This window comes from Chenopodium quinoa, unplaced genomic scaffold (genome assembly GCF_001683475.1).
Source record: "Chenopodium quinoa cultivar QQ74 unplaced genomic scaffold, ASM168347v1, whole genome shotgun sequence".
Lineage (NCBI taxonomy): Eukaryota > Viridiplantae > Streptophyta > Magnoliopsida > Caryophyllales > Amaranthaceae > Chenopodium > Chenopodium quinoa.
Genome location: NW_018744068.1, coordinates 525,230 through 597,318, shown reverse-complemented (window position 1 = coordinate 597,318; position 72,089 = coordinate 525,230). Strand labels below are relative to the sequence as shown.

The 72,089-nt window shown below is 41.2% G+C and overlaps 1 protein-coding gene, 2 long non-coding RNA genes and 1 pseudogene across 3 annotated transcripts; 1 reads left to right on the top strand and 3 right to left on the bottom strand.

The window, feature by feature from the left end:
- Positions 1-10,219: 10,219 nt before the first annotated feature.
- On the bottom strand, positions 10,220-10,611 carry LOC110691134. The gene is made up of 2 exons (XM_021868055.1): positions 10,317-10,611; positions 10,220-10,236 (listed from the first exon to the last, which is right to left on the bottom strand). The coding sequence occupies exons 1-2, from the start codon at positions 10,609-10,611 to the stop codon at positions 10,220-10,222; spliced, it is 312 nt and encodes a 103-aa protein (XP_021723747.1).
- A 38,111-nt stretch (positions 10,612-48,722) lies between these two features.
- LOC110691142 lies at positions 48,723-50,051 on the bottom strand. The gene is made up of 3 exons (XR_002505203.1): positions 49,960-50,051; positions 49,565-49,720; positions 48,723-49,452 (listed from the first exon to the last, which is right to left on the bottom strand). It is a non-coding gene; the product is annotated as an uncharacterized LOC110691142 (long non-coding RNA).
- Positions 49,451-55,481, top strand: LOC110691140 (annotated as a pseudogene).
- LOC110691141 lies at positions 50,260-61,443 on the bottom strand. The gene is made up of 3 exons (XR_002505202.1): positions 60,919-61,443; positions 58,312-58,413; positions 50,260-50,343 (listed from the first exon to the last, which is right to left on the bottom strand). It is a non-coding gene; the product is annotated as an uncharacterized LOC110691141 (long non-coding RNA).
- Positions 61,444-72,089: the final 10,646 nt, after the last annotated feature.

Below are 72,089 nucleotides of genomic sequence, written 5' to 3'. Positions count from 1 at the left end.
GGCAATGGTCCCCCCCATGGGTTATGGTCCTAACCTAACCCATTCTCTCCTTTTGCCACTTGTTGGCTTGTGATTGCTTTTGCCTAATTATTTATTTTGGAATTAAATAAATTATTGCAATTGCACATGATCCCACATTGATCATGAAAAGGGGTTTCAAGTCCCCATTCTCTACAAATACCCACTTGGTTGGGATTTTCAAAATATAACCTTGAGTGGAATTAAAAAGGCAACTCTAAGAAAGAGTAAACCTTTGATTCGTAAAACTCATAGTTATTTTGTCCGGGTCTTGACTAACCTTCAAGACTTAGGACGCTCGGGTCGGGTCGAGGGTACGATCCGTCGGAGATCTCGTCTTTTAGGGATTTTGAAGTAAGAGCTCTTTGGGAGCGAAGCACGCGTCAAAGGTATAATTCTTGTTCTTAATCTTTTTTGATTAAGTTTATTATGCTTGTTAATTGCTTTAATTAAGGGGCGAGTCTTGGTGGGTTTCCTTCCGCGTAGTAACGGGTCACTACCAAACCCTACAACGATCACCATATTTCTTGGACAACCGGACACCACATGAACACCACCACCACGAGCACACAACCAGCGCCCAAGGGAAGGAGAGAGCCGTGAAAGAGAGGGAGGTTTGAGAGGCTTGGTTTCATGTTTGCTAATTAGGGTTTCAACTTAACAGTAAAACTATTCTATGTAAAAACCTAGGCACCTAGTCTATTTATAATCCTATTATAATTAGACTAGGTTAGGAAGCCCATAAACCCTCTAAACCATCCTCATGGCCGACCACCTAGAGTGATGAGGCCCATCATGGGCCTCGTCCTCTTATGTTTGATCTAGGCCCTTTGTGTGACCTTATAGGATCCGTCCAATCGGGCTTTGGCCTATTTTATTAGCCCAAAGATCGTTAGTACCTCTAGCTATGATATAACGATGACCGAAATGGACGAGCTTAATTATCTCCATAATTTGATCCATTATATATCTAGTAATTGCACTTGACGAAGACATAAATCCTTGAATCTCCTACTTGTCTGAGACAAGTGTGCAATATTCAACTTCCTTAAGTCAATATGTATCAATTTGATAATATGATTACATTTCATGTCGAGATCATATTAATCTAAAAATCATTTCTTGAAATCTGAGTTAGAATTACAAAACCAAATGATTACTGAGTAATGTTTTTGAACGCGGCCACGTATTTTCTGAGTTCTCCCTCTTCAAGCGGCCATGACACATTTCCTAATTAAATTGGTAGACTCTATCCAATCTTGCGGCAACCAAAGCTCCCACTCAACTTTTGAAGTAACCAGGAAACATGTTTTATAGTCCCCTCTTACGGAATGACGTTTGGATGTACCACAGTTAAATCAATCATTGAATGAAATTAGTGTTACCCTCATGTCAAAGGAATCCACTAATATATCCAAAAGTTCTATTTTGATCTTCAAAGTAGGTCAATAGTTAGATCATGCATCATTCATGCATACCCATGTGATTAAACGAGTATCTTTACGCCCCTATAGCCCATGAAACTGCGCTATCCAATCAATATTACATGCCAGTCCATTTATTGAAATCATTTATGTCCAACTTAATGATTTTGAACTAGGAACTTAAATAATATATGAATTTAGTTCACCTGTGGGGTTTCATTCACCAAATCATCGATTTGATGATCCCATCAATTCATAATTATTTTGGACATTTTATTTAATTTCAAAAACCATAATTAAATAAGAGAAATGAAAATTTCTAATTAAACATAATTCTGCAAGTTAATGTATTACTTATGTAATAAGTTTTCTCAAAACATATACAACTTAAATTACATAACTTGTTTTTATCCAATACTTTAGTATGACTCTCATACCTTGGCCTGTGGAAGGGGTTTAGTAAGTAGGTAAGTGATACTCTCACTCATATGAAACTTTGCAGATCTTGACATCCCGCGCGCTAGCCAATGATCTCTTGAATGAGGTGATATTTCATATCTATTTGTTTAGATTTGTAATGTAACCCTGGCTCCTTTGATTGGAAAAGGCGCCCTCTTTGTCACAAGACAACTTGATCCGAATCAGAGGTTTGACTTTCGTTGACTTTCTCTCTTCTCTCTTCTCTATGGTTCTTCGATTTTGATCGGTTTCTTCATCTATCTTAAGCTCCGATGTCACGAAAGAGGAAGCAGAACACTCCTGCACCTCAACAAGCACAGTAGAAGACTGTTTATGAACCATTTGATATAATTTTGACTAATTTGAGAAACTCAGGTACTTCCTTCAATCCAAGCCCGATTCGAAAGGTTGATGAGCTAGTTACTTCGGCGTCGAGACTTGTTCATCCTTATTGTGGTCACCCCGAAGTGATGCTGAGGCTATTTTATACTATGAAGATACTATTAGACCAGCAACTTCAGATTCCAATAGAACACTACTTAGAGTTTCTAAAAGTACTGTTCCATTGGATCCTGGAGCTGGTAGCAAGCGATCTGCGACCACTGTGCCTGATCCTCAACATGTACCTCCACCTGAGTAGCCTACAACCAAAGATAGTAAGGATCAGACTGTATTCAGAGGCAAATTGAATGTAAAAGGAGCTCCCCTGTCCTATATAGCCCCGAAGGTGCAAGATGGGAAACAAATTGCTAAATTGCAAGATTTTAAACTTCTTGAAGGTAATCAAAAGTGGTCTAATTCCTTAGTATTTTATGTTGTTGGGTTTTATCCTATTGTTGCTATTGTTCATCATTTTATAGCTCAACAATGGAGCAATGTGCAAAAACCAGACATTTTTTTGGCATGATGATGGGTATTTTATCATCAATTTGCACTGGATTGATGATAAGAATGCTATACTTTATTCTGGCCCACATATGTTCTTTGGGAAGCCAGCAATTGTTAAACCACGGAGCTCTAAATTCGATTTTAATGCGAAAATGTTGATAAATGTCCCTCTTTGGGTGAAGTTCCCTAATCTTCCATTGAATTGTTGGGGATCTGACATTCTTTGCCGTATTGGTAGCTTACTAGGGGTGCCAATTTGTGTTGATGAATGCACGACTAGGAAGCTTAGGGTGTCTTTTTCTAGGGTCCTCATTAAAATTGATGTAACTAAATCTCTACCTAAGTCTGTATTTGTTGAAAGTCCTTCAGGTGAACCGCTGGAGCTTAAGGTGATGTATGAATGGACCCCACCCTTTTGCACTAAATGCAATAAGGTTGTCCATGACTACTCTGCCACTAAACCTGTTTTTGCTAGCTCTAAGCAGAACCAGTCTAAGCAGCCAGTTGTTCCTGCAGCACCTACAAAATAGCATCACATTTGGGTTCCTAAAACCAATCAGGCTCCTGCTGCTGCTGCTGCTACTTCTAATACAACTGTTCATGGGCAGGCTGTTATCACACCTAATGCTACCACTACTTAGAATAAATTAGATGAAGGGTTCAGGATAGTAGGTAAGAAGACTAAGAGCCAAAACATAAGAGTTAATCAACCAGCTACCACTTCAAATGCTTATTTTGCTTTATTTACTGATGAGACAAATGGTGCTGGTGGCTTTACTATTAATCCAATCGGGGTTGAGGATAATCCCCCTCTGGTGACATGATTGTCTCTATTTGGAATGTCAGGGGGCTGAATGACCCTGGCAAAGTTGCTTCTGTAAAGAGGTTGCTTAATCCTCATTCAGTCGATATTATTGGAATTCTTGAAACTAAGGTTAAAGTTAAGAATAGTGCTTGTTTTCGGAGGAAATTTGGCCCTGCCTGGTCTTGGATGTGTAACTATGGTTGCTTAGTTAAGGGAAGGATTTGGGTTGGTTGGAATGCTGATAGATTCACGGTAAATACTATGCAGGTTCATGAGCAGTTTATTCACTGTATAGTCTATTACAAGGACTTATCTTATCAGATTCAGCTCACTATCATCTATGGGCTTCACTCTATTCATGATAGGCATCCTTTATGGGAAGGCATAAAAAATCTCTGTATTTAGCAGATCCCTTGGTTGTGTGCTAGAGATTTTAATTCTATTCTTAGTTCTTAGGACAAGATCAATGGTAACACTGTTTCTGTCTATGAGACTAGAGATTTTCAGAATTTTATTGATGATTTGGATTTCACTGAGGTAAAGAGTAAAGGAGCTTTCTACTCTTGGTCTAATAAAGCTCATTCTGGTCCTAGAACCCTCTCTAGGATTGATAGAGTTTTAGGTAACCAGAGTTGGCTAGACACTCATGGTCATGTGGAAACTGTTTACCTGACCCCTTCCCTCTTTGATCATAGCCCTATTCTTCTTGATATTTGTCCTACTCCTGTAGGGAAGGGAAGACCTTTTAGATTTTTTAATTTTATTGTTGATCACCCTAAATTCCTTGATACTGTTTCCCAGGCCTGGAATTATGGTGATATTAGTGTCTAGCAAAAGCTCAAAGCTGTTAAGGCAGGCATCAAAACTTTGAACAACAGACACTTTGGTGATATTGCAGGGAAGATTGATCAAGCTCATAATGATCTTCTTGAAATTCATAATCTGGTTGCTTAGAATGTAGATGATACTGATCTTTACACCAAGGAGGCTGATGCTATCAGAGTTATCAAGCACTAGACTGACATTCAGGAGAGCATTTTCTAGCAGAAATCTAGAATCAACTGGATTAAGCTTGGTGATGGTAATTCTCATTAATTTTTCTCAGTGATGAAGACTAGATAAGCCAAGAATAAGATTGATTTTATTATAGATTCTAATCAGGTCTTGCTTAAGGATCCTAATGCTATTTCAAATGAAATAATTTCTTTTCAGAAGTCTCTATTAGGGACTAAAGCTCCTTATCTCCCTGTTATTGATCTTGTTACTATGAGAAGGGGTAAGCAACTCAGTTTAGCTGCTCAGTATTCTCTTATCCAACCTATTTCTCATGCAGAAATTGATGATGCTCTTAAGGGTATTGATAACACTAAGGCTCCTAGCGTTGATGGCTTTAATTCTTTTTTTTTTAAGAGAGCTTGGCATATTGTAAAAGATGATACATATGCTAGTGTTATTGAGTTCTTTGATATTGGTTATGTTGCAGAAACAATGGAATTGTACTTCTGTAACTCTTGTGCCTAAGGTGCCTAGTGCTTCTTATGTTAAGGATTTTAGGCCCATAGCTTGTTGCAGTGTTGTTTAAACTTATTTCCAAAATCATTACTGCCAGACTTGCTGCTGTCATTATTGAAGTCATTGATGATGCTCAAGCAGGTTTCATTCCTGGAAAACATATTGGTGATAATAATCTTCTTGCAACTGAGCTGATTAAAGGGTATAATCATAAATTTATCACCCCTAGATGTTTGATCAAAGTTGACTTGATGAAAGCTTATGACTAGAGTAGAATGGAGCTTTCTGATATCTGTTTTGAAAGAGTTGGGCTTCCCTCAGACTTTTATTGCTTGGATTTGGAATTTTCTCTCTTCAATTTCATATTGAATTCTTATAAATGGTATTCCAGCCCCTCCCTTTGAAGTTAAGAAGGGTTTCAGGCAAGGTGATTCCATGTCCCCCTTCCTTTTTGTTATAGGCATGGAATACCTGTCCAAATGCCTCTATGAGCTTAGCCTGAACCCTAACTTTAATTTTCACCCTAGATGTGAAAACTATGCCTACCTCATATGATGTTTGCTGATGACTTTCTTATGTTCTCTAGAGCTGATGATATCTCTGTTAAGTTGCTTTTTCAGGCCTTTTCCAAGTTTTCTAATGCTTTTGGACTCTTTGCTAATTTGGATTAAAGTGAAGTCTACTTTAGCGGGGTTCTTGCTGATGTTCAAACTGCTCTTAGGGAGCTGCTTGGGGTTGCTCAAGGGGCCATTCCCTTCAGGTATCTTGGGGTTCCTCTGTCTTCTAAGAAGCTTACTATTGCTCAATATAAGCCCTTAGTTGAGAAGGTTACAGCAAGAATTATTGGATGGATGGAAAAACATCTTTCTTATGCTGGCAAACTCCAATTAGTTAAGAGTGTCTTGTTTGGTATTCAGACCTACTAGGCTCAAATTTTCATCTTACCTAAGAAAATTCTGAGGGAGATTGAAGCCAGGTTCAGATGCTTTCTTTGAACTGGTTCTTCTGCTCTTTCTAGGAAATCTTTGGTTGCTTGGAATAATATCTGTCTTCCTAAGGTTTGTGGTGGCTAGAACATGATGTCTCTTCTAGAATGGAACAAGGCTGTTGTCACAAAACTTCTTTGGGATATTGCTCATAAGGCTGACAATTTGTGGGTCAAGTGAGTGCATATTTATAATGTCAAAAATAAAAATTGTTGGACTGCCCCTATTCCTGGTTTTTGAAGAAAATCTTAAGTTGCAAAGACATTGTGAATGACTTGGGTGGCTAGGATGGCTTTACTTAGGGCAATATAGGATGAAAATCAAGAAGATATATGTTGCCATTAGACCCCAAGCTCCTAAGGTGGCATGGAAGAGAAGTTTTTTTGGTAAATAAAAATAACATTACCATAAGAAAAAAGCCCACAAGGCCACAAGGCGAAAACCGCCCACCAATGACTACAAGCCCAAGGGCAACAAAACACAAGCCAGAGGTCCCGGAACCAAAAGCCACCTTCTAGGAAGGGTTCCTTTGTGACAAGGACCACAAAAAAGGCTCCTTGAACTCAAAGGAAGAGGGCTACCCTCTAGGAGGAGCACCCCCGACCAAAGGAACAGGACAACAACCAGTAATAAAACCAAGAACAGCAAAAAAACAACCTATTCACTTAAACCCAGCAAGCTGAACCAAGGCAACAGCCCCAAGTAGAACCTAGCATGGAAAAGAGTTGCCTGTAATAACTTGGCAACTCCTAAGAGTGTTTTCATCTTATGGTTGGCTCTCTGGAATAGACTAGTCACTAAGGACAGGCTACTGCAATGGCATATTTCATGGTTATCTTAAGTGTTTTTTCTGTTTGAAAGAGAATGAGAGCGTTCAACACTTGTTCTTTGACTGTGATTACTCAAGACAGGTTTGGGGGTAAAATCTTGAATATGTTGCAGATTTCTAAACCTGTACAGAGATTTGATGGTGAAATTGATTGACTAAAGAGGAACTGCAGGAAGTCCAGTATTAAGAGTAAGCTGCAACAAATAGCTTTAACTGAAACTGTTCACATCATTTGGATTTAGAGGAATTCAATTTTGTTCACAGGGAGCTGCAAAGCTGTTGATGGATTAGTTAGAGATATTGTATTTATAACAACTTGTAGGTGCTCTAAGGCAAGCATGAAATATTTGATTGTATAATTTTTGTACTGTTAGCTCTAGTCTGTCTTTTTGTCTGATTCTATTACAGGTTGCTTGTACCTGAAGTCTAATTTTTGTGTATGCTCTTGTTGTTCAGGTTCCTGCTATGGAACCCTTCCTAGAAGGTGGATGCAGTGGTTCCTGGTGTAGTTTGGGTGGGCAGCTTGAAGATTTAGGAACCCTTCCTAGAAGGTGGTCATTTCCTTTTTCTGTCTTTAGGTGTTGGTTGAGTCTTGCGTTGTATGGAGGGTGTTTAGTTGGCCCTAAGGGTCTTGTGGTGTGTGGGTTGGTTTCAACTTAGCTTTTTGTAAGTTGTAACCTTTTGCTTTTGGTAATAAAATTCTCTATTTACCAAAAAAAAAGAAAAAAAAAACAACTTGATCCAAACTTCCTCCTTAACTGCTTCTATTGCAGCTAGATATTCATATTCTGTTATGGAGTCTGCGACAGTGCTCTTCTTTGAACTCTTCAAGCTCATTGTTCTTTCATTCAGACAGAGAATGTATCTAGATCCAAATCTAAAATCATCTTCGTCCGTTTGGAAACTTGCATCCGTATAACCTTTGACAACTAATTCACGTTTACCACCATAAACTAGAGACATTCCTTTAGTCCTTCTCAAGTACTCAAGGATTTGTTCTTAGCAACTTTCAGTGTGCTTATTCTGAATTTAATTGAAACCTGCTACACATGCACAAGGCATATGCAACATCCATCTTTGTACATATCAGGGCATACCTAATGAACCCTATTACAAAAGCATAAGGTACATCATCCATACGACTTAACTCTTTTGGCTTTTGAGGGCACTGAGTTTTACTGAGCGTAATACCATGAAACATGGGAATAAATCCTCTCTTAGAGTCTTGCATCTCGAACCTGTCAAGAACCTTATTAACATAATTCTCTTTATTTAGTCCAATCATCCTTCGAGACCTTTCTCGATGATTCTTTATCTCACAAGTCTTTCATATAGAAACAACTCCTTAACCATTACTTTACTTACTCAAGCATTGGTATGTCATTTCCTATGAGCAGTATGCCATCTACATATAAGACTAAGAAAATCAGATTACTCCCACTAAACTTCTTGTATACACAAGGTTCTTTTTTGCCCTTAAGGAAATTAAATTCTTTGATTGCGTCGTCGAAACGAATGTTCCAACTTCATAATGCTTGCTTCAATCCATAAACGAATTCCTGAAGTTTCTAGGATTTTTTGGATCTTCAAAACCTTTAGGTTGTGTAATATACACATCCTCCGTCAAGAACATTTCAAGAAGACGGTTTTGACATCCAATTGCCAAATTTCGTAATAAAAAAATTACCATTCGCTAGAAGAATCCGAATAGACTTAAGCAACCGATGGGTTTGAACCATGTGCAAGTCTATCAAGTACTAACACATCATATTTAGATATAGATTCCATTCTGGATTTTATGGCCTTAAGTCATTTCCTAAGTTGGTGCTTATCAAAGCTTGCTTGTAGGCTGTGAGTTCCACACATTCCAATGAGAAAATTTTTGAATCCCCATTTTATCAGAATTTCAACAAACTGTTTGTTATTTTGATTCTGAACTGCCTACTATGGGTATGAGCAACAATAGAATTGTTTCCTTCAACTCTTTGAAGTTTTTCACTCTAGTGGGACGATATGAGCTTCACTAGTTGAATTAGCTTGCTCCGACACATGATTTGTCAAATTAGCTGACTCATGTGCCTTCACCTCTGATGTAGTGTTATCCACATCCATTTGTTGCTCGTCTCGAATCTCTTCGAGAGCCACTTTACTCCCACTTGGCTTTGTAGAAAGAGATTTCTTTCTATAAAGACACCATTGCGAGCAACAAACACTTTGTTATCTACGCGATTGTAGAAGTAATACCCTTTTGTTTCTCTGAGATAACCCATGAAGAAACATTTATCTGATTTAGGGTCTATTTTGTCACTTTGTAAACATTTTACATAGATTTCCTAACCCTTATTCTTTTAGAAAAGACAACTTTGGAACGTTTCTAGTCCATAACTCATATGGCATCTTCTCAACTGCTTTGGTTGGGTTTCTGTTTAGTATATTCACAATTTTTGTTCTAATGCATATCCTTAAAACGATATTTGTAAATCATTAAAGCTAATCTTGGATCGAACCATGGCAGGCAAGGTTTGAATCCTGCTTTCTAACACACTTTATGGTGTTCCTTTGATTTGTGAATCAATTCCACAATTTCCAGATGATCATTAATTTTGAGTTAAATATTTATCACAACAATCATATTATAGTGTTTTTATTGTTTATCTCAAACTGATTTTGTATTTCATTCTGGAATTCCTTGAACTTTTCAATGGTTCCAACTTTTACTTCATTAAGTAGATATAGCCATATTTACATAAATCGTCAGTAAAAGTAATGAAATAGTTAAATCTATATCTAGCTTTTGTCCTTAGTTTGTATCCATATGTATGAGTTCCAAAAGGTTATTAGCTCCTTCACCCTTTCAACTAAAAGTCAATTTAGTCATCTTTCCTTACAAGCATGATTCATAATTCTCAAATGATTCATAATCAAACGAGGATTAGAGTCCATCCATTTGTAATTTTGGATGCACAATTGGTTTTATGTGATCTAACCTTACTTTGTTATAAGTAGGTTTGTTTTGAATCATTTGATTTTTGCTTTTGTGATCTACTTATATCAATGTCATAAAACAAAATTAACTCATAGCTAACAAAATGAAAACAATCAAACCTTGTCATAGATCAACACTTGTCCATGCCAAGTAAATTAATCTATATTTCAAACAAAAGCTGAAATATTGTCTTATCAAAACCGAAAATAAGTCTAAAATCATCATAAATTAATCATAAATTATAACTATGAAGCCTTTCCTTGTCACTTGAACACTTCTCATGCACCCTTAAGCTCCATTTCCAAGCCAGCCTCAATTCTTTGCAGCTTCTGCACAACATGAACAATGTTAGCACTACAACTTGGTATCACATACCTAAGTGAAAGGTAAAATGTTCATAACATATTACCTGAGGTTGATGCTCCATTCTTCTTAAGGTAGTCAAGATATTTCTCGAAGTTGCGCTTCCAATGCCCTTTCTTCTTGCAATAAAAGCATTCACTTTCACTTGCAAGCTTGGGCTTTTCAGGAGCCTTGGCAACTTTCTTTCCCTTTCTCTTGGCACTTGACCCTTGCCCCTTCTTCTTGAACCCCTTCCCTTTCCGAACCATAAGAACCACTTTCTTAACGTCCTTAGGGATTTTCTTCTCTACACTAACTAGCATAACATGCAACTCATTCATAGTCTTTTTAGCATCAGACATATTAAATTTTATGATAAACTGATTAAAGGACTCTAAAAGTGAGTGGAAAATGATGTCCGTATCCATCTCATTGTTGTATGGGTGACCCAGTTTCTCCATATATATTTTGAATAAGGCCAATCATTTTGAAAACATGATCATGAAATGTTGCACCCTTATCCATCTAATAATCCAAAATCTCTCGATGGAGCTCGTACCTCTCAACTTGTGCCTATTTCTTAAACAAGATTTTGAGTTCTTGCATATGGTGTATGCATCTTGGTCTTCAAAACGCTTTTGAAGGCCAGGCTCCATAGTATCTATCATCAAACAAGTGGCATAAATATATCAAGAGTCTCCTTATGCCTACGCTTCTGAGCCTCAGTTGCGTTTTATGGAAAAGGTGCAGGCTATGGAGTGTCAATGACATCCTCTCTACCTTCAGATTTTAGAACAAGTCTCAGCATTCTTTACGAGTTGGAAAAGTTGTCTCTTGTCAACTTATCCTTCTCAAAGAATGGTCGTAAGTTATAAATATTGTTGTCATTATTACGGTTACCCATCTATGAAAGAAATAAGGCAAAGTTCAATAATTATGTTTAATTAAAATTAAAGTACCATAAACGAATTAAATAGATTACTTTAAAGCACTTTATTCAATAATTAAATGATCCTAATTGAATTAAGTGATTCCAAGATCCTTTATTTGTGTAATAGTTGACCGGACTGAGGCCCTACCATCAAGCATTACGTTTTCAAGGTAAGTAAACTCTTTACTGATTACAACTCTTGTAACTCTTGGTTGAATAATTAACCATCACATGTTTAATTATTACCCTTTGCTTCAAGGTTCTAAACGCTTTAGGTAACCTAGTTAAGCACAACCAATTAAATGTGTAAAACGTGATCTACCCCAAATTACCTAAGATAACAAGTGACACCCTACGGAGGCAGACCCATCACTCACGATCGAAGGGTTGTTGGGTATCTAATTGGAAAAACAATCTCAATATTACTGGGACCTAGATTTATTATGTTGTGATTATTTAGTGAACTCTAGTGCTTCATCAATCAACATAAATATAATCTAGCATGCATAATCTACAAATGCATAAAATAAGCATGACATAGTATGGCCCCTTAGTCCTAAGAAAACTAGAATTGTAAAGTTCCCACTTGAACCTTCATGGATCTCCATCCACCTTGCTCCTTTGGGCCTTCACTTCAAGGGCTTCTTTGGACTAGACTATTTAAATAACTAATCTATTTACTTAAAATAAAAAAGCTAGGTTCCAAAAAATACTTAACAGTACGGAGACCGTATTTAGATTACAAAAATACATTACGATGTGCAGAGCCAGATAGTATTTAGAATCTATGGGCCATACTAGTCTATATATAGCAACATAATATCATATATTATATAAAAGTGCCATATAATTAATCACTCAACATCGAACGTTCACAATTAAGGAAACACAATTCCTAAAATATCTCATATTTTAATTCATAATTACATAATATCACATATTATTCATAGCCATCCATAAAATATCATATATTTTAAATTTGGCATGAGATAGAATCAAATCTTATTTTAATATGGAAAGATAAATCATGTTTATTTTCCATGATTATCCTAACTAATTTAGGAGATTCTATCCTAATTACTAGCCAATCAAATAATTTTAAAATCAATTATTTCCTAATCTAATTATGGGATAATCACATTATTTAAATCAATTATTATCCTATTAAAATATGCTCAAAATATCTTAACAAATCCTATCCAAAATTAACAACTTTAATTATGGATAATCACCAAATTTAACAATTTTGTAAATTTGATTTTATCTCTAAAATAAAATCTGATTTTATTTTGAAAATATATAAAACAAAATATTTTATTTTTTTTAAAAACCGTGCCACGCCGCTGGCCACCGTGGTTGGGTAGTCGAAGCTAGCCACGGTGACTGGCCGCTTTTCAGCAGCCACTACCACAAGGGCAGTAGTGAGCAGCAGCACCAGCAGCCACGGCAACAGCGTGCAACACTTGCACAACTGCTGCCCAGCCACTCCCGGACCGCCTGCCCTCCCCTCCCCTCCCTCTTGGACTGACACCGGTCGGTACCCACCGTGGATGCGCCACCTAGCCGTGGCTGCTGGCCACTTACAATAATTTTTTTTAAGAAAAGTTTTTAATTAAACTAAAACAACTTTTGTTCAAATAAATTAAATTAGGCCAATAATTTAAATTAAATCCCTATTCAAATTTAAAATTAGGGTTCTTGATAAAATTAATCCCAATTTAATTCTAACTCTTAAAATTAAATTGATGCTCATACACAAAACATTTTTAAGCATAAAATTATGAAACATAAAATAAATCGAATTTAATCAAAAACAAGCACAAAAATCAAAATTTAGGGCTATAATTTTCGAAAAATTCAAAATTAGGGTTAGGGGTGTTCAAAAATTTCGAGCAATCTAAGGCAAATTTTCGGTCCTTTCTAGACTATTTTGAGCAAATTAAATCACATTTAATCAATTTCAAGAGTTATGTCACATTTAATATAATAATTGAACCATAATTAAATTTATTCTCCCTCTTAATTGATTATAAAATTATGAACATGGATTTCAAATAATCGTATTATTATAATCAAGCGTGTTCATGCAAGAGGCTAACTGATACCACTATAGGACTTTAGGTACTATAAGCGGAATTTCACGAATCATACTCATACGCACCTAAATCAGGATCACATGCATAATACACAAGAATCACATAATTATACCTTTAAAGCGTGAATTCCACGTAGCTATTCGATTGGAAAATCAGGGAGAGAATAGAGCCCTAAGTGTGACTTCTCTACTTAGTCCACAAGATTTGATCAAGCGTCTACCAATGCTAGATTGGTCGAGTGAAAGGGAAATCCACGATCACCACCTTCCTTGGACAACCAGACACCACACGAACACCACCACCACGAGCACACAACCGCCGCCTAAGGGGAGGGGAGAACCGTGAGAGAGAGGGAGGTTTAAGAGGCTTGGTTTCATGTTTGCTAATTAGGGTTTCAACTTAACAGTATAACTGTTCTATGTAAAAACCTAGGCACCTAGTCTATTTATAATCCTATTATAATTAGACTAGGTTAAGAAGCCCATAAACCCTCCAAACCATCCTCAAGGCCGACCACCTAGAGTAATGAGGCCCATCATGGGCCTCGTCCTCTTATGCTTGATCTAGGCCCTTTGTGTGACCTTATAGGATCCGTCTAATCAGACTTTGGCCTATTTTACTAGCCCAAAGATAATTAGTACCTCTAGCTATGATATAACGATGACCCAAGTGGACGAATTTAATTATCTCCATAATTTGATCCATTATATGTCTAGTAATTGCACTTAACGAAGACATAAATCTTTCATGGTGTTCATCTTGAAAGTCGCCAATCTGAAGGTTGGACGAGTGCTAATAGACACAGGCAGCTCGTCCAACATAATCAGCATGTTTGAAGAATTTGAATTTCCCAGAAGATGTCCTAAAGGATATCTCCCATCTATTGGTGGGTTTTGGTGGGAGCATTATCCACCCCGTCAGACGGATAGACTTGCTCGTTTGATTTAGGCAGAAGGGTGAAGGAAGGGACATGGTTGTATGCTTCGTAGTTGTTAAAGAACTCACTAGCTACAATGTTATCATCGGCCGCCCAACTTTGACATCAGCAAAGGTAGTTGACAAGCGCACTTTAGGGCATGTTTAGAGCATATATTAGGATGATTTTGGATGTATTTGGGGCCGTTTTGGCCGATTATTACCTTGTTATGCTTATGTCCCCTATATTACGTGCTTCACGGGTTTTCGGTTTGTTTTTGATGTGTTTTTAGGTAATATCAACCGAGTTTAGTCAGATCCCGAGCCCTTGATGCATAACCGAGCTACCTTGACCGAAGTCCGAGGAGTTAAGGAAGTTAAAGTGCCGTGCATTGATTACATAGCACAGGCAGCACAGCCGTGTTACCATAGGCACACCCGTGCTGGCCTATGAGCAAGCAGCCCCAGGCAAGGCAGCACGGCCGTGCAAGCCAATAGCACGACCGTGTCAGTATCCACGCACCAGCACGGCCGTGCAGGCCATTAGCACGGTCGTGCCAGATGTTGCCCGTGCCCGTGTCAGCTTCAGTATGAGCCTCGCGCTAGAGCATATTCAGCACGGCCGTGTCATTTTTAGCACGGCCGTGCCAGGCAGCTGCACGGCCGTGCCAAATATAGAACGGCCGTGCCAAATTGAAGAAGAAATCCGGTTTAGCAACTGACGAGCTAGCACGGCCGTGCTGATCCAAGGTTGACTGCGCGCTTGACTTCTCCGAATTAGAAGACGTATATAAGGCCCGATTTTAAGGGGCATTTTTAGGCAGATTTAGAGATAGTTTTTGAGAGCCTTTGTAGAGAGTTATTGGAGAACGTTCTTGGTTTTAGAGATTCATTAGTTTTCTTAAAGATTATTCTAGCGATTTTAGTTTTCCGGATTGATTCGAAGCAAGATTCGTTGGGATTCTTTTTATTATTCATTGACATCGGATATCAAAGTTCCAAACTTTGTCATTGATTCGCATCAATACAATTGGTATTATTCATTCTTGTTTATTAATTAAGCTTTATTATTCCTTAATCAGAATTCATGTTTAGATCTATTATGCTTTTGGAATTCATTATTGCTTTGATTATGAATATGTGTGAGTAGTCTCCTAGCTAGGGTTTTGGGATGAAACCCGGCCTAGGTAATCTATGTAATTGAGGGTTGATTTTGATAAACGAATTGTGATTAAATTGATTATATGCGATTGCATGTTAATTCATTATAATAGGAGTAGCTAACCTAGAATCTTGAATTCGATTGCATGATATTCTTGATTTGAACAAGAGATTGTGAATGGAGTATTTCATTATTGAATGTGGTTTGATTATGTATCGAGTAATGTTAAGTGCATGAGAAATCCAAGCTTAGTATTGCCCGTTGTATTCCTATCGCACGATATTGATCAGACATATAGTCTTTCCATATCCCGTTTATCTCTGTGATTTCTTGTTGCGTAGTTACCGATGATTTGGTGAATTCCCGTTCTCCCTAGTGTCTTAGTTTATTGATTATTTCATCTTATTAGTAGTATTTTAGAACACCATCTTCCATTGATTTCGAACTAGCTTAGGTTTTAGGATTGATTAGCAGTTACTCCCGTTCTTCGTGGACCGAACCTTTATTTGCCATTATACTGGTTATAGGGTGTTCGTATAAGTATTGTTTGATTAAAAGTTAGATTGTAGCGACCGATTTAACGCTTGTCAGTAGTAATCGTCCCTCATTTAATGCTGATGAAGTTTGAGCAGTCAGATGGGAAGATAGGTTCCATTCAAGGAAACCCGAATATGGCAAAGGAATGTAATCAGCTAGCCGTGAAAAGGTGTCCAAGAAAAACTCCGAAGAAGGGTCACTCTAAGCATACCAGGTCGGCCAAAAGCGCAAGTCGATCAAGAAAGAGAAAGCACAGCAACTAATGACCGTCGGTCAGCTAGAGGAGTTGAAGCCACAGCCGGCCAGCGATCATACGTATATAGTGCTTGACCCAGACCAGACTGATCGGATGGTTAAAGTGCGCACTATGGCCATATGCTTGATTGGGGACGACCTGGTGAATCTGTTAAGAGAATTTAGAGATGTTTTTACTTTTGAAGATCATGAGATGCTGGGTGATTAGGGGATTTTTATCCACCAATCACCGTCTGACAAGTGGACCAACCAGGTTCCGCCACGTGTCCTTCACGTAGGCCAATAGGAGCCTGCCACGTGTCAATCACAGATACGTCCTCTACGGACCAATCGAGGCACGCCACGTGTCCACCCATGCCAAAAGGGAAAACCGGCCAACAAGGCCCAATCCTGTCTAGAGGCCCGGTCAGCCCTAGGTTTACCCTAAACCTAGAGAGTGGCATGCTTCTCAAGACTATAAATACTTAATTAATCCTCATTAAAGGGGAGCAAGCAATTAAGAGGCAATTGATCAAGCAATTAATCTCACCTGAAGAACAGAGAAGAACAGAAACATTACGAAACACTAATAACCGGCTAATCTCGCTAACAAAGCAGATTACCAACATTAAACACTCTCACCTAGAGAGGTCTTGTTACTTTAATTTCCGTATTAATTACTCCTTAATCAGGTACTAACTTGACCGTTGGAGGCGGAGCTCTCAGGAGTCTCCGTTATTTTGCAGGTACAGGCGTCCGGTTCCAGTCTCGGAATTGTAACTCTCCCGCAGGACATCAGAAAACCCCGAAACATTTGGCGCCGTCTGTGGGGAGAGTACTTCAGAGATGGCATCCAAGTCTGTACCGACTCCTGAAGAGAGGCGTCCCCTAAACGACCCTCAAGTTCAGTCGGACCATGATACCGAAAGTGAATTTTAAGTGGAAACTCATACAGCTCCAGACGGGACCCTAAGGGCCCGACGTACCCGTCATACCGAAAGGAGGGAACGGGAGCATCTTCAAAAAGGAAGCGAGCCAGCAGGCGCACCGCCTGCTCGGCAACAGCCGACTGATGGGTCTGCTCCCATCACAAGGAACGAACTCATGACCTTCATGAGGGACTTCAAGGGAGAGATTCAAGAGTTGATCAACAAAAAGCCGCCTGCTTCAGTCAAAGAGCAGTCGGCCAAAAAACCTTCCACTTCACTGAAGAGGAAGCCAGTTCAAGGGCGAGAGGCGACTCCTCATCCTAAATCCAAGAAGCGGGAGCCACCTGCTCTTGATTTCACAAAATTCCGTTATCCTACGGGAAATAGGAAACCGGTTCGTCATATTCAGGCGGACGGGTCAAAGCAAACGTTCACAGATGCTCGGCTACTGCTAGAGCAGAAGAAGAGTGACCGATTGTCAGAGTCGGCTTCTACTTCAAATTTTCAAGACAGTTTGCGAAATGCCTCGATGAGGCATACTCAGTCGTACCATGAGAGTCAGTCAGGCGGCACCTCCCGTCAGTCCGGCTTTCATAGTGCCCAGGCGGTACCAAACTTACCATTTGTGCCGCAACAATAGTATTTTATGCAGCCACCTCCATTTGGTGGACCTGCAGCAAAAAACGTCCAACCTATGGACTGGCAGCTACGGTTGCTTAGACTTGGTGAACAGCCGTCGGCCTTCTCCAAGGAAATTACTGAAGCCGCTCAGCCGGCCAAAGTAAAAAATGTACTAGTAGGCGCCTATGACGGCACTACTAACCCAGAAGACCATCTGATGGCATTCACCAACCTGATGTACCTTCAAGGGTTGGATGATCCCACTTGGTGCAAGTGTTTCCCAGCGACTCTCAAGGGAATCGCACAGCAATGGTTCGGCAACCTGCCGACTGGTTGTGTAAACAGCTTCAGGACGCTTGCTTACTTATTTGCCTCCAACTTCACCATGAACATCCCTGCGAAGAAAACGACCCTTGATTTGGGAACAATTCAGCAGGGCGAGAAGGAGGGGCTTCGTTCTTACATCAGGCGGTTCAACCTGATGAGAATACAGATTCAAGGGTTACCGGATGAGGTAGCTTATACTGACTTTTTTAGAGGTCTCAAAGACGGGTCTACCTTCAAATTTGATTTAGTTCGAAAAAGGGTGGCGACTCTTCAAGAGGCCTTGATTGAAGCAGAAGCCTATATACAGGCGACTGATCTATGTACGATAAAACAGTCGGACGGGAAAAGGTTCGACAAAAGAGAAGGACGACAGAAACAGTCGTCTAACAAAGATGAGAAAAGAAAAGAGGTCTGGGCGGTTGATTCCTCTAAACAGCCGGCCCAGAAAAAGAAAAAAGAATTCAAACCATACTCCCCAAAGTATGTGTTTAACAAGGATAACCAGTTTATCCTAAAAGAAATAAAGGGACGGTTCTCAATTGAGAAGCCGGTCCCCATGAAGGGTTCTGCAAACAACCGGAACCAAGACAAAATCTGTGCTTATCATGATGACGTTGGTCATCACACCAATGACTGCATCAGTCTCATGCGGTACCTAGACCGCTTGGCTGAGCAAGGTGATCTTGACACTTATGTCAAGAAATCTACGGGGAACACTTCCTCAAAAAAGCAGTCGGCCAAAAAGAATCAACAGGCCGACAGTTCCGATACAGATGATGCAGTCGTCTACACCATTGCAGGCGGCTTCTCAGGAGGCGGCCCCACTATTAGGGGCAACAAAGATAATATAAGGCGGTTAGATGTAAATTCCGTTCACCAAGAACGGCCGTCCAAATATACATTTCCTGAGATTGTCATCACTAAAGAGGATCTAGGAGGGGTAAGGGGGCCGCATGACGACCCTCTCGTTATTGAATGTAAAGTGGCCAACCATAGAGTTGGCCGAATCCTCATAGATACCGGGAGCTCCTCAGATCTCATCAGTAGCAAATGTCTGTCAAAACTGAAATATCAGACGGACTGCATACATCCGGCCTCCCACCCTTTAATAGGGTTTGGAGGAGGAGTCGTCCACCCACTGGGACGAGTAGATTTACCCATTCGCCTGGGCGAAAAAGGGGAAGGACGACACATGGTAGTCCGGTTCCTAGTAGTAGAGGAACTCTCGGCCTACAACATGATTCTGGGTCGACCAACCCTGAATAATTCCAAGGCTGTTATAATCCCGTCTCTTATGCTGCTTAAGTTTGAGAGGGATAATGGAACAGTCGGCTCCCTAAGGGGAGATCAGAGGATGGCCCGAGAGTGCTATCTCTCGGATGTCAAGCCCACTGTTATGGCCACTGGGTCAAGTGGAGAAAAAACAGACCTTGACAATGTCAAGGAGAGTGCGCCTGTTCAAGAAACAGGCGACAAAAAGAGAAAGGCGTCCCAGACAGAGTCCGCAAGAAAAGCAAGAAAATAGCAATCATTGGCAGAGGAGCGGCCGGATGAGTTCCGCCCTCAGCCGGCTGGTGAGCATGCGGACCTGATCTTAGACGACTCACGTCCTGACCGAACAGTCAAAGTTGGGAAGACTGCTCTGAGAAACCTTGGTGACGACTTTCACAACCTATTGAAAGAATACAAGGACATCTTTGCATTTGAAGTCCATGAAATGCCAGGCATCAGTCCTGATCTGGCATTACATAAACTCGCTGTGGATCCGAAAAGGAAGCCGGTACGGCAAAAGAAGCGGAACCATGGCGAAGAAAGAAGTCAGGCGGCAGCCGCCGAAGTTAAAAAATTACTTGATGCAGGGTTCATTCGGCAATGTTACTTCCCAGACTGGGTTGCAAATGTGGTGCTTGTTAAAAAGCCGAATGGCACCTGGCGAATGTGTGTAGACTACACAGACTTAAACAAGGCGTGCCCCAAAGACAGTTACCCTCTGCCTAAAATTGATAACCTGGTCGACTCAACAGCGGGTCATGCCTTGATGAGTTTTATGGACGCCTATTCTGGTTTCCATCAAATTCCCTTATGGAAGAAAGATCAGGAGAAGACGGCCTTCGTCACTGATCAGGGGTTATACTGTTACACGGTCATGCCGTTCGGTCTTAAGAATGCCCCGGCTACCTTCCAACGAATGATAAACACAGTGTTCTTTGATCAGATTGGGAGAAACGTCGAGGCATATATTGATGATATGATTGTCAAGACTAAACTTCAGAAAGATCATCTGACGGACCTCCGAGAAACTTTCGCCACACTCAGGCGGCACCATGTCATGCTCAATCCCAAGAAATGTGTATTTGGAGTTGAGTCTGGGAAATTTCTCGGATTCCTTATCAATCAGAGAGGAATAGAGGCGAACCCTGAGAAGGTGCAGGCGGTCATTGACATGCAGTCGCCTCGTACCATCCGAGAGGTTCAGAAGTTAACAGGTTGTCTGGCGGCCTTGGGGAGATTCCTAAGCCGATCAGGCGACAAATGCCTATACTTTTTCCAGGCAATTAAGAAAAAAGCAAGGTTTGAATGGGGGCCGGATGCTGAGGCCGCCTTCCAGAAATTAAAAGTTCACTTGCATTCCTTGCCGAGGCTGGTCAGCCCTTTGCCCAAAGAGGATCTCTACATGTACCTGGCCGTCTCTGATCATGCGTTAAGCGCTGTGCTCCTTGCTGAAAGGGACGGCTGTCAGCTCCCGGTCTACTTTGTCAGTCACGTACTGAAAAATGCCGAGTTGAGGTATCCCCTAGTGGAGAAATTTGGTCTTGCACTCTTCATGGCTGTTAAAAAATTGAAGCCCTACTTTTTGGCACATGCAGTCGTCGTGTATACCGACCAACCAATCAAGCGGCCCCTTACCATCATGGAGTCGTCAGGACGAATGATCAAATGGGCCATAGAAATACAGAGCCTCGAAGTTACTTTCGAGCCTAGAAAAGCAGTGAAGGGGCAAGCCTTTGCTGACTTTATTGTAGAGATGACTCGTCCTCCTGACTCTCAAGTTCCAGACCAAGTCTGGAAGGTATATGTGGACGGAAGCTCTACTTCAAATGGTTGTGGAGCAGGGGTCGTATGTCAATCTCCAGAGGGCGACAGGTTCGAGTATGCTCTACGCTTTAGTTTTCAGGCTTCAAACAATGAGGCAGAATATGAAGCTTTACTAGCCGGGATCCGCATGTGCAAGGCGGCAGGGGCAAGAAAAATAGACGCCTGTTCTGATTCACAATTGATAGTGAGTCAGTACAATGGCGAATACGAAGCAACCCATCCGGCCATGATCAAGTATTTACAGGCGGTCCGACAAGCAGTCGGCTCTCTTGAGGATTTCCATCTGATCCAAGTGCCGAGATCAGAAAACAACCAGGCAGATGCACTGTCAAAATTAGCATCATCCGCCTCCTCCGATACTCCTCGAACTGTTTTTTGGGAAGTAATGGAGAAGAGAAGCATCGAGGAAAACCCTATTGGAATCCTAGACAGAAGCTCAACCTGGATGGATTCAATCAGGGCATATCTGACAAACGGTACACTGCAGGATGATCCTCAACAGGCGGCAGCACTGAAAAAACGAGCCTCCTGTTTTGAAATGATACAGGGAGAACTTCACAAGAGGGGGTACCTTCAACCCTTCTTAAAGTGTGTTACTCCTGAAAAGGGACGAGAGATACTAGATGATCTTCACTCTGGTTACTGTGCTTCTCATATAGGTGGTAGGATGCTTGCTCAAAGGGCAAGGCGGCAGGGCTACTTTTGGCCTACTTTGGAAGCAGATGCAATGGAGATGGTGAAAAAATGTGACAAGTGCCAAAGGTTTGGCAAATTAATTCACCGTCCGGCTACTGACCTCACTACCATTCACAGCCCACTACCGTTTGCTAAGTGGGGCATGGACATTCTAGGTCCATATACGCCTGCTACAGGCGGCAGAAGGTATATACTTGTTGCCGTTGACTACTTCACTAAATGGGTAGAGGCGGAGGCTGTAAAGGGAATCAAGACGAAAGATGTAATTTCATTCATTTGGAAAAACGTCATCACTCGGTTCGGGGTTCCCATGTCTATGGTTTTTGATAATGGTCCCCAATTTGAGACGCCTGTTCTCAAAAGCGTGTTGGGAGACCAAGGAATTGCACACTACTTTGCATCTGTCGGCCGTCCACAAGCAAACGGCCAGGTAGAAGCCTTTAATAAAATCATCTCAGACGGTCTCAAGAAAAAGATTGAACGAGCAGGCGGCCTATGGGCGGATGAACTACCACATGTTCTCTGGGCCATTAGGACGACTGAAAAAGGGGCGACTGGAGAAACTCCATTCCTCCTAACTTACGGTACGGAAGCTGTTCTTCCAATAGAACACTACGAGCCGACTCTTCGAGTAATGCTATATGACGAAGAGGCAAACTGGGAAGCCATGCGCCTGGCATTAGACTCACTTCCTGAAAAGAGGGGCAATGCTGTCTTGCGCCATGAGATCTATCGCCTGAGAATGACTAGATCATACAACAAAAAAGTACACAGGCGTCCACTCAAAGTAGGGGACTTTGTACTTAGAAAAATGGAAGCAGTTGGTAGGGCTAATGAGTCTGGCAAACTAACTCCCAACTGGGAAGGACCCTACCGAATCTATGAGGAAGTCAGGGACGGTACCTACCGTCTGGAAACACCAGACGGACAACCGTTGCCTCGAACTTGGAATGTAGATAACCTTAAAAAATATTTCTTCTGAAAGATGTAAAGTAAAGAGCTACTTAATAAAGTTTGCACTTACTATTCAATTTTTGTATTAAGAGGGGCATGCCGTCTGTACCTTTACAGTCGGCTACTCTCCATTGAGTTTTTTTCACTCTATCTTCAGAGGGGCATGCCGTCTGTACCTTTACAGTCGGCTACTCTCCATTGAGTTTTTCACTCTATCTTCAGAGGGGCATGTCGTCTGTTCCTTTACAGTCGGCTACTCTCCATTGAGTATTTTACTCACAATACTTAGCTAAAAATATTAGGGCCTGGCCGACCCTGTGCCTAACAGGCGGCTACCCTTCTTTTACTTAGCACCTACGTTCACCAAGAACTTACCAAGGCCACCGGCCGAATGATTAGATGATAAGCCTTCTTATCATGGGTTGAGAGAAGCATTTTAGGGTGTGTTTTGATGCTTTATATGTACTTTTGTTAGCTTTTGTGAGTTTTGGGCTGTGATCTCACTTATGTGCAAAAGGCGGGATTTATGAGTATAAGTGAGTGAGTGAGCTCGGGAACCAATGAAGAGTTATGTAAGAAGGATGGACCTTGGCTCGTGATTTGAGAGTTGTGATGGAGCATGGAAGAGCAAGGAAGAAATCTTGAGGAAAAGGTGAAGCAAAGCAAGAAGAAGAAGCAAGGAAAGAAGGCAAAAACAGCAGGAACCGCTGCCAGGGCCGCTGGCAGCTGGCCAGAGCCGCTGGCAGCGGGTATACCAGAGTGAGGGGCTGCCAGAGCAGCTGCCAGCGGGTCTAGAGCAGCTGGCAGCGGCTCTGGCAGAAATTCGGGTTGTTTTGGTTAATTTTCAGCAATTTGGCTTTGTTTTGGCTCGTGTTTTGGATATTATTTTATTATTATTATTGTGTTATGTTATTAAAATATAGAAACATATAAATAGCTTAGTTTTAATTAAGTTTTAAGTGAGAAAAGGAGAATTAAGTTTTGAAAAAAAAAGCTTTCTAGGGTTTTCTTGGAATTTTCAGAATTCTTTGTTTTGGAATTAGAATCCATGGAAGCTTAATCTTCCGGATTCTTGGTTAAAGATTGAAGCTTTTAGCTACGAATTGTGAGATCTTTCTTCTCTTAATATCTATTGAATATATATTGTTCCTTGAATTAATTTCATGATTTGCTTTAATCAATTGCTAGGTTAGAATTATTGGATTCGCTTGCATCTAATTAATCTTTCCAAAGTAGCAACTTTAGGTTATTGATGCATGCTTTTGGTTGATAACTTGAAGAGGGAATAATATTATTGAAGAAATTAGACCGCTTGTGTTAATTTATTCAATCCTTGTTGATTTCTCCGTTTATTTTCTTCTTGTGGATAATTTAGAGCGCTTGTATTGAATTGTGCATTGGAAAGGGTTAGAAAGGAGCGCTTTGCTATTTCTAACTATTTATGAGAATTTAGAATCTAGGAATTCTACAACAAGGTGTTCAATAGAGCTTGATTGAGGAGACTTCTATGATCAATTTGTATGTTCATTAGTGGATTTCGCATAACCAAGACCGTTCTTCTCATTGATTACCTATTCATTACGTTCGTTGTTCTTACTTAGTTCATTTATCATCATTGCTCGTGAAAACCCCCCTCGTTACTTAGGTTACTACCGTCCTAGAGTATTTCCACTTAGGTTTCCAGTTATTAGTCCCTTTTTCCCTGTGGATTCGAACTCGACTTCCCTAACTACGTTTATTTGCAGTTAGCTTAGTTGTGATATTTTTGGTTGCATACGACTGAGGCACACCAAATTTTGGCGCCGTTGCCGGGGAATTAAGGCGTTACTTTTTAATTGTTTATCTTAGTAGAATTTATTTTAGGACTGTTCTTAGCTATCTTTCTTTGTTTGTTCGCTAGGGTATGATAAGTACCCGTTCTGCTAACAAAGAAGTTTTGCAGTTTGATCCAGAAATTGAAAGGAATATTTCCAGGTTGCGAAAAGAGGCAAAAACAACCCCTAGTGAATCAACGTACTCCTTCAATATTCAAGAAGAAGAGGAGATGGCTGACAATCGAACTCTAAGAGAACTTACAGCCCCTAACTTGAACCAACAACCGTTGTGCATTGCATACCAGCAGTTGGAGGAAGGTACTAATGTTGAGATCAAATCCGGTCTAATTCATCTATTGCCGGCATTCCATGGCATGAAAGGCGAAGATCCGAATAAACATCTGGCAGAATTTCATGTGGTTTGCACTAGCATGAAACCGATTGGGATGACTGATGAACAAATTCAGTTGAGAGCATTTCCTTTTTCTCTCAAAGATGCAGCAAAGGATTGGTTTTACTATCTTCCCCCAGGTAGCATAACAACTTGGGCAGATTTAAAGAAGTGTTTCCTTGAGAAGTACTACCCAGCCACTATTTCTGCAAGCCTTAAGAAAGCTATCAGCAATGTGGATCAGAAAGAAGATGAATCCTTGTATGAGTATTGGGAGAGATTTAAGAGATTGTGTGCTAGTTGTCCTTACCATGGGTATTCCGATCAAGACCTCATCCTATACTTCTATGGAGGTCTAATTGATGATGACTTGAGGATGGTGAATGCAGCAAGTGGTGGAGGGCTAGTGAATAAGACTCCAGGAGATGCAACTAGGTTGATTGCAGAGCTAGCAGAAAATTCTAGGCAATTCAGTCAGAGAACTCCCACGCGCCGGGTGAATTTAGCAAATTCGAATACAACTGAGTTAGAGAGTCAAGTAGCTGATTTGACTTCTATGATGCGTGAGTTCATGGTGAACTCAAGGAATCCACAGCAACTGAATGCTTGTGGTTTATGCACCTCCATGGGACATCCCACTGATACATGTCCTCAATTACAAGAGGAGCAGAATGAGCAGGCCAACGCCTTAGGTTTTCAAGGGCAAGGTCCGCAAAGAAGATATGATCCCTTTTCAAATACCTACAACCCAGGATGGAGAGATCATCCAAATTTGAGATATGGGAATTCCCAAGGAAACCAACAACATCAGCATGCTCAAGGTCAACAACAGTTTCAGCAATATAGGGCACCGTTCCTAACACCTCAAGGCCAAAGCTCTAATTCAGGTAATATGTCAACTGAAGAAATGATTAGATCACTAACTTCTAATGTTTCTACCATGCAGCAGAATATGATGCAGTTTCAACAAGAAACCAGATCAAGTATTCAAAACCTGGAGAATCAAGTCAGTCAAATCTCAAGTGCAGTAAGCCGACTTGAAGCTAAGGACTCTGGAAAGCTTCCATCCCAAACGGAGCTGAACCCTAAGCAACAAGTTAATGCAATAACATTGAGAAGTGGCAAAAAGTTGCAAGAAACTGTAGTTGCACCTAAGAAGGCTAAAGACTTGATTGGAGTTGAGGAGGAGGAAGTAGAACAAGAAACTAAGGCGAATCCTCCAACCTTTACCTCTTTTGAGCCTGTGCCACCTTTCCCAGAAGCCTTGCAAGATACTCGAAGGTATGAGAAAGACAAGGATATTTATGAGACTTTCAGCAAATGTGAGGTAAATATGCCCCTCTTGAATGTGATTAAAAGTGTTCCTCGTTTTGCTAAGTTTATGAAGGAACTGTGTACGATCAAGAGAAAGCACAGGTTGGGAGGAAAAGAAAAAGTGAAGGTGAGTGCTCATGTTTCTGCAGTTTTCCAAAAGAAACTCCCAGGAAAATGTGGTGATCCTGGTATGTTTACTATTCCTGTTACAATAGGAGACACCACATTACACCGAGCCATGTTGGACCTAGGTGCATCAATCAATGTCATTCCCTACTCCCTCTTTAAATCTTTAGAACTTGGGCCTTTGCATGAAACTGGGGTAGTAATTCAGTTAGCTGATAGGTCCAATGTATATCCTAAGGGGGTAGTAGAAGATGTACTTGTTAAGGTTGATGGATTGATCTTTCCTGCTGACTTTTACGTCCTTGACATGGAACATGACAAACAAGCAGCCCCTATCCTGTTAGGAAGACCTTTCTTAAAGACTGCTAAGACAAAAATCGATGTGTCTACCGGTTCTTTGACTATGGAGGTTGATGGGAAAGCAATTGTGTATAACATTTATGATACCATAAAGTATCCTGTTGATACTCATTCTTTATATTCTATAAATGTTGTCGATCCAATATTGCATGATGTTTCTAACATTGATCATGGGGATGAGCTCCTCACACCTATTACTAATGTTGTGTCTGGTGATTGCTTGGATTCTTCTATACCTACTAATGTGCAGGTGAAGGTGGCGGAATTGAATGAACAGTCCAAGCTTCCACCTATACCACTAGGGGCAACACCCACCCCGTCATCATTTCCGGGCAAGAAATTATCCCAGGTATACCACAAAGCAAAGAATAAGGTGTGGCATGACAAGATGAGCTCCCGTTGGAAGGGTCCAATTCAAGTTGACAAGGTCTATCCGCATGGAGCGGTAGAAATTCGGAGTTTAGAGACCAACAACATGTTCAAAGTGAATGGAAAAAGGCTCAAACCCTACTTCGAGGGTTTCAAAACCGAGAACGTGGAGTGCATCGATCTCTACGAGCCATCAATGGAGTAGCGAAGTGGGATGAGCCGCGTCGAGCCAACGACGTAAAACAAAGGCGCTAATCGGGAGGCAACCCGATCGAAAATCTTCCCCATTTCTTCTTGTAGTTTAGTTTTTTATTTTTCTTGTGATGTGAAGAGTATTTTTATTGTGTTTGTGTAGGTGGATGCCTTGGGAGTATTTGTTATGCGCGAAGAGCAGCAAAAACAGAGCAAAACAGGCCAAAGGGGGGCTATCCCTGCAGTAGTCGCTGGCAGCTGCTCTGCAGCCGCTACCAGCGGGTCTTCCAGCAGCCCAACCTCCCCTTTTGCTGTCCCAGCCGCTGGTAGCTGCTCAAAAGCCGCTGCCAGCGGGTACCCCCCTCCACGTTTATTTTTTCTAAAAAAAAAAACAAAAAAAAAAACAAAAAAAAAAAAAAAAAATTTACGCAGTATAGCCGCTGCCAGCGGGTCTTCCAGCAAAGAAGATCCAAAAGCTCTGCTTTAGCCGCTGGCAGCGGGTCCCAAGCCGCTACCAGCGGCCTTTCCAGCCTTTCCTGAATTTTTCACCCTTTTTGACCCATTTCTTGATTTCTAAAATCCAATTCATCCTTCTTCTCTTTCCCTTAGCAATCCCACACTCATACTCCCAAACCCTAACCCAATATTTCCTACACACAATCCCTTTCCCTCACTTTCAAAGACAATTCTACCTAAAATTGTTTCAATTTCTCAATTTCACACTTGGCATTTGAGGAATTGTGAGAACCTTGGTGTTTGGAGGTTTGGTGGTGTGTTCATTGTGCTTTGAAGAATAAAGTGTGAGTTGTGCAATTCATTCTTAAGCAATGGGAAGAGACAACAAGGTGATACTTCAAAAGAGGGTGAATCACCCTCTTTTCCCCAAGCAAGTGACTTCATGGGAATTAGGCTCACTACAAAGGAGCAAGCTATTTGAACTCCAACAACCCAAGAGTATAGTGCAATGCACAAAGTTCTTCGATTTGGAGGCATTGCAAGAGGTTGGTTTGGAGGAGGTGATGGAGCACGAGCGCACCTACTTATGTGAGGTATACATGAATTCCTTTCCACTTTGACTAAGGGATGTCAAGAATTTCTTTCAATTTTAACAATAAGAACTATATCATGCCTTATGCGGTAATTAAAAATGCTTTTGGTTGGAATGATCTTCCCATGGGCAACACTTGGGGTCCCCATAGTTCATTTTTTCTTCTCGAAATTTTTGAAATCCTTGATAATGCCTAATCTTCCGGCTCCGGAGGTCCTTCTCCTTGAGGTTTTGCATCCTTCTTCCTTTCCCTTACTTTTGAATTTATTGTTGTTGTTCTTGCATTGAGGACAATGTCTCATTCAAGTAGGGGGGGAAGCAATTCTTGCATATTTTTGAAATTTGTATAGTTATCCTAATTTAATGGTTTTGTATAGCTATTTCAATTATGTTTCAATGAAAAAAAAGAAAAAAAAAACAAAGAAGAAAAATTGAAAAAAAAAGAAAGAAAGAAAAAAGAAAAAGAAACCCGCTAAGTCGAAAACCTGTAAAGGCGGCTTAGGCAAAAATGGGGGCCCGGTTAGGTTGAAAACCCGAAAGGGCGACCTAAGCAAAAAAGAGGCTAATGAGCGGGTGATATAGTGAGATTTGAAAAAAAGAAGAGAGGCTAGGATGAAAACCCGAAAGGGCTCCTAGGCAAAATGAGAGAAAAAAGAGAGAAATGTTCATGAATTTGATTTTTCAAGGAAATTTCGCATCTATTTGCCGGAGTCGGTGTCATAAGGGGAGGAGATATAAGGAGGTGTTGGGGTAGGTTTCATCTTGGTGATTTTGGGAGATAGTTGAGATTTTGGGGGAATTTGTTGATCATCTTAGGAATTTGAGAGCATGAGTTGTTTGTTTTCACTCTTGAATGTGGAAGTGTTTTTATGAGATTTTTGGTTAAGTTGAGTTTTTGTTTGCCCAATTTTATCAAAAATTTCATTTCTTTAGGAGGTTGAGAATATTCATACTCATGGCTATGCGTTTATCGTTCCAAGTTGATTTTGGGGATGAATTGATAAATAAGAAAAAAGGGAGATTCAAAGTGTGAAGTATGGGGGAGTGTGATTGTGATTGGTTGATAAGTACTAGGATGTTTTGTTGAGTTTGAGTGCATAGAGCTAGTTTGATTCCACCATCTTCTGTTTTGAACCTTAGTGAGGAGGATGTGTTTTATTCTCTAAGTTTACTCGAGGGCGAGTAAAGGTTCAAGCATGGGGGAATTTGATAAGCCTTCTTATCATGGGTTGAGAGAAGCATTTTAGGGTGTGTTTTGATGCTTTATATGTACTTTTGTTAGCTTTTGTGAGTTTTGGGCTGTGATCTCACTTATGTGCAAAAGGCGGGATTTATGAGTATAAGTGAGTGAGTGAGCTCGGGAACCAATGAAGAGTTATGTAAGAAGGATGGACCTTGGCTCGTGATTTGAGAGTTGTGATGGAGCATGGAAGAGCAAGGAAGAAAGCTTGAGGAAAAGGTGAAGCAAAGCAAGAAGAAGAAGCAAGGAAAGAAGGCAAAAACAGCAGGAACCGCTGCCAGGGCCGCTGGCAGCTGGCCAGAGCCGCTGGCAGCGGGTATACCAGAGTGAGGGGCTGCCAGAGCAGCTGCCAGCGGGTCTAGAGCAGCTGGCAGCGGCTCTGGCAGAAATTCGGGTTGTTTTGGTTAATTTTCAGCAATTTGGCTTTGTTTTGGCTCGTGTTTTGGATATTATTTTATTATTATTATTGTGTTATGTTATTAAAATATAGAAACATATAAATAGCTTAGTTTTAATTAAGTTTTAAGTGAGAAAAGGAGAATTAAGTTTTGAAAAAAAAAGCTTTCTAGGGTTTTCTTGGAATTTTCAGAATTCTTTGTTTTGGAATTAGAATCCATGGAAGCTTAATCTTCCGGATTCTTGGTTAAAGATTGAAGCTTTTAGCTACGAATTGTGAGATCTTTCTTCTCTTAATATCTATTGAATATATATTGTTCCTTGAATTAATTTCATGATTTGCTTTAATCAATTGCTAGGTTAGAATTATTGGATTCGCTTGCATCTAATTAATCTTTCCAAAGTAGCAACTTTAGGTTATTGATGCATGCTTTTGGTTGATAACTTGAAGAGGGAATAATATTATTGAAGAAATTAGACCGCTTGTGTTAATTTATTCAATCCTTGTTGATTTCTCCGTTTATTTTCTTCTTGTGGATAATTTAGAGCGCTTGTATTGAATTGTGCATTGGAAAGGGTTAGAAAGGAGCGCTTTGCTATTTCTAACTATTTATGAGAATTTAGAATCTAGGAATTCTACAACAAGGTGTTCAATAGAGCTTGATTGAGGAGACTTCTATGATCAATTTGTATGTTCATTAGTGGATTTCGCATAACCAAGACCGTTCTTCTCATTGATTACCTATTCATTACGTTCGTTGTTCTTACTTAGTTCATTTATCATCATTGCTCGTGAAAACCCCCCTCGTTACTTAGGTTACTACCGTCCTAGAGTATTTCCACTTAGGTTTCCAGTTATTAGTCCCTTTTTCCCTGTGGATTCGAACTCGACTTCCCTAACTACGTTTATTTGCAGTTAGCTTAGTTGTGATATTTTTGGTTGCATACGACTGAGGCACACCATTAGACCAGGCGCCAAGCCACCTGATCAAATCTACAAAACTAATACGATCTGTCCCAACATCATAGCAGGCGTCCGACGGCATCCCTCCGGATGAAATTTGTCGCAGAGAGCAGCTCCCTTTTGGGTGGAACATTGTTCTATAAACTAATTACACGGCACCTATACGACTGTCCCCAAGGGCAACCACGTAGCCATTTTTGAGACAAGGATAACTCTATCACTAACCAAACCAGTGGTAGCAGTTGACATCTGAGTCAGATGACCGCCTGTATTACTTGGGATAAATGCAGGGGGTACCTATTGAGTTAATAGCCAACAAACATTGGCGAATCAAGGGGTCTAGCCGGCCTACGCCGCCTGGTACCTCTACTTCTCAAACAAAAGTGACGGCGACTGAGTAACTCCAACGTTAACTCATAGTCACTCCTTCAAATTTGGTATGGAACCTAAAAGGTTTGAGTCGTCCGCCTGTTTTAAACAAACAAGGGCACTCAAACCCCTATTCCTACTAGGTAACCTATTGAGTTAATAGCCAACAAACATTGGAAAATCAAGAGGATCAGCCGGCCTCCGCTGCCTGGTACCTCTACTATTCAATCTAGAGTGTGACGAAGACTAAGTAACTCCTATGTTAACTTAATAGTCACTCAAACTTAGTATGGAGCCTAAAAGGTATGAGTCGTCCGCCTGTTTTTAACAAACAGGGACTCTCAACCACTACTCTTGCTAGGTTAACAAATTACGAGTTAAAAGCCAACATTGGCAATAAAGGGAAACAACCGGTACCCGCCGCTTGTTATCCTACTTAATTCCTTGGCGACTAGGTAATACTATTTACTTGGTCAGACCGATTGAATAAATAGTTCGAATACCGATTGAATAAATGGCCGACTGATCGTCTATCCTGGAAACAGACAACCAGTCGTCCAGGGGCATAGGCGGCGTACTTACTATTTGTACCTGTCTGCAACGTTCGGCCATGTACAACAGTCGGTCTAGTGAACAATGGGATATTAGATATGGAATACTTAGACAAATTTGAATCAAAACAAACATTTGATTAAAAATAAGCCGGTCATTAAAGACCAGCAAAATATTCAAAGCCCCGGCCCCCTGGCCGGGTAAATACAAAGCAAACGGCACGCAGGCCGTGGAAAAAATACATTAAGCTTAAGAAGGGGGCAGTTCAGTATTAGCAGCTGCCGCCTGGTCAGCACTCTTCTTGCTAGACTCGGCTTCAGCTGCATCCTTTTTTGATGCCTTACCCCCAAGTGGCACAAGCGCCACAACCGGCTCTTCCTCCTCCTCCAACGCATCTCCCAACGCCTCTTCTTCAGCAGCCGCCAGGATCTCTTGATTATATGTTTCCGAACACTGGCGGTACGTTCTTTCCCATGAGGCAAAGTCGGCATTGGGGAACAGGCGGCCCCAGGTCATGCGCTGGATTTGAGCGGAGTCTTCCACCATCTCCTGGATGAGCTCTTTCTTCTCTTGCTCGGCCTTTTCCGAGAGCTCTTGGGTAAGACTCTTCTCTTGGCTCACCAGGCGTTCTTTTACGTTGGCCAAAGATTTCTCCATGGCTTCGTAAGAGTGCATTTTTTGGCGAAGAGGTTTCAGCTCGGCCTTAAGATTTGTGACGGTCGCCTCCAGCTCGTCATTCTTCTTCTGGGCCGCCTCTAACTGAGCCCGAACAGCGGCGGTAGCCTGCGCCTGATAATAAAGAATATCAATGGTCAGTACTTCATTTTGGGCAATTTGAAACATTGCCTTATCACAGTTGGAGGCGGCCATAGCTTTTGCGGCCTTTACCTCTTTGTTTTTCCGATCAATCGGCTTGCGAAGGCTGTTAACTCGGAGCAGGGCCTAAGTACAAAAAAAAAACAGGCGTCAGTTTCCAAACAAAAAAGATAACAGGCGTCCTGGAACTCAAATACTCAAAAATATGCTAAGTACACCTCAGCAAGGACCCCTGCAATCCCATCAAGGTCAAGGGTGCCGGCACCCCTGACCGCCTCCCTTTCAGATGGAGGAACTGCTTTGATCATGGACTTGGCTACCTCAACCAAGTCAAGCCCCTGAGGGCCGGCTGCATCAAGCGTAAAAAAAAAAGCAAGTTAGACCTAGTCAAGAAGGAAGCAAGTGTGAAAGTTTTTACAAGTGATTGTCCATACTTCTAGGCGGCCCCGCCGGGGTTTTAGAAGAAGTGGCCGGCTGCTTCTTAGCCCTGTTTTCCTGGAAGACCCAGGAGAGCTTGCAACAGTCGTCCTCCGGGCCTTGGGGTCCGGCTGTTGCGAGGAAGAAGCTCTTGGAGTGCCAGACTGAAAACAAAAAGAGTTAGTATATGCATAAGACAACTCCTAAAAGAGGAAGAGTTTTCGAAGCCTACCAAGGGTGCCCCCTTGTTGGGGGAGTCGGCACAAGACTGTTGCATGAGAGAGGCCCGCAACATGGCCGCCGCAGTCTTGGATGCTGTTATTTTACTCATGGTGTCAGCTGCAAAAAATAAACAGCAAAGTTAGTAAAGATCCCAAGTAAACAAGGCGTGAAAAAAAAAAAACAGAGTATTTGTCAGGCCGGCTACCTCTAGAGCACCGATTGCTGAGGCCACAGGCGGCCAAAAAGTACTCGTCATAGAGCCACTTGAAGCTCGGGACGCAGTTTAGGGGTACTTGCTCTCGTACCCCTGAAGTAGAGTTCACCCTAGTCTCTACTTTGAAGAGTCCTTTGTCTAGGATCTCTCTTTTAGCCTTTGGGGGAACAGGCGGCATGCTACGGCCGCCTGCGAGAAGAGGCGGATCCCTATTCCACTTGTTAAAACGTTGGTTCAGCTCCGTGTCTGAACCCTCAATGATAAGGAAGGTGTTCCGCCAATCCTTCCATTTGTTCGCCTTACCTCTCGTCATGAGGTAACCCCTATGGCTTGTTAATTGATACCAGCCGGTACCTCCCGACTTAGGGGTCCGGCTGAGATAGTTCATGTGGGCGAAAGCCTCAAAGCTTGGCTCCACCCCGTACATTTCGCACCCGGCCACATAGCCGAGTACGTTTGCCCAAGAGTTGGGGGCTAACTGCCATAACCCCAAATCATACCCATCTAAAATCCGCTGAACAGCCGGATGTAATGGGAAGCGCAGTCCAGCTTTGATGGCCGCCACATAGCAGCCAAAGCAGCCGTCATCATAGCTGGTACCAGCCGGCCAGACGACAGTGTCTTCTGGATCCGGCACGAACAGTAAAAATTCCGGGCCCATTCTGTGGTTAGCAATAAAGCTCTCCACTTTGTCTTGCATGGTTGCGATCCGGCCCCGGGGTACCATGCAGTAGTAGGGGGCGTTTTCCTCTCTGTAAGAGGCGGACGGCTCCGCCCAATTGTCCCCCTTCTCAACTGCATGAGAAAGTCTCGCCTCTTGTAGGCGGCTATGTCTTTCTTCTGAGCCTGGAGAACTGTGGCCAGAAGAGCTGGACTCGGACTCGTCCTCTGACGAGTCCGTAGAGGACGACTCCTCCCCTCTCCCAGAGGGGCCCGCCTCCTCTCCCTTAGAAGGAGCAGGAGGAAAATTAGACATATCAACGGTAAGATGGGAAGGGACCACCTTGGCCCCTCTCTCAGAACTGTCGGCTTGGCAGCCGCCTCGTTTCAATTCTACATCTGGCGCCTGGTCAGATGTTTCACTAATGAGCACCCTTTGGGAGGAGCCGTCTGAGTTTGATATCATAGCAGTCTTTTTTGTTCTGGCCATCACGTTCTGCATAGACACAGATACAGTCGGACTTTGTATAAAGGGCAAAGATGGGTCCAGAAAAGGGCAGGCGGCACTCCTAGTCCTAGATTCAGCCGTCCCCGGTGACCGGCTGATCACTAACTTAGGTCGTGTCGTGTGCTTCCGTGGTGCCATTTCAAAAAATAAAAAGAAAATTAAGAGTAAGAGAACTGAGTTACCTGAACGAGTGACGGTTGATGAAGTTCTGGAAATCCGGTGCAGTCGGCTTGTCAGAACAGGCGGTAGGCAGAAAAGGTCCGAAATGTCAGAGCAAGTTCAGGGGTCCGAATGTTCTCGCAAAGTTCTCAAATGTGAAAATGACCGAAGTCAGCACTTCGTTATATAGGCAAAGTGAGAAGGCGAAGGGTCGCTTCCAAATTCAAAATTTGGGCGGGAAAATCTCTCGGCCGTTTGCAAGGTGACACCTGTAGCTGGCCGTCGCCTGTCACCGTGCGACACCTGTCACAGGCGACACGTGACTAGTCACGTGCCACCTGTGAGGGGCAAATGATTAGGGGATTTTTATCCACCAATCACCGTCTGACAAGTGGACCAACCAGGTTCCGCCACGTGTCCTTCACGTAGGCCAATAGGAGCCTGCCACGTGTCAATCACAGATACGTCCTCTACGGACCAATCGAGGCACGCCACGTGTCCACCCATGCCAAAAGGGAAAACCGGCCAACAAGGCCCAATCCTGTCTAGAGGCCCGGTCAGCCCTAGGTTTACCCTAAACCTAGAGAGTGGCACGCTTCTCAAGACTATAAATACTTAATTAATCCTCATTAAAGGGGAGCAAGCAATTGAGAGGCAATTGATCAAGCAATTAATCTCACCTGAAGAACAGAGAAGAACAGAAACATTACGGAACACTAATAACCGGCTAATCTCGCTAACAAAGCAGATTACCAACATTAAACACTCTCACCTAGAGAGGTCTTGTTACTTTAATTTCCGTATTAATTACTCCTTAATCAGGTACTAACTTGACCGTTGGAGGCGGAGCTCTCAGGAGTCTCCGTTATTTTGCAGGTACAGGCGTCCGGTTCCAGTCTCGGAATTGTAACTCTCTCGCAGGACATCAGAAAACCCCGAAACACTGGGTATCAGTCCAAACTTGGCAGTTCACAAGCGGGCTGTGAATCCGGCTGTAAGACTTGTTCGACTAAAAAAGAGGAATCACGGAGAAAAGAGGAATTAGGTGGCTACGGCTGAAGTTAAAAAGCTGTTGGACGTTGGTTTCATTAGGCAATATTACTACCCTGATTGGGTAGCCAATGTAGTTCTTATCAAAAAACCGAATGGAACTTGGAGGATGTGTGTGGATTACACTTACCTCAACAAGGCATTCCCTAAGGATAGCTTTCCCTTGCCTAAGATCGATCGTTTGGTTGATTCAACGGCCAGGCATGCCTTGATAAGCTTTGTGGACGCATACTCTAGACTCCATCAAATCCCTTTGTGGGAGGAAGATCATGAAAAAATAGCGTTTGTGATCGAGCAAGGGCTATATTACTACAAAGTTATGCCATTTGGCCTAAAGAACGCCCCTGCCACATTTCAAATACTGGTGAATACGGTCTTCAGAGATCAGATCGGCCGAAACATGGAGGTTTGTATTGATGATATGATTGTTAAGTCAAAAAGGCCGTCCGAAAGTGATCTCCGAGAAACATTTACTGAACTCAGGTGGCATAAGATGATGTTAAATCCAAAGAAATGTGTCTTTGGCGTTGAGTCCGGCAAATTTCTCGGATTTTTGATTGATCAGCGTGGCATTCAGGCCAACCCTGAAAAGATCCAAGTGGTCTTAGACATGAAATCGCCTAAAACCATAAAAGAATTTCAAAGATTGACTGGCTACTTAGCTGCACTCGGACGATTTCTGTCAAGATCAGGGGATAAGTGTCGATATGTTTTCCAGACTATCAAGAAGAAAGAAATGTTCGAGTGCACAGAGGAGGCCGAGAAGGCCCTTGTACAGTTGAAGAATAATTTGCATACCCTTCCTCGGCTCGTCAGTCTACTCAAAGTTAAGAAGCTATACATGTATCTTGCAATTTCAGATCATTCCTTAAGTGCCATCCTGCTTGCTGAAAGGGAAGGCCATCAAATCTCTGTGTATTTCATTAGCCATGTTTTGTACAATGCCGAGTTTAGGTATCCGCCCATTGAAAAGTTTGGCTTGGCATTGTTCATGGCATCAAAGAAGTTAAGGCCATACTTTCTTGCTCACTCGATTGTCGTCTACATGGACAAACAGTAGAAGAAGCCGTTCACAACATTGGAGGCCAGTGGCCGAATGCTTAAATGGGCCTTAGAGTTGAGAGGATTTAATATTACATTCGAACCCAGAAAACAATCAAGGGCCAAGCCTTTGCAGATTTCTTGGCCGAAATGACACGCCTGGACTTACAGCCGGCAGGGGATCAGATTTGGAAGGTTTTTTGTGGATGAAAGTGCAACAGCGACCGGATGTGGCGCTGGCATCATATGTCAATCTCTGGAAGGAGACAAGTTTGAGTATGCTTTGAGATTTCAGTTCCAAGCCTCTAACAACGAGGCCGAGTATGAAGCCCTTTTGGTCGACCGTAGAATGTGTAAGGCGGCCGGAGCAACAAAAATTGATGCCTGCTCGGACTCTTAACTGATAGTCATCCAAGTGAATGGTGACTACGAGGCCAGGGAGCCGACAATGGTGAAGTATTTACAAATGGTGAAACATGAGGCTGACAGCTTAGAGCATTTCACGCTGCAACAAGTCCCTCGGTTCGAGAATCATCAGGAGGACGCCCTCTCCAAGCTAGCTTCCTCGGCGTCATGTGATACTCCAAGATTTGTGTTCTGGAAAGTCAAGGAAAAGAGGAGTATCGATGTCGAGCCTATGCAAATCATTGACAGAAGCTCCACATGGATGGACGGAATTATTTCCTATCTAAAGAATGGAGTTCTTCCGGACGACCCAAAAGAAAGCTGGCTGATGAAGAAAAAGGCGGCATGGTTTGAGATGAAGGGGGAGGACTTGTTCAAAAGAGCATTTGTAAAGCCCTACTTGAAATGCATTACGCCCGAGAGGGAGCATGAAGTGCTGGACGACCTCTTGCAGGGGCATTATGAATCACACATAGGCGGGCGAGCCTTAGCTGAGAAAGTTACCCACCTAGGATATTACTGGCCGAGCATGAATTCAGACGCCATGGAAATAGTGAAAAAATGTGACAAGCACCAGAGGTTTGCAACCCTTATTCACCGCCTGGCAAACAGCTTGTCGGCCATAAGTAGTCCACTTCTCTTTGCAAAATGGGGCTTGGACATCTTGGGGCCGTATATTCCTACATCCGGACAAAGGTGGTATGTGTTAGTGGCAGTTGACTACTTTACAAAGTGGGTGGAAGCCGAGGCCGTCCGAGGAATCAAATGGAGAGATTCATCAGCCTTCATCTGGAAGAACATTATCACACGTTTTGGTGTGCCGCAATCAATGGTGTTCAATAATGGACCGCAATTTGAGACCGACCAACTCAGAGATTGGCTGAGCGACCAGGGCATAATGCATTGTTTTGCCTCAGTCGGACGCCCAAAGGCAAATGGCCAAGTTGAAGCATACAACAAGTTGATTTCCAATAGTATCAAGCACAAGCTTGAGAAAGCAGGCGGCCTATGGGATGATGAGTTGGTCAATGTGTTATGATCCATTCGAACGACAGCAAAAAGTTCAATAGGAGAGACCCCATTTTTTCTAGTTTATGGTGCTGAGGTCATGCTCCCAATTGAAATGTATGAGCCCACTCTACGAGTCATAATATATGATTAATCGACCAATTGGGAGGCCATGAAGACCGCTCTAGACTTCCTTTCAGAAGCTAGAGGCAACACGGCGCTTAGACATGAAATCTATCGTCTAAAGATGACAAAGGCATATAATCGCAAAGTGTCAAAGCGGCCGCTTAAGATTGGAGACTTGGTCTTGAGGAAAATGGAATCGGTAGGCCGAGCGAAAGAGGATGGCAAGCTAACCCCAAACAAAGAAGGGCCTTACCGAATAAAGAAGAAGTCCAAGATGGTACCTACCGTCTCGAAGCCTTAGATAGCCGTCCTATTCCCCGTCCGTGGAATACCGACAATCTGAAGAAAAAAAAATTATGTATAAACTTTTTGTACCTAGCCAAAAGTTGTATATACAACTAGGTCTAAACGGCTGAGCAATGTAATTAAAGCTATACGGCAAAAAACAATGTAATTTTGATAATATTAATGAAAAAGTCAAACGTTGCTATTAAATTCTTGCAATTTACTTTGTACGTTCAGTTAGTTCTAAGCAGAATTGCCGGCTAAAAACAGAAACCAGGGTGGCTTGCAACATAGCAACTCAGCCCCTAACAAGGGCAGAGATGAATAAGCAACGCCGCCTAAAAGGAGAAACGAAGCTATTGCAACATAGCAGCTCGGCCTCTAAAGGGGCATGATCAAGCGGATAAGTAAAATGCCTAGCAAGGGCATCCCCTAGCCAGGCAACTCGGCCATAGAGGTCAAAACGGCTAATCTCTCATTCCGACCTCGGACGAATGAATCATAAGGTAGTCCAAAATTGCCTAAGGTATTTTTATCCTAAGGGCAAGGGCATACCTAGGCTTCTAAGCTCTACAAACACTTAGAAATAATCAAGTTGAGATATTACTTGAAATTTCATGAGTGCGTTCGAGAGATAGTATCAAAGGACGACTCAGCACAAGCCAATTAAGCGGCCGTATAACTAACATTCATTCGGCATTCACCTAGTCCAAGGGAAATCATTATTATGATTTGATTAACTTACTAGTCATCATACCCTCTGAGGTATAAAATCTACTAAGTTAATCAAACCTCTTTGAATATGGACTAGGCAAATGCGGAATAAAGGGGCATACCCCCACTGAAAAAATCATTCGTATGAAAAAGCAAATAAAGGCATGTTGCTTAAAAAATGCTAAGTATGGATGAAAAAAGAGAAACTTCATAAATTAAAGTCGTACAAAACAGACAGCAGAATAAGAAAAGAGTATATTACAAGACCGCTCAAAACAGACGGCCAAAGATAAGATTTTTCAAAAACAAAGAATTTAAAGTTAAGTACAGAAAGCTTGAAAATAGCAGTTGGAGGACCCTAGCTCATCATTCATCCGGCTTCTCATCAGCTTTAGCAGGATCCTCCTCGACCGGCTTCTCCTCACCAGTCGGCTTTTGCTCCTTTCCACCATCATCTTCCTCGACCTCAGAGTTAGAGAAAGTCTCAACAAACTCGGGAGGGGGCTTATCGACAGCCTCGGTCTTTTTCTTCAGACAAACGAGGTCGAGATGGCGAGAAAAGCGCTCCTAATAGTAGGCCGCCTCGCCCTCCTCGACCATCATGGAGAAGGCCTCGTAGAAGCGGCTCTTCAGCCTTTCCTCGGCGTTGTGCTCTATGCGAATGGCCTCTGCAAGATCAGTCGACCGAGGAGCCTTGAGCTACTCGGATAAGTCCTCAATGGACTTGTTCAAGCGCTCAACCTCAATGAGGGAATCTACTTAGTCTAGGGCAGTCTAAAGAGCCTCCTGGGACGAGGACAACTCATTCTTCAGTTTCTCGGAGGCCTCGAAGCCTTCCTTCCACTGAGAGGCCTTGGCAACCGCCTCGTCCCTTTCCAGATGAAGTGCCTGCCTGGCTAGCTGCTCTCGCTTGAGAGCATCGCCAATCTAAACTATGTCCTCAGTCTGCCGAGCAGACTTCTCTAACAGAGCATTTGAGGACCGCATTGTGCCGAATCTCCTGCTTGGCCAACGTGCCGGTGTTCTCATCTTGTATCCGCTTGATGGTGGCCCAGGCCACCTTGATCTTCTTGTTCTCTTTATCCTTCCATTCTAGAAAGGAACTGAGCCTAAGGAAGATCTGCATTCGAACAAAAGCAAGTCAGCAAGAGCAAGCTAAGAAAATACTCTAAGTATGAAAGCACAAAATAATTCAAGTACTGGTAAGAGGAGTTACCTCGGTGCTGCAATTGATCATTGGGCCGAGGAAGCCCTCATGAATGTCGTGGAACTTGTCCTGCTGCTCCTTAGGGACGGCCCACTACATGGCCTCACTAATAGCTTTCCGGTCAGCGCCTGTTAGCGACTGGCCGGGCAGCTTCATATGCATCTCCTCGGCAATGTCTGCACCAAGTAAGTAAGAAAGAAAGTTAAGAGTGACCAAACAAGTTCGCAAAAGCGCAAGTAAGAAGCGTACAAATGTTCAACATACCGTCCGGAAAGATGGAGGAGATAGAAGGTTGAACGAAGGAGGGGGCAGTGGTTGATCCCCTTCCCCTTGAGAACATCCGAGTTGCTCTTTGGCCGACTGAGTAACAGCCTTCTACTGCTCAGATTTGTCTACTACCTCGACATGCGGAGTTGAGGCCAAGTTTCGTTTTAGCCAGGGACGACTTACCCCCATCGTCTGTGTGGACGGACTCATCGTGGACCGCCTCTGTTTGCGGTTCCACGGGCTTGGAGAACCAACTAGGTGACAGCTGGGGTGGCTCTCCTTTAAACTGCTTTGGAGCAGTCTGCGGTGTGACCTTAGCCGCGTTTTGGGAAGACTTAGCCTTTGTGGTTGTTGTCTTCCTAGCTTTGGACGACTAGTCGTCCCTAAAGGTAGAAGCCGGCTACTCTCTTCACCCGAGGAGTAGGAGTGGCCGCTTGAAAGAAATAAGATAGTCAAATAAAATGAAACAAGCGTCCGAGCAAAGTTGAGAAGGAACTCCTTCCCAACCTACCAACTCGGTAAACAGAGATAAAAGATGGCATCCGAGTGAAATCAGATAGGATGCTCTTCCTAACATATTAACTCAGCGTGATAGCAAGACGAATTGCGTCCAAGTGAAATAGGGAAGAATTCTCCCTCCGACGCACCAGCTTCGCAAAAAGAAAAAAAAAAGAACAAAAATTGTTGGTACCTCCTTGGCCTGGTCGTACTGCTGTTGGCGGAGCTTGTACCGTATTATGTCTAGCTCGGACATGTCGAGTTCCTCCTTCTGCTTAGGATCCAGCATTCCAAGAGCTACGTCTGAGGAAAGAAAAAGAAGAGAAAAAGTGTTAGAATACTTTCATGTTACAAATAACCTTCGAACGGCTAAGTCACAAGGTTCCACCTTGAGGGTAGTTCTGGTATAGGCCACTGGCCGACATGAATACAGGGTTCCTAAGCCACTCGGCTAGAGGGATCCAATTTAACGGCACGACCACCGTCTTCCCTTCTATGACTACCTTCTTTACTCCGAAGTAGTCCAATTGATGGCTGTAATCAGGATGGACGGGCGGTTTAGTGGGTCTGTGTTGCCCCTAGTCGAGCCGAATTCGATCGGCATTGAAGCGATTCATTCGCAAGTTAAACTCTTCGTCACTTGTTTTAATGCGGTAGAATCGGTGCTTCTAGTCTTGCCACTTGGACGGCCTATTCATCACCACCATATAATCTTTCTGGGTGCTCAGAATAAACTAGCCGTCAATGCCAGCATCGTATCTAGGAGAACCATGGAATGCATCTTACAAAAAACAGGGACGTCTGGCTTGAAGCCATGCCGAAGGCACGTCACTAAATAGCCAAAAATGTTTAACCAGTTGTTCGGTACAAGTTGGAAGATTGTAATTCTATACTCGTCAAGGAGCTCCTGGACGAACGGATGAAGAGGGAAGCGAAGGCCCACTTCCAAGGCAGCGCGGTAGACACTAAATATTTCTTCTGCTGCCTCTTGCTCTCCCGGACGGCCAATGAGTAAGAGTGAGGGGGCGCTACGATTTTCTAGCCTTCTCCCAGGTGGAGAAACTCTTTGAACTTCTCAAAGTTCTAGTGCAGGAATGTCAAGGGAGTATTGGCAACCGTACAGGTGTACGGATCCTTAAAATTGTCAACATTGGGCTCCTCGGCCGCCTGATCGGCGTTTGGGTTCTCAGCCTCTCCCTCGGCAGCTTGGGGAGCCGCCCCAAATTTAGAGGACAACACTGTGTCCAATTCAGCAGCTTCGGCCGAGCTCCCTCCCTTGGAGCCCTGGCCACCTTTAGTAACAATGGTGCCTTCAGGAACCAAGGGTTTTTTTGCCCCTATCCTTATTTCCTTCAGCGTCCGCCTGAGGGTTTTTTACTCTTATCCTTCTTTCCTCCAGCGTCCGCCTAATTTTCAGAAGGAGGAGTGCTGCGAGAGGGCAAGTCGGGCGGCTCAGCAATGTGAATGTCAGTTTTAGGCCTAGCCGACCTGGTAGTTTAGATTGAGGGTTGTTGAGGATTTTGCACGGACGCCCCAGCGTCCGCTTGATTTTGTGAAGGATGCCCTTCAGTAGATGGCAGCTCGAACAACATCAAGACCGAGCTGGTATATTGTGAGAGGCGTTGTACCGGATTTTGCACGAACGCCTCCCTGGAAGAAGAAGTGCCTCGCTGATTTTGGCGCTCCTCAAAGGAGGCCGTCACTTCTACCACTAGCGGTGGTAATCGTGGTTTCCCCGTCCGTATTACTCAGATCATAAGGGACTAGAGGGTCCACCATACTTCCATCAAGGTTTCTAGGGACATCTTGCTCGTATGTTTGTCTCGTACACGCCATGTTCGACTGTAGGGACAAAGAAGAATAGGTGGGGGTGAGTTGGTACGCACTAGAAATGGACCCACTCCATAGAGAAGAGGACTCGTCCCCGTCCACTCTAGACTCCTTAGTCCCAGGCAAACGGCCGACCTCATGAGGAGAAACAGTCGAAGCCAAGTGTTGTGCTTGTTCGTATTTAAAAAATAAAACAAGTATAGAAAAAAGGAAGAAATGAGGAAGAGCATGCAGTTACCTTTGTATGTGTAGAAAACTTTGAAAGTATTTGAAGATCTTGAGGGGGTTGACCGGAAAACTCAAAAACTCGATCGGCAAACTCAAGAACGCGGCGGAGCTCCCGAAGATTGGGGAAGAAAATCACTTTCTCTCTCTAGAAGCTCTTACCTCTCTCTAGAAAACACAAAAATCCAAATTGTTTTTGTGAAGTCAAACAAGTCCTATTTATAGGCAAAATGGTAAAACCATCTTTCCCACCCAGAAATTCAAATGGTAACTTTTGAAAAAGTTTAACCAAGAAATTGAACGGTTAAAAAACCGCTCCGTCATTTAAGACGGGAAGAGGTACGGACACACTAACGACGCGTCAAAATAGACGGTCAGGTCAATGGAATTCGAACCATCTTTCTGGAAAATATAGAGGACAGGTGTCCCACTTAAAGCCAGTCGGCACAACCTATCCGCCCGATTTTAAGACTCGTGACCTAATTAAAGGGCGACACGTGTCCTAATAGGGAGCTGACGCGTGTCAAACATAAGAGCACTTGTAATGAGAGAAAAAGGCCTCCTTACATCAGGAGGCCCAAATCCCTAGAAAGCCGCAAAACGGCGCTACCATAGGACACGTGTCCTTACCTGATTACGCCACCAATCAGAATCCACCTTTTTAGGGCACTTACCCTAAAGTGGCACATTTTCCCACCCCTATAAATACCCCAATCATTTATGATGGGAGAGGTAGATTAAGACATATCATAAAAAGAGCATTGAATAGATCCCAACTTCTCTCTACTTTCTCTCTCTACAATTATCTCATTTTTCGGTCGCTAACTTGATTGTCAACCGGAATATTCGTTTTTTTGCAGGTGTCAGAGTCCATCCGGCCGTATTCAAGACCTGTATCCCGAGGGATTCCAAAAAACCTCGAAACAATGGTCTCAACCCAAACCTATTGTTACTTCTTTTTTTTTTATTATTATTTCTTTCCTCTCACAATCGTTACTTTGTTACTATCTTTCTTTTATAATTTTTCAATACTCCAACTACCCCCACTTACTTCTTATTTTATTTAAGTCAATTAAATTGCCTAAAATTATGTGCCGGTCAAAGTTTAACACTTATTAAAAACACGGAAGGGGTATATTTTAATATTATATATTTCTCCTTTCATGGTTTTCACCCAAACCCACTACAACTTTTTTTTAATTATTTAGTTCCTCACACATTCATTACCTTTCAATAAACTATTAACCCCACTATCTTTTTTTTACAATTTTCTAATACTCCAATTACCCCACTTACCTCATATTATATTTAAGTTAATTAAATTGCCTAAAACTATGTGTCAGTCAAAGTGTAACACATATTAAAATACGGAGGGTATACATTGTGTTAATCTATTAGAGATGCGGATGCAATAAAGTACTTTTCACTACTCCCTCCATCCCAGAATAACTTGAATGTTGGACTTTTTCACTATTCATGTATTAGCTTTGATAATTTTTTTACTGACATAATAAAAACATTTTCTTAAATCATAAAATATCTTGTTCTATAGGTATTTATATAAAGTTTCATAATATAATTTTTTTTAATAATTTACAACAATATTTAATAATATAAAGATAAAGTCAAACTAGTGCATCAATATGTGTGCAAAGTTGATTGTGTCAGTTATTTTGAGACATAAGGTATACTACAAAAAAAAAAAAAAAAAAAAAAAAAAAAAAAAAAAAAACTTACTTTCATATGTGGTTGGCGGCTTCATAATTTTATTTTTTTTTTGAAAGAATGATCGAGGTTATTTGGTCAGGGGTTACTCGGTCGACATGAGTTACTCGATCGGTCAAGATTACTTGATCAGGGATTACTCGATCGGTCAGATATTACTCGTATGTTAGCGGGTGACACACAAACATTGCTGAAAAAAAAAAAAAAAAAAAAAAAAAAAAAAAAAAAAAAAAAAAACCGTCCCCTAACTGCATTCATTGCTCTATCACTATTATTCCAGGATGACGGTATTAAAAATATATTGGTGATTTATAATGTTCAGCCCTCTGTTACTGGCCAAATACCATATGCTAGTTGAAGCAAGCTGTCAACTATCACGGTTGAGCAAGTAATATCATCCATGGAGATTTACATGGTTGATGATTTACGTTACAAATCTCCACTTTTTGCTATTTAAGTATGTAATCCTTTGTGCCTATATTAGAAGCATTTCTTTTTCAACGCGTCACAACTCTTATCCCCCAATTGCTTTATCATTAATATTATTGTCGTACTAATATATTTTTGAATTAATGCAGAGGAATGATTTGCTAATGACTATGATTCCTATTATATCAAGTAGCGTTGATTATTTGAAATGACAAACTAATTAGTTAAAATGACACTGATGAATAATAGGAATAATTAATGATGTTGGAAGTTTTGTTAGCTATCAAAATTATAATCTGAATTAATGGAATAAAGTGATTAATTCAATCAACAAAAGATTAGAAATTTATGTTGGAAATAAATGCCAAGGAAGGTTTTTTTGTTGTTTTGGAGGAAAACCCTTTGTCCCACATTGGTGGGATAAGGAAGCTTTACTTGTTTTATATATTGGGAGAGAAGGGATTTTTGTCCCACATTGGTAGGAGAAGTATATTTTACTTGGTTTAAATATGTGTGTTCATACTTTGATGTTTGAAGTGTTTTTCCTATTGTTGTGGGCTAGACACGTGCGTGTCGCCACCGCCGGCCGGTTCGGTTCGTGGCACGTGTGTGGTGTGTCTACCTTTTTGGGCTAAGTCTTAACTGTCATTCCAGCTTTTATGAGATTGTTCAGTTACGAAGTCCACAACAACATTTGACTCGATCTTTTAAACGTTGTAACTGTTCGCTAATTTTCCTCCACGATTATTTACGTGGCTTGATATCTCCAGCAATTAAGTTTTCTTCTTCTTTAAAAACTGGTATTTTCGTGGCTTTTGGAGTACACAAAAATTCTTTCATCTTCTTCCTCTTTTGTTTTCGGTTTTCCTCTACGGTTGTTCTGGGCATTTTGTGAGTTCCTAATCTCTCTTTTGAGTGCACATTAAGAGAGATTGCTGTGTTAAATCTTGGGGGGCAACGCCATCTCCGATTGCACCATAGTCGGAGTGAATTTTGCTTCTAAGACATTGTTTCTAACACGTCACAGCGTCTTACGTACATTAAGAAATTCGGCCCACATTCAATCTTTATTTTCTGATTTTATAGTTTTTCAACCTACAATTTAGAATAGAGAATATTAGTAATCCAACATCAGAATTGTTTTGTGCAAAAAGTGCTCCAAAGTTCCGACGCAGTGAAAATTCATGTGAATAACTACAGCTTTGATCAACTTTTTCTCATAACCTCCCTTTTTAGGGCCAATTAACCCAAGAAAAAAAAAAACCTTAGGGTAAATTTATCCCTAAACTGAGACTTATACTCCAAACTCTGCTACATCAGATTTCCACTAACTTTTAGTTACTTTTTTTATTATTCAGTCTCATACAAGGCTTTTCCCAGTTTCACACATTATTCCAATACTCACTCCAGATTTACTTATCCAATTAATATTAATAACATTAATTTATTTATATATTTATTTTATTTATAAATTATTTTTTAAATGGTGAATTGGCAGCTCACTATTGGACAACATAATTATTTTTGTCCTTTTGTATAGTCTCAAGATGAGTTTTGGAATCCAAAACTCATCTCAAGACTATATGTAGTCTTGGTAGAGATTATTGCTAGAGTCTTGCTCAAAACTTGTTTAAAGACTCATCTCAAGAATAGGGATAAACTTTTTTGTACCAAATTGTCGTCGGAGTTATTTTTTTAACCCAATTGTCATTAGAGGTCTTGTTTATTTACCAATATGTTCAATTGTCCCCCTTTATAAACTACATTCAATCCGTTAAACTGTATAATCCCTCTTTTCTTAAATCATTAGTTTGACCAGCACATTTGCCAAGACATAACTTTTTTTATTTGTCTATTAGTAAAAATTGTAGCAAAATTGAAAATATGAAAATAGACATTGCTATTAATCTAATCATTAATTATATAATACCTCGTAATATTTTACTTATTTTATAATATTAAAAAAATAAAATTAAGTGATTATATATGAATAATGAAAAAGTTAAAATGATGCGTTTAAAAATAAACAGGAAGAATATTTATTAGGAAATTTTGACTTTTGCTACCACAAAAAACCTTGAGTTTCATTTTTGCTACCCCTTAATTTTTTTTTTTAATTTTACTACCACCTAAAAACTCCTTTGTCAAAATTTGCTACCACTTAACGGAAGCTGTTAGTTTTGTCGTTTGTGGACCCCACTTCACCCCTGCCCCTCTCTCTCCTCTTTCCCCAGCCACCAATCCCCTTCCCCTGCCACTCCCCCTCCACCCCACAGCCACCACCTAGCCCGCATCTCTTCTTCCAACCACCAGCCAGCCATCCCCCTTGGCGGATCCCCACCCCTTTCCCCGTCGCACCACCACCCTAGCCCAAACCCCTAATCCGTGAAACCCCACCCCCTTCCTCCACCACCCCGAAACCCCACCCCCTTCTCTCCGGTTTGAGGGGCTGGTGGTTTGGTTTCTAGTACGGTCTGGGTTGGGATCGTGGGTGGTGCTGGGTTGAGTTTTCGGCAATGGCGACCTTCGATTTGGGTTTAGCGATGGTGGATTTGGGTTTAGGGGTTGTTGGCGATGGTGAGCTTTCGGCGATGGTGAGCTTCGATTGAGCAGAGGAAGCGGCGAAGTGGGGGTTTCGTGAGGAAACGGCGACGTGGGTAGGGTGGCTGACGGGAAGCGGCGAAGTGGGTGGGGTTTCATGTGGAAGCGGCGACGTGGGAGCTAGGTGGGGTTACAAGCAAGGGTTGGGGATTGGTGAGGTTCGCTGGCAGGAATAGTGGCTGGTTGGGGTGATGGTGGTCCGGCAGGTGGTTGATGTGGGTGGGGTGGCGGGAGATGGGGGAGCTGCCAGGGGCTGAGGTTAGGAGATGGGGGAGCTGCAAGAGGGGGAAAAGCGAGGGAGGTGGCTGCGTAGGTGGGGGTCGCCGACGTTGGCCCAAGTTTTGGCCGCCGGTAGGGGGGAGGGGGGAGGGTGGCTGACGGGAGGGGGGCAATTAAGGGTGGTTGGCTTTTTTTTTTTATATACATTTTAATTTTTTTTTTTTGAATAAACTTAACGGAATCTTGAATAAACTTAATGGATTCCGTTAAGTGGTAGCAAATTTTGACAAAGGTGTTTTTAGGTGGTAGTAAAATAAAATAAAAATATTTAAGGGGTAGCAAAAATGAAACTCAAGGTTTTTTGTGGTAGCAAAAGTCGAAATTTCCTATTTATTACAATTAAATACAAAACTGTTAGTTAATAAATAAACTATATATCTGTTAGAGTTAAATGCGAAATTGCCACTTGTTAAACATTGCTATGTTTATGAAGGAGATAAACACGAAATTTCACTTCCCTCGACACCATATCATCATCCTCCATAACTGAACTTTCTTTAGACTTATTGACACCATTAACTATTCCACTCAAAAACAAAAATTGGCAGATTCGTATCATCAGTGAAGATCACAGGACAATACATAATAGGATGGGAGTCAACTGCACGGCCGTTCTGCAATAATGGTTTCAACTTCAACAGCTTCAATAATGGTTTCAACTCCCATTTAACTTTCATAAATGCAATACGAGTTCAGTATAAATGTACACAAAATTGAGGGAAGGTTATCCTCAAGTCCTCAACCTTCACCTCATAAGCTCCACAAAGAACTCATCTCCCTTGCATACTCCCTGAGCCAAATACTGCTACTACTAGCAACACCACCAGCTTCCGAAACCAAAACTCGAAAGACAGCCGAACCCGGTATTTTACATAGCGGTTCACCTGTTTTACAGCCATGAAAAATGGATTCAAGGTTCAAAATAAAAACAGGTTATAAAGAGGATGTGGTAGATGAAGCTGTGTCTCCTACAGGACAGTACTTCAATAGCAATACCTTATCAATTCGCGTCCTATCAATAATGGAATCTGAATATCCCATAGACGATTCCAGCGCACTATCATTACTTCAGGATCTCTTCCTTCCCATCAATCCAAGATTTTCATCCATTATGGTAATTCATAATCATTGTCTCTGTTTCTTGCTGACCACCTTGACATCAAAGTATCAAGATTTTCCGAGTTTCAGACAATTATAACTAATTTTTTGAATTGATGTTGAATATAAAACAGGTATTTGATAAAAAAAAAAGGTGTAAAACAATGGAAAAGGGTGGAGGTGAACATTCCAGAGCATCTTCATATTCCTAGCTTCCCAGAGGGCTTGTCATTAGAAGAATATGATGATTATTTTGACAAATATATAAACTGAGATTGCTATGAAGCCATTACCAAAAGACAAGCCCGTTATGGGAAGTTCACATCATTAAGTACCCGACAACCAAAGCAGCCGGACACCTCATCTTCAAGCTTCACCATGCGTTCGGTGATGGCTTCTCTCTAATGGGAGCACTTCTTTCCTGTATGCAACGAGCGGATGATCCTTCCCTTCCAGTAACCTTCCCATCAGTAAAATCAAGCTCAGAAGCTAACAGCAAAGCAGCGGATGAAGTAGGCTGTTTGCCAAAAACCATTTCAGCAATCTACAATACAAACTTAGATTATGGATTGAGGGTTCTGAAGAGCAGTTTAATTGCTGATGATAGAACACCAATTAGGTCTGGGGATGAGGGCGTGGAATTCCATACAGTACAGATCTCTACTGTAGCATTGTCCCTGGATCAAATCAGACAAATCAAAACAACGATAGGAGTGGTAAGATTTTCTTTACTTGACTTTTATAATCTATATATCTGTTTGTTTAATCCTTTTTCTGAAATGGGAGGGGGGTTGGATGGACGTTGTGTCGTTGCAGCATATAAAACAATTAAAAGTTTCCTCAATTGCATCTGTTAATTACATTTAATTATGCACTTTAAACAACAGACAAGTATGCAGAGTACAATTTCATAGAAATTAGAAACCTGTCTGACAGTATAATAATTTATACTTCCTCCGTTTTTTTAGTTGTATCACTTTGTAAATTGCAGACTCTTAGGCAATTTTTAGAGATGAGAGAGATAGAGAGAATAAAAAAATGGACCCATATGATAGAAAAGAGATAGACAGAGTTCATTAACTAAAAAGAAAAGTGATGTAACTGATTTGAAATTTCCGTTTTAAGAAAGTGATTCAACTAAAAAGAAATGAAGTATAAAAATCTTTCTAATGCAGTCAGAACAGAGTAGTAGCACAATAAACAATATAGGCTGGACCAAAATTGCCTAATGTAACAAGGGTAATCAAAATTGAACGGAACTCATATTACACTTCATCATACTAGTTGGCCATAGTAGTAGTGCACGAAAAAGAAAATGGTACGGCAGTAATAGAAGGCATTAAGCATAATCCATTCTAATATTGGCATTAAGTCCAAGTAATATATCAGTATTTCAATGCTACAAGTAACAGATTTTCTGATAGATAAGTATGGAATAAGATTTTTTTTTTTTGAGTGAATGCCTTCTTGAAATGGACTAAAGATAAATGATGCAACTCTTAACACTAAGTCTACTCATGCAGACAATAAATGATGTGATAACTGGCATAATATTCCTTGGGACTCGATTATATATGCAATCAACAGGAAAAGGATTCAGCAATTCCGAATCAACAGCATTAGTGCTGCTCAACACCGGAAAAATCAATGGTTACAAGTCTGTTGATGAAATGGTTAAAGCTGACTCAGATTCGAAATGGGGAAACCAGTTTGCATTTATGCATGTCGCATTACCTGACTTAATTAATAATTCTTCCAACCCCCTCGAATTTATCTCTGAAGCACAGAAAATCATTAAGAGGAAGAGAAATTCTTTGGCAGTTTATCTCACTGGTCAGAGCCTGGAGCTTTTAAGGAAATGCAGAGGCCCTGAGGTGCGTCTAACTTCACTATGTTAATGCTGTCTTGTTCAAATTGTTCTGTAACTATGCTAAATGCTAATGATCATATTCCTTAACAACAAAAATTCCAGTCACAGATCAAGCAATGTCTTTCTGAGAATGAAATTCAACATCAGCTTGATAACATCAAGCTGCAAAAATAGGAACTAAAGAGAGTTAAAGCTTCCATGGGTAGCCAATTTACATGTCAAAGCTTTATTCTGCTGAACACATAGAGTTACATAAGAGAGAAGCACTTTATAAACTACTCATTAACAGCAAACAACTAGAGCAATATACAGGCAAAAGAATCCAACCATTTTTTAGTTAAATATGTCTTCTTCCTGACAAACAGCATAAGCCATTCATTTATTTGCTATAAAGTCATAGATTAAGGAAATGGAAAGATTATTTTCAATTATGTAGGTCATGCCCTAGCTTAATGCACAGTAATGCATCTCCATCATCAACATGCTCTTATTCTTTTATTAATTTCATTACAACTAACTCATAAACTTTCACATGACATCATATTTATGAAAAATCCCACTTAAAACATATCATTACCCTAACATTTTGTCATACTATAAAATCAAGAATGCTCTAAAAATCAAACAGAAAATAGTTGACAATGTGTGAACACCTTAAATCCAAAAAGGCAATTACATTAGGTACAATGGCACAAAGGTGACTAAATTTTTCAGGAACTCAAACTAATGCAGCAATGCCTAATGATAAAAGGTATGCATTGTTATAGGCACCGGTTAGGAACTTGGGCAGTCTTCCTTTCTAATTGTTATACTTTAGTTCAAGTGTGTTACTATTTCCACGACAGCATAAGATTCTTTAGTTTTTATCTGCTGCTCCCCCTACCCCACCCCTTCTCCCTCCCTAATCATATTATTATGACGTGTTTCCATTTCCAGGCTATCAAATAGCATCAAATTTAAACTACACTGAAATAATTATTTTAAAGGTGTGACCATTTATCTTTTCAGGCAGCGGCTGGATTCATCCATTGTACACTGCAGAAATCAACCATGACAATCTCAAATATGATTGGTCCAATCGAAAAAATGGCCTTAGCAAATCAACCATGCAAAGGCATGTATTTCATGGTCGTTGGTGTTCCTCAGGTAAGCTACACAGAGAAAGAGGGGAGACAGAATGCTGGATTTCAGAAAAAATGATATAACAAAGCATAGAAAATAACAAACACTGGAAACGATTCTAATTCTATTAAGAGAATCTAACGCAACTGATTGTGCTAGCCGCAGGAAGAGGAGGGGGGGGGGGGGGTCATAACTGCACTATACTGAGTACAACGCATCACATTCACTCTCTTCCAAGAAGCTTAAACAAGCAATAAATATAATACCTTAATTTGCATTTTCCTTTTCACTTCCAGCATCGCAGCTAATTAGGGTCCTTCCACGCCTGTTCTAAAAAGACTAGAGCTGTTAGTTTCTAACCTGAACCGTTAAACTCGACTGTTTTGAACCGATCCAAAAAGGAACTAAACCGTTAAAAACCCATTTTTGGAAACCGAAAACCGACCCGACCCAATTTTTTTAACCTGAAACTGAACTGAATCGAATTTGTGCGAACCGTTACTAACCCGACCAGTTATCAAGCCACACTGTTACAACCTAAAACTGACAACAACCCGAACCGATTACGTCTGAACCCGATAATAACCCAACCCATTTTTAACCGAAAACGGTTTAAACCCGAAAAAAATCCGATAAACCTGAACCAGTCCAACCCATAACCCGTTATGACCGAACCATTTATAACCCGTAATCCGTTGTGAACGAATCGTTTCCAACTAGTACCCCGTTGAGACCGAACAGTTTACTACCCGTAACCTTTTAAGACCGAACCGTTTACTACCGGTAACCTGTTATGATTGAGTCGTTTACAACTCGTAACCCTATATGTTTATGATCTGATCCTTTTCAATCCACTACTCTATAAACCTAACTTATTTATAACTTAAGTTGATTATAACATGACCCGTTCCTACCCATCATCTGGCTAACACGATTCGATAATGATCCGACTCGATTTTAACTCAATATTATTTGGACTGAAACATGCTTTAAATTGGGTAAACCCGTTTTCAAACCGACCAAGTTCAATCCAAACCAAGTATGACCTGAACCGATAATGACCGAACCCGATTTCACCCGATCTGTTTTGAACCAAAACCCATTTTCAAACCAACCCAGTTTAACCCAAACTGATTATGACCAAATTCGATTACAACCCAATCCGATTAGGACCCGAATTGTTTTGAACCGAAACCCACTTTAAACTAGCTAAATTCGTTTTCAAACCGACCTCGTTCAACCCAAACTGATTTTGACGCGAACCAACTATAACTCGACCCGATTAAGTTCCGACCCGAATAGAAAGCGCAATAAAAAAAAATAATAAATAAATAAAAAAAAAAAAAAACTGACCCGATGATTTTCAAAACCGACCCACTAATCATTTCAACCCGTTATAAACCAACCAGTGATAACCCGAAACTGATAAACCGAACCCAAACCCAAACTATTTACCCGAATTGACACCCCTAAAAAAGACCCTTCAATTTTCATAGTATATAAGTTAAAATCGTCTAAGGTGCTAGAATAACCCACATCACAATGATCATGTATCACACAGAGTAGTACAACTGTTTCAGTTGGAATCAGAGAGACAAATCATTTTTTTAATATCAAAGCTACCTAGAGTTCCTATTATCATTACACTTAAACAATAGTATATATTTATAAGATTTATTCCACTTTACTCACAAATAATACACAAATATAAAGGCACTGTAAAAAGAATTTACAAACAAATCTTGATGTTGTACTGAAGATTCTACAAACTTGCAGAGCCTAACAATAACAGTTTTGAGTTACATGCGGACATTGAGGATTGCAGTAGGCGTTGAAAAAGGCTATATAGACGTGCAGAAGTTCAACTCATGCATAGAGGATGCTTTTCAGCTGATTTACAAGGCATCCATTAAGAATCCCTAAACATGGATTGTACCGAGAAGTTAGATTTGATTGTACTCTGGCAAGATGACTTTATTCTGGCAAAGGAGGATTTTATTATACTTCATATTTATTGAATAATCAGGCTGTTTTTGCGGAAATTGAGGATTGCGGTAGGAGTTGGAAGGAAGATTGCGGTAGGAGTTGGAAGGAAGACCGAAGCAAAAGAAAATGATAGTCTGTTTCATTTTGTAAACTTTACTTTTTTTATCATATTATTTCTGCATTGGTTCTCAAATGAAGAAATTTGTCAAAAATGGAAACCAAATTCACATTCATCATAATTTCCAAACACACATACCAATGAAAACAGCTTGCCACACATCCATGGAGTAGGGGTGCAAATGAGCCGATACGCTCATGAACCACTTACGAACATGCCTCGGTGCAGGGAATCAAACTACCCCCTCTCCAACCTCTCATTACTTCTATCACAAAGGGTAAAGGCAAAGCAGTAATTGGAAGTTGATAATGTATTATCACAAAAAACAGTTACAAGGATAAGCAAGGAATCAGTCAGAAGTTTGTTAACAAGTCGAGTGGAGAGTAAGCCAGCCAGTCAAGAAGCTGTAATAAAATGAAGAGAATAATTTTTGTGATTCTAGAAAGTTGTTATGCTTTCCTTTTTTCTAGGGGGAGAACTCTACCTCTGAAGAGTGGATGATAGCGCCGACTATTAATTAGCTAATACAAAGTCATCCCGGTTCCTGTTATATTTTTTTTTAAGTTCCATTCATCAAATGCAGCTTATAATCTCTTAATTACTTGCTAATTACAGCTTCAATCAAAATCCAACTTAGAGCAGCAATTGGCAAAGCTCGATCAATACACATTTGTTAAGTTTATAAACAACCTCGAATAAAAATTTGAAATTCATTTTATTAAAAAAAAAAAAAAAAAAAAAAACCCAAGCTCATATAACTTCATGTTAGACTTGTCAACGTTTGTGAGCAACCCGCTTAAGTGCATTTGTAAGCATATTTGTAAGCATACTAACATTTCAAATTACCCTAGTATCTATTTATATTCTAAATCAAAGGTTTCATTACACATGAATAATTGGGCAATATGGCCCTTTTTACAAAAGTGATTCTAAAAAAACAAAACTTGAATTAAATTAGATACTTGTATAGAAACTTTAGAGTATTGTATTTAAGGTCATCTAAGGGACATTTATTTTATCAAGCAGGAGATGAATCTTAAATTAAAAAGAGCACGTTTGTGAACAAAACACGAAGAAGCAAAACTCTACATGAGCCATGTTCGAACAAGAATTCTCAAAGCTCGTTCGAGCTTAATTTTACTTTAACAGCAATAAACTTTATCAAGTTTACTCGAATTGACTAAAAAACGGCTTGGCTTCATTAGGAGTAGATACGCGTACTATTGTTTTCATTTAAAACTTGCTTGAATTGGAGGTAATGTGTTAAGGAGTAGCAAAAGAAGAACCAAAGAAAAAGGTTATGGTGGTGGACAGGATTAGCTATGGATTGTGTAAGGAGGGTAGAAATGAGGAAACTATAAGTGTAACTTTGGGGTGATAGTTAGGAGGCGTTTGCAAAAACAAAGGAAAAGGGTATTAAATCAAGAAAGGGATAGGAGAGAAAAGGAACGTAAGACCCTTACAAGTTTGATTAAAGAGAAGAAAGGGAATGGAGTCATAGATGATGATGTAAACATACCCGCCCTAGAAATATTTAGATCTAAGTGAGATTTGACATATAGTTTGATTAAAAAGAAGAAAGGGAATGGAGTAATAGATTTAAGTTTACTAGTGTATTTATTTTTGTTTGCAGTGATAGATGGTAAATGAGAGTGTTTGTGTATTCAAATTTTCATTTTTATTTGGGAAATTGGTATATACATATGTCAATGTAAAGATATTATCGTTTTCTCTGCTTTATAATTAACACATTATAAGTTATTTTTTCTTGTTTTCCTGTGAATCTAGGAGCATGTCTGTCATCTGGAAGACACACTGAGGCTTTTCTTCTATTTGCTTTGACAATTAAAAGAGAGTTATTCTGGTTTATTTAACTCCCATTCCATCCGGTTCTTTGTTCTGATTTTCGGATAAGATTGTCAATTTTTCCACTAATCTTTAGCTCTTAGTATTGGACAAAAATCTTCATGATCCATGGATACATTGAACAATTCAGCAGTGCTTATAATGTACAAGACGTGAAAGTCATTCAGCTTAAATCTTAAATCAAATCCAAAATGAATTGGTGATTCAGATTGGACTATTATGCAAATCAGATTAAATTGGACTCAAACTTCATAAATCAGATATATTAATCTGATCGGATTGAGAATGTTTGGATCCATAAATCGAACAAACCGAAATAATTAAATTAATTAATTCTCTTTAAGATTTATAATATGTTGGTGTATTGTTTAACAAAATATATTTTGGTGTTATATTTTATGACTTTTATTTAACTCTTAAGATGGTTATGTAGGTCTTTAACACTTATGTAAGGCATGTGGGTTAATGTTTAGGTTTGTAAGCATTAGTTTTCATTTCTTTAATAATGGAAAAAAAGGTTCATGGATTATGATAAAAATAAACAAATAAGTATAACAAGAAGTTTTTATTAATTTTGATTTTTGCATTGGATCCAAATTAGCTAGTTCTAGAGCAAATTGGATCAAACTGGACTTGGTGAAATCAGGATTGGATTGAGCTCAAGTTCCAAAATGTTACTTATTTCAAATTGGATTGGACTTTTCCCATATCCAAACCAAAGCCGAACTTCGCCCCTATTAGTAATAAGCAAAGTAGTCCTTCCACTATGTCATGTCACCAAAGATTTATGTTGTCTAAAGATAGGGAATACAATAAAGAAGAGATCTTCAAGTTGTTACCTTCCCAAGTCAGGCCCATTGCACTAAGAAAATCTTACAAGTAAATAAATTATCAAAGAGTATAGATATCAAATAAGAAGCATCTCTACAGAAATAACGCATAATTCTGCACAGTATGGATACAGGGCACTTTCGTGTTCTTTTCAGTAAAGTGTCTTTTTTGTACCAGTCTTGAGTTTGCCTATTGTCATAAGAGCTAGGCAGCATGTTAAGAAGTAATAATCTAAGAATTTCGCATATATGTTAAGAAGCATTTCTCTCAACAAAAGATATTAGATACTCCACTCTCACCAGCACCTTACATTTTGAAATTTGTTTGGCAGTCTAAAATTCATTTAATTATAGCTATGTAGCATACTTACAAAGTTACAAGGACATCAACAAAGAGGATGGATTCTTAAATCGAAGCACAAATATAAGGGGTACATGCAGGAGGAAAATTAATAATAACAATGCAGATAGTTGCTGTAGTTTAAAGTTTGGAATGAAAGCTACAACTCAGTAAGAGAGTTTGACAAACAAAAGAATAAAGTAATAATAAAAGATTTTTCCACCAAGTAATGCAGCAAGCTAATAAATTGTGCGGAATATGCATTACAAGGGGCACCCTGCTACAATCAATAAATTCAAGACATCGCAAACAAACTTTCAAACAATAACTATTTTTATCAAATTATACTAGGTCCATTTTCACTTGTTTTACATCATTGTTATCCACCATCGTAATTATGCTTTTATTGAGTTTCATTCTGCCCGCCAGATGACCAGCTGAGGTGGTGGAAGGGGAGTGGGGGTCAGAAAATAATAAATGAAATGATAAAAAAGGAATCAGCAGTGCAAATACCTGTTCCCATATGATCCTTCTAAAAATGCATCCAGCTTAAAAGACTTCTTTTCATTTCCCACTTGCTCAATGTAGGAGACATGATGTGAACAACCTGCTACACTGAAAGCAAAAGCAAACCATAAATGTCATGGAGAAAACACTGACCATTAGCCATTTATAGATCATTTTCCGAAGCAAGATATGTTGTGACACATACTTGATATACTTTAGAGTACATTGAATCTGTCAAATGAAGAATTTTGAATTTGAGGTCTGACTGGCAGCCATAAAGATGAAAGAAAAACAACTAACGCTGGTAATGGAAACTGTACCATTCCCACATTTTGTTAAAGTTGAGGTCAAGCTTCAAATTGATGATTTGACAGATAAAGCCATATATATCTCCTCTGCTTCAGGATGCAAATAATTACCAAATGCAAGTGGCTAGAGAGTTTGCCTAGGGATGTGTTCATACAATGGGACAATGCAAGGCCCCATCAAGTCTCTACTGACTGGGAATTTAAGGCAGCCACTGAAAATGGGGGGTTCAACATATAGTTTGTTTATACCCCCACAATCACCCGACTTAAATGTGTTGGATTTGGGACTCTTTCGAGCTATATAATCAATTCAACATCATGCATTCCCCCAAAACTTAGATGAATTAGTAGAGAGGGTGAAGGTGGCATATGATGAATCCCATCCTAGTGTAAATAAATACACTTGGATCACATTACAAATGTGCATGGTTGAAATTTTAAAAGTCAAAGGGGGAACAAGTATAAGATCCCACACATTGGGAAACAGAGACTAGAAAGGCTTGGTTTGCTCCCGGAACAAGTAGAGGTCAGTCAACAAGTAATTGACCAAGCAGTTAATTACCTCGACAACAATTTCATTCACACAACTCAAGACCAACATGGCACAATAGAGTTTGAGGTGGATGCAGATTAGGTAAAGAAAGGCAAATCATGTATGCTTAGCTGCCACACATAAACAACAAGCAACATTTTGTAATATGACTCATTTATTAGAAACATGTTGGTTATGTGTACTTTTGTATTTCGGCTTTTGTTTTGAAGGATAGTCTTGTTAGAAAACTTTTGTAGTTAGACTCATTTGTAACACAATGTTTGTTCAATGGAATGAAGTCTTTCTAAATCAATTTTATTTTGTGGTATGAATCCATCAGGGGGTTTTTTTTCATCCAAAAATTTCTCAAGTTGTGTTACCTCAACTGACAAACCGGAGCAAATCACAGTGAGAAGTTGTACGATGAAAGTGAGTCCCTTCATCATATTGGATTATCCTAGTGTAACTATTTATGACCAAGGGACTCAACGCATTATGATATCTATAGCACACAGCATGTCCGCTTAAAGAAGTTCATTGGGCACATTAATAGTACACATGATCATCATTCATTACAATAACAGTCCCCTTGCATGGGAGGTCAATGGCAAATATTATTCATCACTTCACTTGAAGTTGGGCTCTCTCAAGCAGAGGTTTCATCATTGACAACAGGGGAAGACATATCGATAGTCAATAGGGTAAAATAGGGACAGACATTGGGGTGAAATAGGGACAAGCATTGGTTTGTTATATTGGGGTCAGTTAATAAAAAGGGACATAGTCAAGGAGTATATTCCAAGCAACATAAATCAAGGGACATAATCAAGGAACTTATTCCAAGCAACATTAAACAATGGACATAATTAAGGGACATGTTCCAAATAACATTAATCAAGGGACATTAAAAAGGAACATCAAGAAACAACATCAATAGCAACGACAACATATCACAATCATACATCCCCTAGCCAGCAACAGACCACATTTGTTGGCAACCATTTATCAACAAGCAACACACAATCCTCCATCTCAGTCAACAATAAATCAGAAATTTCATCAATAACATCAAGGGACATAATCCAATAAATTTAAGGGACGACATATAAAAGGGCAATCAAGTTACCTAATCAAAGGAACACCCTAATTTCTGCTTCATTCATGAAGCATTCAAATTACAGTTATCTACAATTAGGATGGGACACACATCTTTAAATTCAAAGAATGTATGCATTTAAAGGGACAATTCATCAACCACTTGGATCAAAATTAGAAGAATAATCCATAATTAAGGCCAAAACCGAAATGAATTCATCAAAAAAAGCTAAACTAGAAACTAATTCATAAAAAAAAAGGTTAAAACTTGTGATTTTATCAATTTATATGCATGACATGTACTACTCTGTATATGTTACGAGTAAAGTTAATTCAAAAATTCGCAAAATTCATCATCATTCCTCAACAAAAACCGAAATTCATCAACAAAAACCTCACTTCATTCATCAACATTCATCGTAAATTTCAACAACATTCATCAACAAAAACCGCAAATTTTATCAAAATAAAGCAAATAATTCACGACGTAACAATAACAGTCCCCTTGCATCCAATAATCCAGCAACATAACCATCAACAATAATCCAGCCTGCCAGCAACGTATGCTGGTATACAATATCAATCGTTCATCCGCCACTTAAACATGCTTCTAAGTATAGAATTAAAATAAATTTAGAAAACTTAAGTAACAAAGAGGTTAGGGTTTTAGAAATCTACCAACAAATGTCAGCAAGCAAGTTCATTTCGAACAGGGAGACTTAGTTGGAGAATTATGTCAAGGCCCGTGCCGGATTGTAAAAGAGCTCTGGCCATGACGACCCCTGCTCAAGTGCGTCAATTAGGGCTAAGATTAACCCATTTTCACTCTCAAATAACGCAAGGTGTAATGGGAAAAACATTCATGGCCGACATCGAGGGACTCAAACACAAATCTAGGGTTTCTGATTTGCGAAAAATCGATTTTAGGAAAATCGAACCCAGAAAAACGAAGAGTTAGAAGATGAATGGAAATAAATTTTAGGAAAATCGAACCTAGGAAAACGAAGAAGAAGATGAATAGAAAATCGATTTTAGGAAAATTGAACCTAGAAATCGAAGAAAAAGAAGATGAATAGAAATCGAAGAGTAGCGAACCCCAAAATACAAAGCTCAGTAGCGAAAATGTGAAGAAACAGAGAACCCAGAAAAACGAAGAAGAAGAAGATGACTGAGAGCCAGAGATGAGAGAGAACAAGAGATCGAGGAAAGAGAAAGAAAGAAGACAGAAAGAGAAAGAAAGAAGAAAGGGGGATGATATATTTTTTTTAACATCAACATTCGCACTGGTTTGGTTCGAACCGGTGCAATTAACTCATGTTTGCACCGGTTAGGTTTGAACCGGTGTGATTTTTATTTCGCACCGGTTCTTAATAACCGGTGTTTCGGGGTTTTCTGTGTCCCTCGGGAGAGTTACAATTCCAAGACTGGATTTTGGGCGTCTGTACCTGCAAAACAACGAGGACTCCGGTGGGGTGGAGTTCTGCCTCCGACGATCAAGTTAGAACGTGTTCGAATGATGTAAAAAGTGCGGAAAGTAAAGTACCTTCTTGGATTCCGAGATCGAGGGTATTCTCTGAGGTGAGAGGTAAATATCTGCAATTAATGATTGCATTGTTTTCAGTGAATGTTTGTGAATGTGTCCCCAAGTGGGAACATCTCCCTATTTATAGGTTCTTGGGATGCACGCCGTCATTCCTAGGTTATGCAAACCTAGGAATGATGGGCTATCCCGGGAATTGGGCCAGGAAGGCCGTCTTTTTCCCAATGATTGGGGATGCCACGTGTTAGTAGAGGATTGGTTTATTTTTAACCTCTCTTAAGGTGACACGTGTCACCATTTTATTGGGCCACTGGCCTTGGGTATTTTTACCCAAAACATTTGCCCCTGTCATAGGGATAGCTATCCTGGTTGGATATAACCTGATATTGCTCAAAGGCAGTACAAACGAAAAAAACCTCAAAAAATGGGTATTGGTTCGAATTTGGCTTCTGGTCAGTCCTCAAGCAGGGTTGAAACTGATTTAGAACGTCGATTCCACCCAAAAAACACTATTTTTGTGCCAAAATCCGAGTTCCCAGACCAAAAACCGAAAAATACGAGATTAAAACTATTTTAAAAACATACTTCTAATCTAATTAGAAAAGCAAAACCAGAATTTAAATCTACTTTAAAACACCTTAATTAATAAATAATTGCAATAATTAAAAGGAGTGCGGCTCCGATACCGCTGTAGGGTTTCGTAAGACCCACTCTACGCGGAAAGAAACCCCCCAAGACCCGCCCCGATAACTAAAGCAATTAAAGCATGCAAAACATAATTAATACATAATTAAGAGAGAAAGGGATAAAGAATTATACCCTAGACGCGTGCTTCGCTCACCGAAAAAGCTCTTACTTGAACCCCGCAATCGCAAGGTCTCCGACGGCTCGTACCCTCGAACCCCGACCCGAGAGATCCAAGTCCCGAAGGTTAGTCGGGACCCGATCAAATAAAAAGGGAGTTTTACGAACTTAAGGCTTTCTCAACAATGGAGATACCTTTTGAGTTATACTCAAGTTGTGTATTCTCAAAATCCCAACCAAGGGGTATTTATAGAGAATGGGGACTTGAATCCCATTTCATGATCAATGTGGGATCATGTGCCAATGTATTAATTTATTTAATTCTAAAACAAATTATAAAGCAAATGCAATCACAAGGCAACAAGTGGCAAGAAGAGAGAATGGGTTAGGTGAGGATCATATCTCATGGGGGCGGTTGGGCTGGCAGCCAGCTAGCACCCCACCTCTCCTAAACCGCCACTCACAAAGGCAGTTGGGTTGGCAGCCAGCTAGCACGCCAGCACACCAGCCAGCTCAAGGTGCCAGCACGCACTGGCCCCAACACGCCCAGCATGTGCTTGTTGCGTGTTGTTGGGTTGCTGGGCGCTGCTAGCGTAATGCTGCTGCCTAGCCAACACACACACACACGCACAACCTTGCTTGCTGGTGCGTAGTGCTGCTGGCTAGCCTCTCGCACACACATCGCATAGCCAACATGTGTGCTACTAGCGAGCCACGCATGCTGGGCATTGCCTCGCCGGCCACACGCACAAGCATGCTATTGCTTGGGGCTGTGCTAGCGATGCACACGCACATGGCGATGCTGCCTAGTTCTGTGCTATGTGCTGCAATGGTGCGATGAGCTGTGCGAAGGCACACACGCTAGTGCCTAGCACTTGCGATGGTGCTGTGTTGTGCGAAGGACTGCGATGGTGCGATGAGTGATGCTAGGCCTTGCCTAGCACCAACGCCTAGCATGCAAGCAAAGCCTAGCCTTGCGATGCTTGGGCGCATGGCTTGCTAGCATATGCGCAAGTACCTAGCATGCTAAGCTTGCGTTGAACTAGCCTAGCCTGTCACTTACATGGCTAGGCCAATGTGATGGTACGGCTATGCTCGTACTTGTTGCTTGTGATTTTGTGACGCTCGGTCTCGACGCTCGATGCTCGATATCCGACGTCTGTGTTCGTAAAACTCCGACGACTCATCGAATCCTTCGGATTGATTCGTCGTCTCGGATCGGTTCTTCGATTGGGTTCGACCCGAAGGGTTCAGTTAAGATTAAGCTGTAATATTAATTGTACCTTAATATTACTGATCGGAAGCGGCCTCCACCTAGGCATTCCGATCACTTGACCTTATTGAAGAATTAGCTCTGTAATAATTCTAAACCCTCTATCAGAATAATACACTTGTTGGAAGGACACCATTCCTTTCAGGTGGTACCGTCATCGGTACCAACCAACACGTTCTTAACCTTGGTCGGCTGAGCCGCCTCGGTTATCTCCCTAGAGAACGCCGACGGCTGTTCCCCAAGGTTTAGCAGCCGGAGCTGCAAGTCCATTAGTTGGACATGTTCTACCGCCTGATCCCCAAAGAGGGCCGGCTGCATGTATGGTGATCCATATGGCATGTATGGCTGTTGGGCACATACGGAGCCGGCTAGATAATCTGAGGGCTAGTACATGCGGACAAGCTGCGTGACTGACTCTCTCGGTTTGTTTCCGAATACTTCGTTGAAGTATTCTGGAAACTGTCTAGGTAAGTCGACGTTGAGGCCGAGTCAGATAACTGTTGACTTATCTTCTACTGAATTAACATCCGGGCATCTGAGTAAGTCCTTTTTGAGCCATCCGGTTGAACTTGCCGGATGGCCTTCCTTTTCCTTGATTCAGGGAAACGGAGCTTTGAAAGGTCGATCATGGGCCCATCCGTCCCCTTTGGTTTAGGGTGAGGAGTAGGCACATGATCCTTTACATGCTTCTTCCCTAAGGGAGAAGGCTTCTTAGCCGACTGACCCCTGTGCCAGTTAACTTGTTTATAAGGTCCTTGATTTCCCCTTTGAAACTCGTCATGAATTGTATGAGTTCGTCTCTTGTAACGGGATCAGCACCCTACGCCGCCTAGGGTCGCCCAGCCGGCTGGACGGTTAGGTTGCTTAGAACAGCTTTGTCTTCGCCTCGTTCCCTTGTTTCCTTGGAACGGGTGCGTCTTGTTCTGAATGACCCGTCTGGGGCCCCATAGGTGTCGACTTCAAGGTCGTCACTACTATCTTGGTACGTGTGGACCTGGGCTTCGACCGTAGGCCTTTTGCCTTCAGCAAGAGGTACAGACTCTTTGGATGCCATCTTAGAAGTACTCTACCCACAGACTGCAATTAATATTGCTCGGGTTTTGTGTGTATATTTATGAATATGTAATAAATAAGGATTTTCCTATATTTATAGTGAGAGGAGATCAGTTCTCCTTTCATAGGTTAGAGAGCCACGTGTCACTAGAGGGTTGGTTCTCTCAGAACCTCTCTGATGATGACACGTGTCAACACGTGATTGGCCACGTGGACAGGGTATTTTTACCTAAAATAGAAGCAGTTTCTTAGCTTGTTAATGTCTTTTTAATCTTAGTATGTTTCATGAATTACTGGTATTTTTCACTTAGGTAGAGGTATGAGATAGTTAGTGGTAGACTAATGAATTTTGCACTTGGTATGCTTCTATTTTCATTAGTAATCATCAGGTTTATCATATATGTAGAAAATTGATAGGAGCAAGATACTATAAAGATAAAGCCAATGAATAAAAAAATGCAGTCGCCTAGAGATTTATTAGGCCACGGCACACATGTAGCATCAACAACAGCAGGTGTCTTAGTAGCAAATGCTTCATACTATGGCTTAGCTAACAGTGCAACATAGGAAGGATCTCCAACATCCCACATAGTTTTGTATCGCGTGTGCTTCCCTGACGGATGCCTTGGATCTGCTATCTTGGTAAATTTTGATGACGCAATAGCATATGGTGTTGATATGATGTCCTTATCTATTAGAGCATCATCTTCATTTGTACCTGATTTCTTCACTGATCCTATTGCTATTGGTGCATTCCATGCAGTCTAAAAGGGGATCACCGTGCTATGCTTTGCAGGAAATTATGGCCCTTCTCTTCAATCCGTTGTCAATGTGGCTCCTTGGATCATAACTGTTGCCGCTACTACTATATATCGTTACCTCGAGTCTGATATTGTCTTAGGTAACAACAAAGTGATTAAGGTATTATCATTAGCTTAGTTTGTAGTACAATACTTTGCTCTTGTAACACATAAACTGGCCAAAATGACTCCTCTAAATTTCAAGGTGAATCTATTAACTTCTCTGAGCTTGAAGAGTCTCCAAAATACCCATTGATATTCGGTAGTGCGGCGAAGACTAAGTCTATGACTGAAGTTAATGCAAGGTAGAATTTCTTTTATACATATATTTATAGTGAGAGGGGATCAGTTCCCCTTTCATATGCTAGAGTGCCACGTGTCGCCAGAGGATTGGTTCTCTCATAACCCCTCTGATGCTGACACGTGTCAGCACGTGATTGGGCCACGTAAATAGGGTATTTTTACCCTAAACATTTGCCCCTCACATGTGTCATGCTCTAAGAAGGTGACGTTTCGTCTCCTTCTCTCTCTCCTTTTTTTTATTTTTTTTTTTGGAATTCGAATTGGGGTGGTTACGGTTCGCCTTCTAGGTGTCTCTATAAGTAAAGACCCCTCCCCTCATTTTCACACTTTGCTTATTTTTAGAAATTTTCCTGAGAGAAAGAGAGAAAGCTCTGATACCGGCTGCTAATTTTTACACAACCGTCTTCCTTTTCCTCACTCATCCGGTCACCGTCTGAGTGCTCTTTGTTTAGAACTTGTTAAAGCCGCCTGAGGGTCTTTTGTCATCCCTATATTTTAATCCACCCACAGTCGGCCAACCATCTAGGGGTCTTTGGACTGGTTCTATTTGCTTTCAATACACCCACAACCGGTCTACCGTCTGTGTATCATCAAGCAAGATTTTGGAGAAACGGTTGGGTTGCTCAAATATTTTTCAGTAGCTCAAAAAAGTTGCTCTTGAAGACGGTTGGGTATCTAGCAAGCAACAAAAAGATTTTCGGCTGCTGATCCGGATAGCCTACTTTCTCCTTACTCAAAGCATCTTCAAGGTACCGTCTCTACTACCCCTTGCAACTTTTTTGAGTTTTTCCGGTTGTATAGCTTGTAAAGAATATTGGACTCATCGAACACACACACATCACGGCCTAGGACAGTTGTCAGCCGGTCACCGGATACAGCCGAGTCTAGGACCGGGGATGTCGTCTGGGGTGTTTGGATCACCCTTACTCTTCTGCGAATCCGACCGTCTCTGTTCATGTGCAGGACAGAATGGCTCGAAAAAGACGGACGGCTGTAGACCCCAAATATCAATCAGACGGCTCAGCCGAACTTCCAGCTGACTTTGTACCTTGTGACCAACCGGGCGTACCTAGCACGCCCGAAGATGATATCTTGGACGATTCCGAGGATACAGGCGACGAAGAAGACCGTCTAGCAATCAGACCCTCAAACCGACACCAAGCATGCTAGGATGGCAGCCAGCTAGCACGCCAGCTGGTGCTGCCAGCTAGCCCAGCCAACAGCCTCGCATCCCCAACCAGGCTATGCGTGCTGGCGCTGGGCGATGCTTGTGTTGCTGCTGCGTGCCAGTGCTAGGCACAAGAACACGCACACGCAAGCACACACGCAAGTGCCCAGCACTACGATGGTGCTATGTTGCGTGCAGCGATGGTGCGACAGGCCTAGGCACAAGCACAAGCACACACGCACAGGCCTAGCCATGCAATAGTGCTGTGCTTGTGCTGCGATGGTGCAATGGGCTGCGATAATGCCTAGGCACCCATGCACGCATGTTGCAGTGCTTCTGTGCCATGCGAAGGCACGCACACATGCACATGGTGCTGCGATGGGTAGCCTAGTGCGCCTAGGCTTGCGCCTAGCCATGCTAGGTGCATGCTAGCTCGAGTTAGCCTGGCGTTCACATGGCTAGGCAACTGTGATGCTACGGCTACGCCTTGAACTTGTTGCTAGTGATTTTGCAACGCTCAGCCTCGACGCCCTAGGCTCGATATCTGATGTCTGTATCCGTAAAACTTCGTCGACTCATTAAATCCTTCGGATTAATTCATCGTCTCGGATCCGTTGTTAGATTGGGTTCGACCCGAAGGGTTCAGTTAAGATTAAGCTGTAATATTAATTATACCTTAATATTACTGATCGGAAGCGGCCTCCACCTAGGCATTCCGATCACTTAACCTTACTGAAGAATTAGCTCTGTAATAATTCTGAACCCTCTATCAAAATAATACACTTGTTGGAAGGACACCATTCCTTTCAATCTCCCACTTGTCCTTCCGGACAAGTGTGCACACAGTGTATAGCCCATTTCCTATGTCACTTAATGTCTCTTCTTGAACTATAAGGTAAGATTCATCGTCATCCTTATTACGTTTAGAAGTGTTTCTCGATCTCCGAGTTCGACTGTCAATTAGCAAATGATTTCTAAAATCCATCTGAGCACGGCTATGCATTTTCACAGTCTCACTCTTCGAGCAGCCTTGTAAACAACAAAGACATGTTCCCTATTGTTCATAGGGGGACATTCCCAGTCTTGCATTGTAAGTTTCTCTTACTAAGAGGACCTAATCTCCTAAGTGTTCCCGTTATGATCCCCAGTTACGGCAGACGTTAGGCAATATCAAAGAGACTGGTACTCAAACAAGAAAACTTCACAATACTCATGGTTAAGGAAACGAGTTCCAATAGCTATAATGAGAAATGTACCTATGACAATTTTGAATCTCTTAAAGTACTCTCATAGGTCGATCCAGTGCAATTCCAAACTGGCACCTGTGCAAATGATTTATGACCATCATGTCCATGTAGCACAAGAAACGGTGTTGTAAATCATACTACACACTAATCTCTGGTGGTCATAAATCGTCCATCATTTAGATGACCTCGATTAGCGATTAGGGATAATTTTCGATTTAAATATTCAATGTTCACTTAAAAGGTGTTTCTTAATCCAAGACATGGTCTTGATACCCTGTTTTGAATATTTCCATAAATAGAATGGACTCATTATTTAATTCTAAACCACAATTAAATAGCAATGGAGTGGGAAATAATTTTGCATAAAATTAATTACTTCATAAATGAATGGTTTCAATACAGTGTCTTATATTAAAAACAACCAGTTTAATTAAAACACATGTACAGGGAATTTCAAAGCAGTCTCCGATGTGCTTGATTCCCATTGCCTCAATGTGCTTGTTGTGTTTCACTTGAGGCAAAGGTTTAGTCAAAGGATCAGCAACATTATCATCCGTGCCGATCTTGCAAATTCTGATTTCACCTTCGGATTTCCATTCCCTTATCATGTGAAATCGCCTTTGGACATGTTTGACCTTCTGGTGCTCTCTTGGCTCTCTAGATTGAGTGATAGCTCCATTGTTGTCACAGTAGAGATCTATCGGACCCTTGATGGACGGTACAACACCAAGTTCACCGATGAACTTGCGAATCTAAACAGCCTCCTTAGCAGCTTCTGAAGCAGCCAAGTATTTGGCTTCAGTTGTAGAGTCTGCAGTTGTGCTCTGCTTGACACTCTTCCAACTAAACGCTCCTCCATTCAGACAGAATATGTATCCTGACTATGACTTGAAGTCGTCTCTGTCAGTCTGGAAGCTAGCGTCGGCGTAACCCACAACAACCAGATCATTGTGGCCACCATAAACCAGGAATTTATCCTTGTTCCTTCAGGTACTTCAGGATATTCTTGGCCGCAGTCCAATGCGCCTCTCCTGGGTTTGATTGGTATCGGCTCGTAGCGCTTAAAGAATACGATACATCTGGCCAGGTACATATCATGGCATAAATGATCGACCCAATTAGCGAAGCATATGGAATCTGATCCATCCTTTCTCGCTTAACAGGTGTCTGTGGACACTGTTTCTTGCTGAGAGTTACGCCATGGGACATGGATAGATGCCCTCTCTTGGCATTCTCTATGTTGAATCGTGCCAGTACTTTATCAATGTAAGTACTCTGGCTCAATCCAATCATCCTCTTAGATCTATCCCTGTAGATCTTGATGCCCAATATGTACTGTGCCTTTCCTAAGTCCTTCGTTGAAAAGCACTTTCCCAACCAGCCCTTTATGGACTCTAGTAATTTTGTGTTGTTTCCAATGAGCAGTATGTCATCGACATATAGGACTAGGAATGCGATGTCACTCCCACTGACCTTCTTGTATACACAAGATTCATCTGGATTCTTGATAAAACCAAACTTGCTGATGGCTTCATCAAATCGCAGATTCCAACTCTTGCTGGCTTGCTTTAGTCCATAAATGGACTTCTTAAGCTTGAAAACCTTTCCAGCGTTGCTCGGATCGACAAAACCTTCTGGCTGTGTCATGTACACAGTTTCTTTGAGAGTCCCATTTAGGAAGGCGGTTTTGACATCCATTTTCCATATTTCATAATTGTAATATGCAGCAATCGCTAGAATAATCCGGACAGACTTTAGCATTGCAACCGGTGAAAAGGTTTCATCATAGTCATTCCCGTGGACTTGTCTATAACCTTTTGCCACAAGTCTAGCCTTGTATGTAAATACATTTCTATCCTTGTCTGTCTTCAATTTGAAGATCCATTTGCAACCAATGGGTGTGTAACCCTCGGGCAAATTCACCAAGTCCCAGACTTGATTTTCAGACATGGAGTCCATCTCGGATTTCATGGCTTCTTGCCATTTAACAGAGTCGGGGCTCGTCATAGCTTGCTTGTATGTTTCTGGCTCATCTCCATCCATAACTAGGATGTCTTGATCATCGGCTAAGACAATACCAAGGTATCTGTCTGGTTGAGATCTTTTCCGTTGCGACCTACGAAGGGTAATAGGTTGAGCATTTACATTGTCTGTTTGATTCTCACAAATCTTCTCAGCTGCTTCCAAAGCACTTAGATTGTCAGTTTTATCAGGTTGACATTGTTGCTATCCTCTCGAACTTCGTCGAGTTCGATTTTCCTCCCACTTGTCATTTTGGAAAGGAATTCCTTCTCCAAAAAGACACCATCACAAGTAACTAACACTTTGTTCTCGGATTTATTATAGATGTAATACCCTTTGTTTTCTTTTCGATATCCCACAAAGAAACACTTATCTGATTTGGGGTGAAGTTTGTCCGAAATTAATCGTTTGACATATGCTTCGCATCCCCAAATCTTGAGAAAAGACAACCTAGGAGGTTTCTTAGTCCATAATTCATATGAAGTCTTTTCAATAGCTTTTGACGGAGCGCGGTTCAGTGTTAGTGCCGCGGTTTGTAGCGCATGTCCCCAGAAAGTGATAGGAAGTTCACAGTAACGACTATGTCTACTTTATAGCCACTCCTTAAAACTTGGTTTGAAATCAAAAAAGGTGTTCGTATATCGCCTGTTCTTACTAAGTTATCACATCAGGGACTAGCCGACCTATGCCGCTTAGTACCTCTACTACTTAAAACCATGGCAGGTAGGAAATCACTTTCCTACTTGGTAAATTCTAAAAATGACAGCACCGCCTGCCTAAAGGGGAACCAGTCAACAAGATATGGTAGAGACCGGTTGGATAAATGGCCGACTAATCGCCTAGCCTGGAAACAGACAGTCAGTCGTCCAGGGGCATAGGCAGTGTCTACATTTTACCTATCTACAACTATCGGCCATACAAAACAGTAAGTCATCGAGTGACTGAGTAGTAGAGGTTTCAAGCGGTGGGTACCGATTTTTCCCCTTTATTCGCCAATGTTTGTTGGCTATTAACTCATAAAGTACCGGCTGTACTTATCCCAAGTAGTTCAGTCGGTTATTTGACACGGATGGTTACTGCAAACACTTGTTGGACGTGATCAGTCGGTTAAGTGAGAGGTATCCCTGTCTTAGAAACGGCTACGTGGTTGTCTTGGTTAGACGGTCGTATAGGTGCCGTGTAATTATTTTATAGAAAAATGTTCCACCCAAAAGGGAGCTGCTCTCTGCGACGAATTTCATCCGGATGGATGCCGTCGGACGCCTGCTATGGTGTTGGGGCAGGTCGGATTAGTTTAATATCTGGATCAGTTGGCCTTGCGCCTGGTCTGATCATTTCGGCCATAGGCCTTTGATAGTTCTTGGTGAACTGTGTTATGGGAGAGTAGCCGGTTGTGTAGAACAAGCGGCATGCCCCTCTTAATTAAGCGTGTAAAAAATAAAGCATTGAGAGTAGCTGACTGTTTATCAGTAGGCATGCCCCTCTCAGTACAAAATAAATGGAATGAAATAGCAAACTTTTATTAGGTAGCTCTCGGCTATTTACATCATTCAAAAATAATATTTCTTGAGATTATCTACATTCCAGGTTCGAGGCAACGGTTGGCCGTCTGGAGTTTCCAGACGGTAGGTGCCGTCCT

What these genes read in the sequence shown, in the direction of transcription:
- LOC110691134 (XM_021868055.1), bottom strand. Translation starts at nt 10,611, where the DNA reads ATGTCTGATGCTAAAAAGACTATGAATGAGTTGCATGTTATGCTAGTT.